Source organism: Siniperca chuatsi, linkage group LG15 (genome assembly GCF_020085105.1).
Source record: "Siniperca chuatsi isolate FFG_IHB_CAS linkage group LG15, ASM2008510v1, whole genome shotgun sequence".
NCBI lineage: Eukaryota > Metazoa > Chordata > Actinopteri > Centrarchiformes > Sinipercidae > Siniperca > Siniperca chuatsi.
Genome location: NC_058056.1, coordinates 13,258,563 through 13,330,651, shown reverse-complemented (window position 1 = coordinate 13,330,651; position 72,089 = coordinate 13,258,563). Strand labels below are relative to the sequence as shown.

The following is a 72,089-nucleotide window of genomic DNA, read 5'->3' as shown; positions in this document are numbered from 1 at the left end:
ACAGACAGAAAAAGAGAGAAACTCTGAAACAGGCCTTCGCCTATCTGACTAACTCAAAGGTCAGACCTGCTTGACCTTTGCTAGGGAGCTACAATATTATGTATGTGCACTACTGTCGCTAGTGTAAGTCTTAGAAAATTATATTAAAATAATTCACTAATTCACACATTCAATAATCAACAGATATCAAAAGTTGCCTGAGATCATCATGCTACATCTATGATAGAGCAGTGAGATTCATATTCAGCACAAGCTGTTGTCCCTTTAGACCATAAAAGGTGCTCTCAGGCAGTGATGACAGTAGAGACCTTTATGATTACCTCAGTAGCATGTAGCGCCACAGAAAAGAGATATCATCATTATCTCGACACAAAGGCGGCCCTCACATTGTTAAAACAATTTGCTGCTTGCTAATGTAGGCTGTCAGAGCGGCGCACAGGTCTAGTTCCAAGAGTTAAGTTGTAGGGTTTTTTTCCTCCTCCCTGCCTGCCTGCCTAGGGAATCGCGGCGGGTAGGAGGCTCATTTCCTCATCAAACACAGGACGAGTGATTTGGAATATTTATGAGGCTCCCAATTTAAGTTAAACATTTAACAAAAAAAGCATCCGATTAAAATGAGACAGCAGAAAGGGTTAAAGTCCCTGTGGGCAGTCAAGGCTAAAAATTAAACATGGTATACTGGAGATAAATTAAAGTAGCAGGTCTTAGACAGATTTCAGCTCAGTGGTATTACTGTATAGAAGCAGTGGTGATATGGTATATGTTCAAACAAGCTTTTCATTGACTGTGACTAGAATTCTAATTAGGTATGAAGAGATAATGCTTTGATAAAGGGACTGCAAGATCATTTTTGAATAATTTGCATACTAACGTGAGAATTTCATATAAATGAGACATCACATGAAATATGTTGAAAATAAAACAAAAATCAAGTGCTATTTATTTATTTTGTGATTTATAAATCCCACTGTGTGGAAACAAGTCTCTTAACAGAAATTACAGGTTTAGGTAATCATGATATGTGATATGGTTCAGTGGTGAGCTAGTTAATAATTCTCAATCACTCTAATCAGAACAGTGTCGAATGAAAAAACAAACAAACCCTGATAAGCACACAGCATCCAAATGTCGAATACAGATAAATTATGACTGTTTCCTCCAATAGTCCTATCCTAATAAGGTTATCAGAGCTAGTAACCCTGCTTAGGTCAGAGGGCAGGTGTAACACAATGCCATATTGACTTTATTGATAATCTATAGCTCCCTTTCATTCTTTTCCTTCTCCCTTCTAGTCTCTGTAGCAGCAGATCAGTGAGCAGCTGAGAAGGAGGGGTCAGCCAGCCCTTGGCTGCCCAGTGACTCTCTCCACTTCCTGTTTAATCACCAGTCCCTCTGGGATATTCTGCCATCCATCTATCACACCTAGAAAAAGTTCAGGTGCACTGTATTGCTGAGAGATAAAGGACTGGGGTCAGGTGTAAGTGTGTATATGTGTATCTACAGCATGTGTCCGGACAGTGGTTTCTCTGAAATGCATATGAAATTGTGAAAAACCATTATTATTTGTACGTTCCGTGCACTCATCTTCATTTCTGTGTATGTGGTGTACCAGATTTATTGGACATAGCCATGGGCTGTTATGACCAGTGTTGGGTAACATTACTTTTACGTACATTTGCGTTGCCAAAAATGAAAACTCCTTTGCGATTCCTTGCAGATGTTAGTTATATGGTTCAGAGGGTGCGTAGCCTACTGTACATCTACCTTTGAATGTATTGACTCTACTGTCATTGCATAGTCTATGGCCCATAATCTGAAAATCAGAAGGCTAAATACAGGAATAAGGACACAATATCCCCTTTACAGCTCGATCATGTTTGATTACAAGTAAACAAACAGTATATCAAGAGGGTAGCAGGGCTCAGTACCCTAACAAGTTCATACAACTGCAATGAAAAAAGTTTAATTATTATTAATTATTTAATTATTATACATGAAAGTAAATAGAAACCGAGGGTACCTGACAGGTGGCAACTGTGCAGCCTTTTGGCTGCTAACGATCTGACAGTGAACTGGGCAGAGGTACAGTATATTAGGCACAGCAGGATTGGATACCTTTCACTAGTACACAGCTACCCTCAAAGAAGTCGGAAAGAAACAAAAATAGTACAAATGTTTGTTTTTTGTGGCAACAAATGGAACAGGGAAATACGGTAAACGTTATGGTTTAACATTAATGGATTGCTTATTTGAAAACATAACTAAAAATTTGATTACTTGAATTGCAGACCTAACACATTAAGTTACTCGTTACAACAAAAAAGTGATCTTAGTACTCTAATGTGTTACTTTGTAGCGCGTTACCCTCAACACTAGTTATGACTGGTGGTGGCCCTGGTGGAAACATCCCTTTAGCTTGTGACCACCATCCCAAGATGCTCCCTTGCTCACCTCAATAAGACACCACAGGGATATCAGATCAGCTCAGAACTTAAAGGAATAGTTCAACATTTTGAGAAATATGCTTATTTTGAGCTACTGCTAGCAGATTATTTTATTTTAGCATACAGACTGGAAACAGCTAGCCTGGCTCTGTCCAAAGGTAAAAAAAATCAGGCTACCAACACCTCTAAAGTTCACTATTAAACACTTTGTTTAATACATGGCCTGGCAACTTCACAATGACGACATAACTCCTGGCTAAGCTTAGCGGCTGCAGACTGTAGCTTCATATTGGCTGTACAAACATGAGATTGGTATCGAATCATATGTTTCTTATCACCTTTTTAAGACACAAAGGCTCATACACTGAACCTGATAGCAAGATAATCTTCTTCATATTTGGTTTTGACTGACTTGTTTACATGATGCATCGCCTGTTTTTGTTTATTTGTTGTTCCCACATTAATTACATCCATGTAACTTTACTACCAATTGTATATACTTAACCCCCTACAATGCTTCATATACCACCCCACACCACAGTTTGATAACCACGGTGTTACTGTACACAATGTCCATGTTAAATCAACATTAATACCTGTTTGATTATTATGAACATTTTATGTTGAAAGAGTTTTTTTGAATGCTTCCCTGCAGAGGAGGAATGCTGTTTGTTTTTGTTTTCACTGACAGCCCTGAGGAAAGAGACTCATGCCTCAACCACTCAGACACCGCCTCCAGCCATCATATGTTGCTCTCCAAGGTTCCCCAATGCAATCTTCATCCACTAGTGTGTGTGTGTGTGTGTGTGTGTGTGTGTGTGTGTGCGCATGTATATGTGTGTATTCATGAAAGATTTAGCAATCTTAGAGATGAGCTCTATCTATCTATTTATTCATATGTGGCTATGACAGTTTATACAAGAAACATTTAAAGGCAGCAAAAGGCAACTTACAAAGGTACACAGAGGCTGCATATTGTTGCATAAATTACTGATGCAGCTGTCACAAACACGGTAAAATTATACAAAGTTGTGAAGTGCAATGGTGAAACATAGACCCAACAATGACTTAATATCTCGCCAGTCTGCAGCCTCACTGAATTAATAACCCTACCAATCCCACACAAAACCCCCAAAATGTATTTAATTCAATTAGTATTTACTACAGGGCCTCTGTATTGTATTGTGAGGTGATTCTGTTATATATATATATATATAATTTATATATATAATTTTTGTTGTAAGTTTGTGTTAATAATTCAGTATTTGAAAAAGTGCCTGAATTCAAAGATGGTATATCTCTGGAGCAGCTGAGAGTGTCAACTAATTTACATTTTCACAACAAAACACAGAAGCCTTCTTTAGCTCTGTAGCTGCTGGTAAATGACAATAACTGAGAGTCAGTTAACACCTGTTAGTGCCAAGCATTAAGAGAATTTATCATGGTGTCTGATTTATTATAATGTCCCCTTGGTTGAGGCAAATGGTTTTCCACTATTATCTTGTAGCCTGTAATGAAGGTCTTCCAAAGGCAGCCCCCCTATTGTGGCAGTGTGATCTCATTTTCTCAGTGGTGAAGCAAACCGCTGGCGTCCCTCTGATCCACCTGGCAGGAGGGTATTTTGGACTGACACAGGCTGGCCAGCCCACTGACCTTTGGGTAAAATCTCTAGCTGCGCTGGGCAGGCAGCCGGTGTGGGCCAACGATGGGGCACGAATGACTGAAGCAATAGGGCTGTGATTAGCTGACATGGCGGCTGGGTTTTGCAAGCTGTCCTATTCTCGGGCGTGGGTGGGCAAAGGGGCAGAGCAGCTAAAATGGGAATGAATGTATTGATCCTGCTGCCGTTAAGAGAATGACACGCACAAGCTAATTTTTACAGGAGGGGGAACACATTGCTGGCGAAGGCAATCTGTCTGTGACGTAGATAAGCTCCTAAAGTTTAGATGGACCCAGTGGAAGGAAGATGCAGGCTTGATTTAAAGGAATAGCTCACCATTTGGGAAAAATTTTCTTTCTTGCCAAGAGTTAAAGGGACGAAGATCAAGCAGCTTTATATTTAGCGTACAGACATGAGAGTCTTCTCATCTAACTTACAGCTAGAAAGCAAATCAGCATATTTCCTAAAATGTCCCACTATTCCTTTATAAAATATTTGCAATATGCTCACAATGCTAAATAATGCTAAAGTTTGAATTGTTTTTCAGGGTTCACCATTCAGTATGAGCACAGTAACAATGAATCTATGTAATTATGTAATAATATTCCAGTATATGAGCGGTATATGAGTGATGACTGGATAGACGGTGTCACAACAAGATTCCTGTCACAGTGCTACAAAGCTGTCCTCTGCCATCTCTCCTCTCTCCTCACTGCCCTTTAGTGCCCATGGGAAGTGAGCTGGTCCTATTGGAATGTGGCAGCCTGCCAACAGCCAGAGTTCAGAGGAGGCTTATTCTCACTCACGCCACTCACTGAACTCCTCCACTCTTTTTGCATAAAGTAATTGCTGTCAGTGAGTGTGCACTGCAGAGAGTTGCTTGGGCTCCACAAGCACAGAGGGTGAGATTAGGGAATAAAAGAGCTATGTCAGTGCTACTCAGGCACTCCCAGATCCTGCGTCTGTCATTGCGCTGCTGTGGATGAAGGCTGACAGTGATGAATATTGGCCAAAAGTTGGTATTCCACATGATGATTTTCCCTAATGAGAATTGATGAATGCGGGAGGGAGGGACTCAGGATTGTGTGATGAGAGGAGGGACCACTCATTAGAAGCCAGTCATGCTAAATTGAGCGGCTTTAAGGTGGACAGGACTACTGGGCTGTGCTATACGACACCAGCAGTTCTTCAAAAACATCAGCTGCTATCAATGATCAATATTTCCTCACACAAATGCCAAGTGCCAAATGAGATATATATCATATATGTATTTCATTTATATCTCAGATATATATATATAGTAAATGGAAGGCCAATAAATTACAGATCTTCCATGATATCTTGAGAAATTAAATGCTTATATATCAGAAATTGGTTAAGGATGCAAGAGCTGCTTTTTTCTCAGACTTTATATCTAAAAACTGTCACAACTCTGATGTTCCAACAAACACAGTAGGTTCTAGTATTCTGTCTATTGTCAACAGTTTTCTGGCCACAGGGATTTTTCCATCTAGTTTTAAACATGCAGTAGCACAGCCTCTTTCTTAAAAAGCCCAGCCTTCATGCATCCAATCTTACTAATTTTACACCCATTTCTAAACTGCATTTTTTTATCAAACGTTTTAGATTTAGAAATATTTTTACCCAATTATTATCTTATCTGAATCATAATAGTTTTGAAAAGTTCCAGTCAGGTTTTAGAGCATTACACAGCACAGAAACAGCCCTTGTCAAAGTAGTAAACGGCTTCCTCCACGCAGCAGATGCAGGAGAATGCTCAGTCTTATTGCACAATGTTTCTTTTCATAGCTATGCTGATGACACACAATTATATTTACCCTTTAGACATAATGATCCCACCTGCTTCAATACCCTCAGAAACTGTCTCAAGGGCATTAAATGTTGGATGTCAAATGACTTTCTTCAGTTCAATGAAAGCAAAACTGAAATACTCTTATTTGACCAGCACAATGCAAGAAATCTTGTCTTACAAGATCTAGGTGACTTGTCATCTGATATAAAGCCTGTGGCCAGAAACTCAGGAGTGATTTTTGACACTGACCTGAATGTCCAGGAGCAGGTAAAGACAGCTGTGCAGTCCTGCTTCCTTCAACTCAGAAATGTATCAAAAATCAAGTCATTTTTATCTCATGCTGATTTAGACAGGGTAATTCATGCTTTTATTTAATCTCATCTAGACTATTGCAACTCTCTTTATAACTGCCTCAGTCAAAAATCTATCTCCCGTCTCCAGCTTGTTCAGAATGCTGCAGCTTGAATTTTAACTGGCTCTAAACGTAGAGACCATATTACCCCAGTATTAGAACAGCTACACTGGCTACCAGTAAAGTTTAGAATTGATTTTAAGATCCTACTGATTACTTTTAGACCACAGAAAGGTCTAGCCCCTGGTTATATTGCTGACCTTTTAACTCAGCCGGAACGCAGCCTAAGATCCTCGGGCAAGGCCCTTTTGGCTGTTCCACAGTCCAGACTCAAAGCTCTATTAGGGTGCCTGTACTTTGGAACGGCCTGCCTGAGGAAATTAGGCTAGCAAAATCAGTTTCATCTTTTAAATCCTTTCTAAAAACACACTTATATAAACTGGTTTTTATGTGAACTTGTATGTATAGTTTTTGATCAGTTCTTAATAGTATTTCTGTTTGTTGGTGGATATTTAGCTGTATCTGTTTGGTGCTATACAAAAAGTGCTATACAAATAAAGTTATTATTATATCCATAGGAGGAAAATAAAATAAGCAAACTCCTTCCTATGCACAAATAGCATTTAGCAATATTGTCCACATAGCAGAGCATTTATTAGTCGTGTGTCAGCTTCCACATGTTATCAGAGATCTATAGCAATCTCTGAATCCATATGCATGAAGTTGTGGTAAACACCTGTGTATCGGACAGCCCTCTGCTGTCCCAGCTGCAGCCACATCAGCCGGGGAAGGGGAGCAGGGCCGCTAGTCTAGCAGATGGCAGTGTGGGCTTTGAAAAGCCATGGCCTAGAACGAGCCCCAGGCAGCCCCAGAGGCCAGCGCTCAGCCAAAGCTCCACATGTGGCAAGCCAGGAAGGACATTAAGTGGATAATAGTTAATAGTGAACCAGGTCATTTACTATCATGTGCGTACTTTATGGAGCAAAACCACTAGTGTGTGCAGAAGGGGCCGTGGCTAAGGGAAGGTTTAACTTTTAGATGCAAATAAAAGTGCTAAATTATCACACAGAGCCATTTGCAGACTGTCACATTCTTAGATAAACATTGTGCAATACTTCAGGTGCTTTAATAGCTTGTTGTCGGGTTGATGAGAAAGCATTTTAGTGGAAATGTTGTTCTTTCAGTCATATGACTGACCCCAGAATATGGCCATGCCAATTTCAACATTTTCCACCCTAGATGTTATTGCCCCTCTCCTTTACAGGGCCCAGGGCCATGTGATGTGTCACTCCACTATAGTTAAGTATAGATGAAGAGATAGCCTCTTTAATATCCAGGAGCTTATTTCACAGTGGCTGGCAGGTCACAGCATGATGACAGCTAAACAAGCCAGTCTACAGGATGGAACATAAGCCACACAAAGCATGAGGACTGAGGCCACCAGAGGATACCATACACTCAAGATGTATTGTTATTAAGATATAGTTAGTGGTGACAGCATACATGCATTTGTAATTTGCTCTGGCTCTGAATGAAGATGCATCAAATTGCTAAAAAATGCAGTTTTTGAAGTGCAAATGGCCTCTACCAGCCAGAACCTTTTGAGTTTCCCTGTGTATAACTTCACTGTTAAGGACAGTCTGAATGTTTTCTCTTCCTTCTCCACATTGATGGACTTTGTCATTGGCCGATGCAAAGCAGGACACATAATAGGATTGCCTTGTCTACATTGTATTTTCTCTGAAAAGTGAATTAGGATATCTCTTTTCGTCACATAGTGAAACAATGTATCCAATAGGCGCATTCAAAACCTTTTAACCACTTTTTGCTGTATTCATAATTGGATTTTAACTGCAGGTTCCTTGAAAACATCTAGCCGTCACCATATCCATTATTGGATTTTTCAAATACTTCTATTCGTGAAGCCCTCTCTTTATTCCTTTCCCGTTGAAATTACATGGTTTTTAATCAGCCAATGCACAAAATGTCTGACTGCACTGGAGTCATTAAACCTGCCTCTACACAGACACATGCACACATCCCACTGACTGCATAGCCTATTAGAGAGATGGAAGATTATGGCCTAAATGAAGCCATTAGTTACGGAAAACCAATGATCATCTTATTTGTATGTATAACTCTGATCCATTTCCCTTGCTCAAGTCAAATATTTCTTCCCTCAAATGATTTTGTAGGAACTGAGTGAAAACAACAGCAGCATCAACAACAAAAACAACATCAGGACCCATAATGAAAGGAGCAGAGGCAAAGGCACTCAGGCGATTGCATGCACCCCTCTCCACTATATGGAGTCCTTCATAGGGATTACCCCTGGTTCCAGAGAGGTTGATTATTAGACGCTCGCAAAGGTTTCATCTGTATCGCCCCAGTTAAACGAGAAATTGCAGGCTGAGGAGAGAGGCTAATAACAGTTATTAACCCCGTGCGGGCGGCGGTGTAAAAGAGCGCCACAATAACGAGGTGCACCACCAAGGTTTGAGGCGCAGCGCAGCTAGCACACCCCCGAGGAGAAGCTAACTTATTAAAATAATGAATTAGCCGACCAGATTACTGCAGCCTGCGGCAAAGGCAATTATCCCCCTCCAAATCCCTGGACAGGGCTCCCTAGCGCCACCATAAAACAAGTGCTCAGAAAGCAGGAGCCCTCCGCTCCTCACAAATGAATAGGCTGTTAATTAGGATCTCTCCCGCTGCGGGTAGCCTTCCCACTGCCATAACAGAAACCACTTCCACGACAGGGAGAGGGGGAGGGGAAACAGTAATGGGAGGGTAAAGAATGAGTGTGACTGCAAAAGATAGTGAGAGTGAGTGAGAAAAAGTGAGACTGCCAATAGTTTCAGTACTGTGAAAAAATGCATACAGTGACAGAGCTGGTTTGATTGATAGAGAGACAGCAGGAATCGTTGGTGGCCCTAACTGAAAGCTGTGTGTGAGGCCTCTTTGGAAACAAACAGGGAGCATTCAATCCCAGCCCAGTGGTGTGTTCTCTGCTAAACATTTGACGGCTTTATTTTACATGGTCAGGTCCAGTGAGCTGGTGTGGCCTGAGAATCAGTGCCTTCCTTCAGTAACTAAATCTCTGCATTAGATATGTTTTACACAACAGCAACTCTAGGGCCAAACTGTGCACTCATAAGCTGCTTTTAAATCCCAAACATTTTTAAATAAGTGTAAAAACAAATGAAGATCAGCAGCCAGGATTCCCTTAAAGTAAGAGTTAAACAGTTCCTCCTGAAGTAGGGGTTATCGGTCCTGGGCTGGCATGAAGAAACAGTCAGACAAGGATGGAAGTGAAGTAGGCCAATGGCCACCCTGAAAAAGAGCCTGCTGTACTTTATGACATATATACAGCCCCTAATGGTTATAAATACTAACGTATCACATGGTTGACATCATGAACCAAATCTGGCCACCTTCTGCTATCACCTTCCAACTCCACATCAGTAGAAATCATAAAGTTTTGAAGGCTGGACTCACCTTGTCCTGCATAGCTATACTTACACAGAGCGGCGAGATAACTGTCAAAGTGGAAACTGTGCCAAAGGGATAACTGCTATACATATTGTAGTTGGCTACCCATTTAGATGTTCTATTATGCATTTCAGTTCCAAAGCATGTGTGAAAGAGTCATTTTTATACTTGATCAGAAGTCCCCCCCCCCCCGCTCTGGGTAAAGATTAACGTACATATCTGGTCTACATTCGAATGCTTCAACCAACTTTGAAGCTTGAACCGAAGTTTTCTTCCAAGCAGCTGCTAGTACTGTACATTCAGTCTTTATTTGCAGTGATTATACTGTCGACTCCCTGCGGATTTTTATGTGTTACATCCTGTTCTGCGAGAAAAAAATTTGGTTTGTTATGGAAATCTTATCTTCCATAATGTCAGTTACTCTTGGGTATATTATGTCACTAATTTTAATTAGAAAAGATTGCTATATTTACATACAGCGAAGTGAATTGCATTTCCTTGACACCATACTGTACAATGCTGCAGTTACTGTATATATGTGTATACAGTCGTTTAAACAAACAAACATTACGTATTAATAGTTTGTAAAGCATACTCTTTATAGTGTGGTTTGGTCCCAAGAGGACGATTATATAGTCACACAGATATGCAGGGCACGAAACAAGACATTATGCCAGTGTACTGTATGAATATGCCTGCAAGGCTTGACATGAATGCAATTTCATGTAATTTGAATGCCTTTCATGAGGCAAGGACTCTTTTGAACTGTCTTAAAAAGCTCATCCACCATGGTAGCTGCCAGTGGCCCTGGGTACAGAGGAGTCATGTCGACAGGCCCAATTAATGATGGGGCGTCTGAGAGTGAATGAATGAGGAGCTTTGAGAGGATTCCTCCACCTTAAATCCCCCTGTGCTGCTGCTCCCAGACTGCCTGTGAAGAACAATCAAACGGCAGCAACCCCCTCCTATTTATCACTTTAAGACATTAGCCAGACATGGGCCTGAATATTAACCAGCTCCTTTTCTGGGAGAGTTCCACACCAAAGGCTGCGTGTGGCAACATACATTTTTAATCACAGGGGAAAACGAGGCCTCTCAATCGCTCTCATCTATTACTGTGTACTTAACTCTCCGCATTTTTTCTCTAGGGCTTTCACAACAGGAAACAAGCTATTATTGTTGTTGCTCTTTCCTTCTGGCTTTTGGTTTAATTTTTATATCGTTTAACAACATTTTATCAAAACTGCAACAATCAGGATTTTATACTCAGTTTCATCCTGTGTTTTCTGGATGGATCCCAGTGAATCCTTATCTGGTACAAAAATTGTATATAAAGTAGAATCTAACTCTCTCAGTGACTATCTTGACTATGCTGACCGAGTTCATTTCCCTGGTTTGACTGTATGTCTTCCTGTGTAGGACAACTGGGCTGAGGCAGTGGAGCGTGAGCCAGGCCTCCACAGCTTAATTGGAGTCATGTTCTCCAGAGCCTGGAGCTGCTCTTCTCCCTGCACCGGCCTCTCTGGTGCTGGGCTTGTGGTGGGAGCAGGAAGGGTAGGGCACAGGTACCAGGCATGCAGGGAGATGATCTGTTCACCCCATCCTCTCCCTCTGGGTTCCCCCACTGTGACACATGGCACCCTGGTGACAAGGTCACTCCACTGTTGTGGCACCACAGGGGGAGCTGGCCTTATTATCAGGAGAGAAGACATTCTTAAGAAGAATCTAAAGGAGAATCTGATCTCCAATCACATTTATTCACACAAGACAAGGTTTTTTATATCCAGAAGTTTTTCAAGGGTAAAAATTTACTTGAAATGAGTTATAAGATATCATGAGCACAACCCAAATATATTTTACATCTTGATAAAAAATATCATAATGGATAATTTTTTTAAATGTATAATTAAGATTATACTTTATTAGAGATAACATACAGGGAAACACAATAACAGCAATACCCAGTCAATAGCATATAATCCAATACAGTAGCCCTTCAGCTAATATAACTTGTGTAAAGCTCATAATGTCCAATCACTTCTGAGACTGTGTCAGAGGTATGGATTCAACATTATGGTCATTTTACAATGCAAGCCAGTGCAGCAAGACCTCAAAATGTTGTTGTATTGGCTTGCATTTGGTGTGTCCACTACCTATTCAAAAAGGTGCTCCTATTTTTATTTTTTCAATGAAATACTGTACAACACAAAAGAGTCAAAACATCTCTGTCACACAAAACTGAACATTTTAAGCTTCACTAAAATAATATTTATTGCAGGGATCCTGCATTATAACACATCATATTGTACAAGTGTTGCTGTTATGTATGCTTATTTGAGCTTTTATACGTTATATCCACTTTTGTACTTAATTTATCTTAGCTGTATTATAGTGTATTATATTTTGATTTGCACATCTCTTATTTCTTACTAGAAATAATTGTCTCATTGCAGACTTATTTTATTATTATTTCTATTTCTATTCTATTAGTACTTCTATTCCTGTGTGCACTGACGTGATAGTGAGCAGCTGTAATGAAAGAGTTTCCCCTTGGGGATCAATAAAGTATTTCTGATTCTGATTCTGATTATTGTTCACTCTCTGTAGTATTAGAAAGTAACTCGGATGGAAAGGAAAGAGTGGGCGATAACGTGACAAATATCAGGACCTGAACACATAATTATACAAGCTCGCTACAAGTGCCACAGCTCACTGTTTACCAAGTATGCTCAAGCATGACTATGTTATAAGACTTTTATTTTGAAATGCTTTGGTGTTTTCTCTTCTCTTGCATTATACATTGTGTAAGGTGGACTTAAATAAAACAATTATATTTGTATTTTGCAACACAGAAATGTATGCTGAAATATAGACATTGAAATGTCTAACAAATCCTAATAAATCAGGTCCCACCTAATTACAATACATTTTTTTAGATTTAACAATTACTTCCAAACAGAGCCTAAATATATATACTATGGCGCATGTGAAACAACTAATATAGTCACATCATTTTGATTATATATGTGTTGGAAGATAACATCCCTAATGCAGTCATTATTCTATAAAATGAGATGTCTATAAGACAAGCAATGCACCAGATTTTTGGTTAAAAAGCTTTCTTAGCAATTTTTTTTTGGTTTGCATTTGTTTAGGTAACGATTTATTAATCACTGTTTAGTGAGGACATTTCAGAAATCAGTTAAATGAGGAACACCATGCATGGGCTGGAAATGCCCTGCTAGCATGTATCAATCTCACGGTGTAAGGAAGTGAAAACTAAGGAAAGTCATTTGTGTCCAATGAAAGTTTTCCTTTGGAAATTTTGCCTTCCATTAAGAATCAAATTAAGCACTGGACCAGTGCTTTCTAGAAAGTCCACCCCCCCTTGAAATTCACACACTTCTAATTTGTGATTTATTATGTTCTTGATGTGTTAGGAGCATTGGTGTGCTGTTGAGTGAGTTTGCCAGTGCGTAAGTATCACAGAGGGGGGTGAAGCAGAGTATGCAGCCATCATTCACTGCTGTGGGTCAGCCCTTGCACGTGGCAGCAGGTGACCAGTGTCAGACAGGAAAGGTCACAGACCTGCAGTCTGCACTCTCTCCCAGTTTACAGAGCTTTAAAAAATCCTGCAGACAACCAGGCAAAATCTGACGCTATAAGACAGATTATCTGCTCTCACGCCGTCATGGTACCGTTCTGAGGTTTGGGTCATGATGAGATATTCACTGGCTGGAGCAGCTAAACGCGCAAGCTCACTTAGCTGGATGCCTCTTTGCCTGATGCATTTTCTCTGTCCCGCTCTCCTCTCTCACTATTTCACTTTCTTTATTGTCCCTTTGTCTCCAGAACTTAGACAGCACGTAACCTTTCTTCCTGGCTCGTCTGTCTGCATGAACCCTGATGACAGTGAAGTCTGGAGGCAGTGTTTTTGAACATCTTTCAGCCTGGCAACTCTCTGTGGGAGTCCTCTGACATGAAGGTACTACCTTATTTGTCTAATGCGTGATGCACGTTTGACATTCACCTGTGTGTGTGTGCATGTGTGTGTATGTATGTGTGTTTGTCTGGACCTTATTCTTGTGTTCACAGGCCCATTAGTTAAATAGATAAAATGCATTGTTCCTTTTTCATCTCTGTATCGCCTTAGGGGTGTTTTTCCTTGATTGCATTACAATCACAGTAAGCTTTCCCTCATTAGTGGTAAGCATGTTTTAATTTCTTATTTGAGACAGGGAATTTCACACAAACATATATTCTGTTTTTCAAATTTTAGTTTAGTTTAGTAAAATGTTGGCTGTTTTTTTATTTTTTAGGGACGATAAAATCTGCCGGATGAAGATTAGCTATTAAGTTTTACGTGGGAAACCTTTGTACTAGCCCCTCCATTGTGGGAAAAGGGCATTGATAGGAAGGCAGATAGAGCTGATCAATAAGTAGTGCAGTTTTCTCCCCAGGCCTTCTTTCATATCTCTCGCTTGTTTGTGTTTTGAAGGGGTCTGGGGTAGGGTCTGGTAAAGTGGTGGCGTGGGCGGGCTTCTGCCCCTTTATCAATCAGGATTTTAATTACACACGTCTAGGGCGACAGCTAGATTAGAAACCAATCGACGCTATCGGCCACAAAATCTAATTACTGTTTATTGACAGATAAGGGCAGGCCCCCTTCACTTTTCCAAATAAGATAAACCTCCCCCCTCGTACACAATGAAGAGCAGCTCATACTGTCCATGAAAGACTCTATGATAAGTGAACCCCCACTAGAGAATTCCTCTATGCTTATGGAGAGACGTTACCTCTATGGACTTCTCTGTTATAGATGACACGGGATCAGTGTGAGGGAGCCACATTACACTTATCCTTTAAACTGCATAAGCTTTGTAATAGTAGAAGCCTTTTGCTAATGCAGTACATTCAGGGAAGTTTTAGAGCTCATCTCTGTAACCTTTAACCTCATGTTTCATGAACTCTAGTTACTCCCTTTTTGTGAGTTACTCATAAATCAATGGGGTCTTAATGATGAGTAATGAGTGGCCCTTTACCCTGCTGAGCATACACAGGTGAACCATCCCGTGTCCTGTAGACACACATCTCCCCAGAGGACAGTCCATCCTCACCCTCAGCGATGTCCTACTCTCTCTGAGCCAGAAACTGCCCCCAACACCCTCCACACCCTCACCCTCACCCATACTAGCCGTGTTACAGCCTCCGTCACAGCGCAATGAATGCACTTTGCCTTTAAAGCCGAGAATCTGCCTCAGGTAAATATGGAGTAAATGATTGGATTATTGTTCTTTCATTTGGCTGTGTAGTAATGGCTGGATTATAAACATTGCAGAGTATAGATTTCCTGTCAGATCCTATGAATCAGACATCCTTATCTCATTTCCAGACTGCCGCTCCAGCGAGCGCTGCCATCTCCCAGCCAGGGAGTCTGGGAGAGCATGGGGAAGCCATAGACGTGCGTGCACACACACACATACAGACATGAACATAAACAGACAGAAACATAAACAGACAGACAACCAGACAAGCACACACACAGTCACACACACACACATGGGTTAGAGGGAGAGAGAGAGAGACAGAGACACTGTTGTCACCCAGCACAGCACAGGCACTCCAAAGTCCATTCGAAGATTTCAAAAACCACTTAGGCCCCCTGTCCATATTTGTTAAGCAAGTAAATCTAAGGGCTACGGCACACTGAATTCAAAGAGAGAGAAGAGACAGCGATGTAGAGAGCATGAGAGAGAGAGGGGGAAAGGGAGAAAGATGTCTCCTAAATGAAATTTAGGTGAGGGTGGGATGGAGGGTGGCTGACAGCAGGTGGAGGGAGAGAGGCTTTGGACGCTCTGATTTGGTTTGAATCACGCAAAGAAAAATGTTTGGGTTTGAATTATGCAGCAATTTTGACCAGGACTGGAGATTGATGCCTGATTCGTCTGATGCTTGGACACATCAGTAGTTGTGTCTGATATGTTTTTCTCTCTCTGCCTGTCTCGCTGCCTCTTCACTGAATTTATTTTCACTGGATTACCAACACTGTAATTGGGTTAGGGAGCTGTGTGGACCAGTAACCGCTGCCCAGGCATGCTTTTATTGGAATCCATCAAAACTCACCGCAGAACTACGGAAAGTCAAAACACGACACAAGCAAAACTGATATTACAAAAATACCAGTAGGGTACATGTGTACCTACAGTATGTACATGTTGACAAAAATGTGAATCAGTGTGCGAGCATTCATTCTTTTTAATTCAAAAGTGCTTGAGCTTGACTCGTGTCATGGATCCATTCCAGTGTATTCCAGTTTAGCCATAGCAGACGGGAGAGAATGCGAGATACATTTGCTCTTTGTGACGTCTTGTGACGTTGTAATGTATTTGATGGTGACTTTCAGAAAACCATAAGAAAACCCCCATGAACCCACATTTGATTGGCATAATCAGTTGATTTCAATACTCAAATATATAAATATGTTTTTGTGGACAACATTGCATTGGCAGAGACAAGTAAGTGCACTCAAGGTGAATTTGGGCAACTCTTCTTTAAGTAAACCAGCACTGATTCAGAGTAGTTTGAAGTGGGGCAGCAGCACTTCTATTAATGTCAGAAAATAGTGAAAAATGTCTGTCAAACTGCTTGTTCTGCCCGGCGACCAACAGTTCAAAACCCAAAGATATCCAGTTTAGAATCATATAAAGCAAAGAAAGGCAGCACATCTCACATTTGGGAAGCTGGAAATTTTTGCTTAAAAAATTACTTAAATGGTTAATCAATTATTAAAGCAGTTGCCAATTGATTTTCAGTTGATCAACTAAACAACTGATTGACTCATCATTTCAGCTATTTGAACTATATTAATCAAAAATATTAAGTGTAGAAACTGAAACAAAGATTCTAAAACTCCATAAAATCACTCTTCTATTTATTAGCAATGATAGTTCCTGGCAATATCTCAATGACATTACATATTACAGCCATACATCTCCTGATCCTACTTGTAAGAGAGGATTGTTTATGTTAGCCAATAAAAAATCACATGTGAATTCATAAATTGAGTAAGTCACAGTCTGGATAATCTTTCTGTGGGTTGTTGAGAGCAGGTAGTTAATACACCTAACAGAGGGAACTGAACAGGACCGCTGTTGTCATTCCTTAGTGCTGAAGCGCTGTGCCATTACATTTATAGATTTTCTCTTTGATGGGATAATTTGGTCTTTATATCTCTCACGAATGAAGTGATCCTCAATGCTCCTTGCGCAGCTCAATGTGCAGGTCCCATTTTCAAATACAGTTAATTGCATTCGAAAAGAATCAATGATACTTTCACGGTGACAATATCATTCTTTTAATGTCACTTAATTTCCTCAGTGAAATGATTACATCAATAGCCTGGAACCCATTTCTATCTTTCAGCATGAATTAATCTATTAAGGACAATAATTACACGTTTGTAATGGATAGGTTTTTGTGCTCAATAGTAAATGCAGTCGAGTCTCCATTGTGTGCCTGGTTGTTGGCACTGTCCTGACTGTCATTCATTCAGTTTATGAATTACACTATCACCCTGGGAAAATATATAAATAAAGGTACCTCTGCTGCAGCTCCTTGATGGCCTTGCTGTGAGATAGCCCTCCCTCTAGTGGAGATGATAGAGTTGGTTACTGCTGTCAGCTGGCTTTATGCTCTGGTCCACAGCTGAGGCAGTCAGTCAATGATGGAGAATGTAAGCTGTGTGGATCTTACCCACAGAAAACTACATGCCAAACTACATTGTATATATAGGCCTATATATATGTATATACATGTATGTATATCTATATCTATCTATCTATCTATCTATCTATATATATATATATATATATATATATATATATATATATATATATATATAGAGAGAGAGAGAGAGAGAGAGAGAGAGAGAGAGAGAGAGAGAGAGAGCGAGAGAGAAATAGATAAGATAGATAGATAGATAGTCCCTAAAAATCAAATCAAATGGAGTTTGTGAACGCCTGGGTTATGTGATACAGCCACTGTGATCTCTGCAACACACACGACACTGCTATTGTCCTATTATTTATTCATCAACAGTCGAAACCATCCGACAGCCGTGGCGTTCAGCCTTTTCACGTCTACTGTCACCTGCCGTTTTCTCAGGTGAAATACCCACCAAACCTCGGGGGTGATGAGCAGAGAGGCAAAATCAACCAAATCAGAGCCTCTGACAGAACTCAACAGACTTCAAACAGCTGTACAGGCACATAGAGGCTCTAAGGATGGACACGCTGCCTACAATGAGTGAGTGAGTTTCCTTACAGCCTGGGGTGTAGGAATTCACGGAGCAGTAAAATCAAATAATAACAATACGTACGCTCAAAATTCAGTGGTATTTTTTAACATACCAAAAAAAAAAGTGTGAGTTAAAGTCACAAGACAGACTGGCCGAACGGTTACATTTCTAACTCGTTTTTTTCCACGTAAGAATCTTTTCCTTGAATTACATTTGACCCCGCTCACCCACCCGGGTCCTGCCGCCGGTGGAGGTGTTTAGCCACAGGGCGCGCGCCGGAGGAGGAGTTGAAAGTGTGGCTGCTGTGTGTGACAGTTAAACGGCGCGCTCAGACACACAGAGCCACACCACCAGCACCACTACAACCTGGAGACACCACGTCTACTGTGCGCTATGCTCAGCCGGGGATGTGACATGACTTGTCCGAGTAAGGTACACATTCATCAAACTAAGTTTATCTTCCTGTTACACATTCGAGACACATTGTTTTGTTTTTCCCAGTTTTGTGTAGTTTTTTTTTTTTAATTTGAAGAGTTTAAATATGTTTATGCTAATTTAAATTTAGCTTCGACGCACCTGTAGCTACTGTAAATTACATCCGCGTGCACGCGGATTAGCTCTAATTGAGGCATATACAGTGCACGCGGACCTGCTACAAAGTACCTTGTCCTCTGGGAATGGTGACTGAATTATCGATCTGACCATTACTGTATGCATGAAAAGGTTAAATATGGCGACTTTATAAGGCCTAGCTGTCAGTTTATTTACAGAAAAATTCTGAGGTAAAATTGTTAAATGCAGATTTATTTGCTAATTCTTTGCGAAAGTGGTTTAAGGATGCTAGATTGTTTAAGAGCTCTTATGCTCTCGCTCTCTCTCTCAGGCCAAACTTGTTTACATCACCAGACTTAAATGACATTTTGTGTAAAATTGACATGTCAATTAGAAAGTTGACTAAAGCAACATTATCAGACCTTCACGTTACTCTGTAAAGGTCAGCATGTGTAAGTGTAACTTCAGCACTGTGTAAACTGGAAAACATTAGTTGGTGTTATGTTTAAGTTCTGCTGTATGAAAAGCAAAGTTAAAGTATTATCATTTTATGACACAAATAGATGTATTATTATATATTTTTTCCAAACCAGACAGTATTATTTTCACTCAAGTTACTTTATTTGGCTAAAGTAATGTCAGTCTTGCTCACTGTTTTCTTCTTTTGACATGTTAATACTGTAGAATGTTTTCTTATTGCACCACCCATACAGACAGAACATGTAAACAAACTCACACACATGCACATGTGAGCTGTGCAGAGTGAATAAATGCAGATAAGTCTGTTGCCAAAAAACAAACAAATCTCAAATCATTAAAACAGAAAAAAATGCGCTTGTTATATAATCAACACAGTCCTGCCATACGGCACTAACTTTGTCATGCCATGTGTGATCGAGTGTTTGCCTAGTGCAGCTCTATTCTTTATTTGTATCAGATCCCTTTCTGTCAAATCAACTGTCACATGCCGTGATTTTTTTTCATAACAAAGTTGATAAGAAGCAACGATAGCAGCAGCAAGGCTTTCATAGCTCACACTGCGTGACAAAAGTCTGTGTGGTGTCAGTCGAAAGCCTTGCGAGGCCAAAGGAAAATATGCAGAAATGTGATTTATCAGGTGACGGCAGTTATCAACATGAAAGACAGTACACAGGTTATATACCAGGATAATATTGCATTCTGTCATGAGAAAGTACCCCCTCGAGTAGTAACAAAGTCTCTTGACTTAAACCATGCTGGATCAGCTATTTGTACTACTAGAGTATGTGGTCATTGGACTCATAATGAAGGGGTTTCTTGACAGTTTTAGTTACTCTAAATAAGCTATTCTTGAAAAAGATTTTTACATCCCAACTGAGATAGACAACTTAAATAAATGGCAGAAAATTTGAATTTTAAATTATATTAGAATTCTAATCAATAATGAAGTATAATATACAGTATACTTTTTGTCTTGTTTGTGCCTTGTGAGGTGTACAGATATGTTTTATTTTCTTTTTTGTCCCATATTTTGTGCAGTGTCTTATTGAAGTCTGAGAACTGTGTTTGATGGTGATTTGATTCCTCTTTAAAGAATTAAACTGACAGGTGTTTGATTTGGCATCAATCTTAATTGGATTTTCATTTATTTAGTCATTTGTTTTCGTCACAAAAAGAGACCAGATGCTGTGTGATCTGTGCCACTGTGGAGGCACTATTGCTGCACATCAATGGGCCTGTGATGATCAATAGGGATTGCGTGATGTTTTTGCATTGATTATAGAAACGTGAGCCGATGAATGGAACTGGATTCCTCTCCAAGGGTTATACTGTTCCTGTTCAGCAGAGAAAACTGGAGAGCAGCAGAGCGACCTAACACACCTTTTTGCATGAATGTGCTGGTAGAGCTCGACTCCTCCTCACTCTTCTTTTTATTGAAGTAGCTGAAGACCGTTGTCAGGCACCTTGTGAGTTTTAAAGAAGTGGGAGAGCTGCTGTTTCTTTCTGCTTGACTCAGCCAAGCGTCTGCTCATTTCTCCAATAAGATGCCATGGTAAGCTCTGTTCTTATAATGTGGGGATACAGTAACATGGAGACCCTCACTGACTGTGAAATGGTATCTGCATTCTCGGCATTCTTACTGAGCTTGATCAACAGTGAAACACAGGCGGTTCTAAAGCTGGGGTTAGAGAAGACAGAGCTGGGTTTTCCGCTGCTTTAGAAGCTGATGGGCTTCCAGAATATGAGTTATGGCTTGAGATCATCTCTCACATGTGGTGAAAGGTTTCACAAGGGTACCTCACATGTAACACCCGCAAATGGAGCTCGCGACACAGCTCAATAAATACATTTACTGTCCTTAGTGGTTTGAAAGCTATTGCTTTTTGAAAGTGAAGTGCTGCAGATGTACTCGACTGCTTGCTGGAGCTTCTATAGGGTGGCTTAAACTGGTGTCAGATTTTACTTTATTATGTGTTATATAACTGTACAGGCTAAATTTTGATATCTTAAAAATGCATAGAGTGGATTACAGTAAGTTTTTTTGTTGTCATAGTCAAGTTTTGAAATGTCAGCTGCTTGGCAAAGTTCTCTCTTGTTATTGTGTGAAGTGATATTGCTTTGACTTTCCTTTGGCTTTGTTTGATTTCATAGCAATGCATATTAATACAAGCATACAAACAGGATGTAGAAACTGAGATGAAATGATTTTCTTTGCAAATTCATAAAATGTAGATTACACAATTTTATACGAATTTAAAGATAACGACAATAAATGTTGCATTTTCTTCAAGTCAGTACAGAAATAAATAAATCAAGCTTTTCTTAAATATTCCACAAATGCAAGGTGCATGCACTGATACAATCTCCTACTTCTCTTTATTATCTTCATTTATGCTTGCATTTGAATTTTGAGCATCCAGGATTTTCACAACTCTATTTAATTGAGATGGACACTTTGCGTGTTTACTGTTCTCCTAGTTGCATCTATGTTCCTAATGTGATAAGTTGTTTTGTCTATGTGTGTGTGAGCCATGTGTGGTGTGTGTGTGTGTGTGTGTGTGTGTGTGTTGTACTTGTGCATAGCGGAGTGTGCGAATGAGCGTTTGGATCCCTCCTCCTTGGTGCTCCGCCGGCCCCTCTGTCGCTTTAAGTCCTGCCCCTCGGAGCCAGCCAACAGCAGCTGTTCCATATTCATCAAGCCCTTGAGTCTTAAAGAGCCCTATCCCGTCCATGGAAAGAGTCATTCCTCTCGCTCGCGCTCTCATGCTCTCTCCATCTTAGCGCTCATCCCGCTGCTGCCTGCTCCTCTCTCTCTCTCTCTCTCTCACCCCCCTTTACCTCTCTGCTTATCTCTCCCTCCCCCTTCACTCTTTCCCTCTTTCTCTGTCATACACACACATTCACTTACATACACTCAGACACTCGTCCTCTCTCTCCCACACATATATACATAAACACACACATACACAAGACACATGCTCACGCACACACGCGCCCACTCAGTCCATCAGAGTCCAACATACCTGTGCAGGCTGGGGGGAGCGGTGCTGGAGGGGCTTTTCGGCAGCGTTGTCTCTGAGGGTGCTGTGCTATCATTTGGGGAAGAAGCGGGTCTCAATTGTTTTCTCTTTCCTCTTCCTCTCATTCCTGGAATGCTAAAACTGGACTGATGGACATTTCAGAACTTTGTCTTCCAGACCCTCTCAGCTATCATAACCAGTAGGTGCACCTTGTTTCTTTATTTCCTTCTTTCACTTTTCCTTTTAACCCCTCTGTTGTGATGCAGTTTTATTTCTTCACTGTCTTTCTTTTCTCCTTTTTTTATCCTCATCTGCTCTTTTAACAATATCAGCTCTAGTTTTGTTTCTTGAACCCTACTAGTCTCGGCGCTGAACTTTTTCTTGTTTTAACAGTGATGTACTTTCCCTCTCACGCCTGCTCGCACTCTTAAACATGCACTTGTTCATTGTTTTAAGGGCTCTTAAATCATGTAGTATTTGACAGTATAGAGCAACAGGGCAGGTGCGACTGTGTATGTGTATGCATGTGTGTGTAGATTTATTGTCTGAGCACATCATGTTTGCCAGTCTTTATAAATTTCATTCAGAGAATGGCTGATTGATTTAGCTTGCCCTCTGCAAAGTGTGTATTTTTTTCCTAAAGAATTAGGGGTACCTGTCCAGTTGGGTTAGGAGGTTGTTTGCTGATGGCTTTGTTCCTAGATCGGGCCGCCCAGGGAGAATGAGAATAATATTTTAGGGAGATGAGATTAACGTGAATCCATGGAATTGGAGAGGATAAATTACACAGTGTAATATTTGTAGCCAGAGAAAGACGAATGAAAGGACCCTGTAACCTCAGTGAGCTGGCAGGTCTGTCCCAGCCAGCGGCACGCGAGGAAAGCTGCTGTCTCAACAGCTCCTGGCTGCTGGGACAGTCTGGGACTACCTACCACACTTTAACTTTGTAAATCCATTGATAACTTACATTTGATACAAAATAAGCTACCTTAAGTTGTGAAAATATTTATTTGTTGTTATATTCTTTATTTGAAACAATATTAATGTATTTATTTCAGCACATCCCTGTTAATGTATGAAAAACACAGGCTAAAACAATGGGCTTGTGAAAAGATTTGTTTCAATTTATAGATAATTTTTGTAGCAATCTTTATTATCTTATAATATTTTCAATAGATATTATTGTGCAAAAGTGTTGATTTGTAGAAGACCAATCAGATGTTTAAAGACATTTCAATTACCTGTTACAGTTGCCTGATACCTCAGTGTATTCAGACATTTTTTATTTAATTGTGTTTTTTGAAAAATATTTAGTCCAGTTTAAATTGTCCGTTCTTATCATTTGTCCAAATTGAGCTTTCTTGTAAAAGAGCTTTTCATATACTGAGCATTATTTTATAACACCATAATTAAGGAATTTTTAAAAATTCATTCTATTTTAAAGCAATACATGCACTGAAAATACTTAACAGAAAATAATTCATTGTTAAGTTAGAAAGCTGTTAGGATGTTTTGCTTTACTTGACCCATTTGTACACAGACATTCTTTACTTTGGGCTTTAATCACTGCAAATTCAAAAAGTCATTCTAGAAAACATAATATCTTAGACATATATGCATAATCTCCTTTGTTATTCCTCTAAAATGGATTATACAATTTCATTCTCAGATACACCTTAATACAAAATTCCACAAACAACAGTAACAGAATGGGTATTTCTGTAATGTGTTTTATCATAGTTTTCATTGTAGTGTACCCTGACAGTATTCCCTAAATTGGAAGGCAAAACTACTTCAATTAATATTTAGTTTTTAAGCAGATCTTTACACCACCCCACCATATATGTACATTTTAAATTTTTAATAAATGATTAATCAGAGGAGACATTGAGATTTATTTTTTTATTTTCCCAACAAATGCACTTTGCAACACATTTTGAGTCATATTCATTGCAACAAGGAGAAACATTATTAAACATGAAAGCATTTGACATTTTCAATTATGTTGCAAATCATTTGTTATATTTTCAGTTGACTTTATTTGACTTTGTCTCCTTTCAGGTAATCTGGCAAACTTCAAAATTTATTTATTTATTTTATTTTTACACTCAAATGTTAATGTCAATTTATCAAATGTAAAATAATAAGTTCCAAAATTTGCAAATGCAAATTATTTTTAGTTAGTTAATTTGTTATTTTTTTCCAACAACAGTTACATATTGACAAATTGCAATATTGTTAGAGATTTGGAGATGGTGTGCACTGATTTGCTATGTGTATATAATAAAAGAAAATACTGATTAATATTTAATAACACTTGACACAAGAAAGCATTTGCATTTTTGTGTCCCATGTTCATAATATTTGATTAATATTGATACATTTAACATTTAAAATAATGGTGAAAAGAGCATTTACTCTTTCAAAGCTGAGTTGTGAACAGGTGTTTGATGTATAAATAACTTCAGTGACTTATTGTAGATGTGTTAAGAAATAGTTTTTGCTAAAATGTGGATGTAATAATAGTCTTTTTTCTAACTCCTAAGCTAAAAATCTGTCATAATAACATATGTAGAAATGATGAAAATAAATTAGCATTTTCTTGATTACATGTCTACCTCCCAACAGTTAGTTATTTGTGGGATCTCTACAGCATTGGCCTGAGTGTGCTGTTAATTTTGGTTCAGCAGTGGCTCTCTTCTGCTAATTGTACAGCGGTATTTGCAGCCCCTCACTGTGGGCTGGATGTGGCCGTGATGCTTGGTTGAGAGGATTAGTGGGACGTATTTGGTCCATGTAATTAGCACAGCAGTGTTGTGGAATCACTGTAGTATACACTCTATAGATTGACCCGAGGGCATCGCCACTGCCTGGGAATTAGATGGAAACAGAGTTTTGTCTTTAGAATAGAGAGACACGCTCTTCTTGTCTCTTTGCACAATGGCGATTTAGAAATGTGAGTACATGGAAGTTAAGTATTTTGATAACACAGGTTTTACTGAAAGTTTCATTCTACTGTATATGATATGTATTTGCTCAAAATTGGTTTCTTGGTTGGTTCTTGGTGTAGCCCACTACACGCGACTAAAGTCTAAATATCTCTTGACTCATGCAGTGTGATGAGCCATTTACTGTATGAGGCTGACAGGCTTATTGTTGATCTTGTATTGCAGTGGCAGTTCATGCCACTCAGAAGTCAGCCAATGCTGAGGATTGTCAGTTTGAGTTCCTCTGTGCTTGTTATAAAACATACACCGTCTGAGCGGCAGTGAATTGAGATGTGACTTCTTTCTGCTTCTGAATGTTCTATCAACACCCTCGCTTTCCTTAAGCCCTGGCAGAGCCACTGCTATAAACTAACTAGGCTATCCAATTTCCCTTCATGAAATAAGGGCTTTTTAATGTATTTTTTAGAGAAGCAGAAAGAAGTTCGCACACAATGATGAATTAGATTTCAATTTATTTGACTTCATTCCCAGCTTGCTGCATTAGAGCCTGCAAACACCCATCTCTAGCAGTCCGTCTGCTTGATTTTTATTAGGTTTCAGAAAACAAGGCGAGGGAATTGCATTAGTGTATCTTAAGTTAAAAGCTCTTTGCTCTTTGACCAAGTGTTTCATTGTTATTGGGTTAATCAGATTTTTGCTGTCTTCATGGAGATGCTATCGCAGGCTAGAGGCAGTGGTGGGTAACCAAAGCAGCCGTGCACAGACACTATCCAGATGGGATCAGCTTACGGTAATTTGGTTTCAGAATACATTACCAGAAGAGGCTCCTGGCCGAGAATGGCCACCCCACTATGAGCCAGGAGCTGGTGGCCTCCATAGCTGCAGTGTCCAGCCCAGCTGACCAGCCAACCCGCCAGTCCCACTCCCACCCTCCTCATTTCCCAGAGGTTTTAGGAGTTATTGGGATATGTGCCTTTTAAAGAAAACCTAATGTTTTAAAATTCCATTTGTCACCCAATTCTAAATACTTCTTCCTTGTACCAACAGGGCTTTGTTGTCCAATTCATTAGAGAGATTCCTGAGTCCACTGGCCACGCTGGAGCCCTCTCATTTCTGGTATCTAGTATCATTACTTTCACTGTAAAAATGTCACTCAGCTCAGGCTGAGTGGGGGATGGTGGAGCATGTTGTCCTTAACCAGGCCAAATGGGGATGCAGAGTCTATTGACACTCTCTGGTAGTTCACTGTTCTGTAGCTGCAGAGGTATTTGGGTTCATACTTGTTAGCGCTTAGGCTGGCTTTAAGGAGCTGCCACATTAAACTCACTCATTCATTTATAGTGGTGCTTTATTCCCCAGGCAATTCATTGGGAAAATAAGAGTAAGAAAAGCATGCAATATCCAGACTTGTGTTCTGAAACCTGACCTCTTCTTTTTTATATTTCTTCATCTGGATTCCAGTGCACTCCATTTAGTATTGTAATATAAAAAGCAGTGTAAAAATGGTCATATTGCATGTAAACTTTTTTTCTTTTCATAACAGCCAATATGGCATAAATCTCATTGCAGAAAGTATTACATTTTATTTTTTATATTATCCGTCAATCTTGGAAGATGTTACTGTTATTATAACATGCTTTCTCTTGAGACCCCTTCTGATGTTTGGCCTTTATACCTCTCAGTGATTAGCTACCATACCTCTTTGGCTATTTCACAACATCACACATACAGAAACCACCAACCACCACACGCGTCCCTCCTGATTTTGCATCCATTGTAACCTTGGACACCTCCACCGCAGTGTGAGAATCTGTTTAAAAATAACCAGGTCCATTAGTCTAGAAGGATAATGCTAGCCTACGTGGGCTCTCATGCCCTTGTGGCAGCAGAGTGCTATCACTGACATAGTGCGTCAGCACTTCTTCCTGTTGCTCCAACATTGAAGGGCTCCTCCTCATTTACACACACATGCAGACATGCATGTACGCACTAACACACACACACACACACACACACACACACATACCATAACACATAAGTTGAGAAAAATAACAGAGTCATGAAAAGAGCTATTATTAAAGTAACACACTTGAAAAAATACTGAAAACAGTAGAGTGGTAAATTAGTCACAAGAAACATGAAGTTTTCTGTGTTTGCCAAGTTTGCCATGTTTCATACGGTTCTCTCTGTTAGTATTGTGTGACAGGTATCCCTATGAATGCTCACTACAATGCTGCGGCTTTTCAATCACTCTGTCCTAAATATAGTGGAGGGATGGTTGTAGGTCCTCTAATTCACACTTGGTAAAGAATGTGATGTAAGGTCTGTAACTATATGGGTGTTTATCAGTGAAGGCTATTGGTATTGAACGGCCAGTTGTTTGAAGGTTATGTTTTGGAGCAGTAATTGAAATGCAAAATAACATTAGGATCGATGGTTAGCTTTGTTTATTTATGAAATCAATATTGAAGCCGTCCGTCACAGTAGCAGCTCTGATTGCCACTGACAGCTTCACCAAGTCTTCTCTACATGGCCAGGGTGAGCCTTGTGCCCATTACAGCTTTTAGACCAAGCACTATTTATTCTGATCACTCTTTGGAAAGCTGTGATTAAATGTTTCAGGCTCATATGTTAAAACACACAGTCTGTAGTTTAAAGGAAAACTGTGGGGCATGAACTGTTGAAAACTATTAAATTAAAAAGACTGATGGTATGTGCAATGTTATGGGTGTGTCTTTGAGAGAGAGAGTTCTACTATCGCTCATCCCTGATTTGCCCAAGGGAAATAGATGTGACCAATAACCAGCCAATATTGGCAGTGTGCTAAAAGCCAGCCACTATAGGCCTAGTTTCTCTGTGCTGAACAGGAATTTCTATTGACATATTTGTTTCTCTTGCTCATATTACAGAAATAGCAAAGACCCTTTAGAATTTTAAAATAACTCACATTAAAATATGTTAGAAAACATTGCTGTAAAATCCTGTTTCCAGAAATCAAAACTGGATTATCTTCAAAACGAAACATAATTAATAAATATTTGGCGGCGTGAAATAACACTTAATCAGTATTGCAAAGGCCTTTGAGGCCCGCTAACTCACACTGAATTAGCAATGCTCTTATATAACTCTCATAACATTAACTCACATGTATTCTTACTTTATACCATAATTTTTTTCTTTTTTTTTTGAAAGATGGCCCTTTATTTTATTTATTTGTTTAAACTGATGTTGTTTCCATCTTAGTCTGAAACAGGACAGAAGTTCCAGACCTCTAAATCGCTGTCCCCACTCCAATCTTTTCAGTGGTTCAAATGTGAAAGTGAAAGTAAAATGAAAACGAAATAGCAATTCAGTCTGATTATTAGGCTAGGTTCTGACTCTCCATTACACAAAACATTATGCATTACAGATTAACTTTGTCTCATGTCTCATAAAACCTCTTTTTTATAACTTCACTCTTGTAATACAATCATTTCACCTGATGACTGACAGATTTGTGTAAAAAAGTGTGTGTGTGTTTGCTTCTCAGTGTGCATTCCTGCTTGCTCGCCTGCCTTCAAATTATACAACTGTGTGCTTATGTGTGTATTTGCCTGTTGGTCACAAAACATGTTCACATTAAAATGCCTCATGGTGAGACCACCTCAGTGCAATCGAATGGTCACAGTGAGGGGCTGGTTGTTGAACCTGCCACTTGGAGCGACTCTCCCTCCCAGGACACACCAGACATGGTGAACGCTGAAATGTATGTTTAGATTGCCCCCTGAAGGAGACACATTAATTCAGGAAATATCCCCAAAGTTTAATTATTCCTGAATGGTGTGGTGGTGGACACTACCGTATAAATCAGCCTTTTTATTACTAGCACTATTTATGGGGAATGTGTGGCAGCTGGTAGAGATGAGCTAGTAAAAAACTAGAGCCTATTGCTATGACTATGTCTGCTGCTGTGGCAGATAGTCTTAGCAATAGTGTTTTAAGCAGCATCAATTCAGTTTGGAACTGTTTGACAAACCACAACTTAAATGTGAGAAAGTTACATTTTTTACATGAGGACCATGTTGTATAATGCATGTTATTTTAATCTTACCTATGAGCCGTGATTACACACTGACTGTCAACCTGTACAAACATTTACACATCTGACTGATTTAAATGATCCTGGACACCTGATAAACCTGCTAATTTTTGCCTGTTAATTTTGCCTCACATATTTGTGTATGTGTGTGCATGTGCTTGCATGTGTATTTGTCTGTTTGTATTTGACTCTTCTTCTCATGAAGAGGAAAATTTATGATGGAGGCAGGATGGGCTCTTTGTTTTAAGCAGGTAGAGTTCTCCCCTAAACAAGGATGGCCTATCAGAAGAAGATTAATGAAGTAATTTCATGCATGGCTCTATGCCTCCTTCCTCCTGTACGCACAGTCACTGTGTCTAAACCTGTGATTTACACTGGACTGTGTTAAATAGCCTTAACCCTTTATAATAATATTTCTTTCTGTTTGTGATACACACATACACACTACAAAAAGCATGCAACACAATCAGGAATATCCTTCACCTTTCTGATAAAATTAACCAGTCTCTTGAATATCTTGTGAACACTGAACAGTAATGCATGACTTGCACTCATTTAATTTTTTTTTGCTCAAGTTTCCATCATTCATATTTTATAATCCCCCCTCTTTATTTTACATAAGGAACCCTACTGAGAGTACGTGTGAGGTGTGCTGTGATTGATATCTGCTGGCTTTCCACATAATGTATGGCAGTTAAACAAAACCTAGCCTTAAAAGGCTTTTGTAGCATAAAACAGAATTTTTCTGACTTATTCCTACAATATTAGTCTGGACAGGTCAGTTATTTTGAGCATATTAGCAAGTTCTTTTTAACAAGAGTGCTGAAATTTTGGTCTTACTGAATCTTTGAATAATTTCCTCACGTAAATTCAAGGAAAATCACACTTTATGACACTTTATGTTGAGAATCATAGGGTAACTCATGATATGCTGTCATGATACGTTGATGATAAGTTGATGATGGCCTCATGGAAACAGGCATTTACGATACATCTTAGCATCTGCGTAACTGAATTGAAAACCCTACTGTTCCACTAAAATGTCAACAATTTTTCAAAAAGCAGAAATCAAACATATAGTATATTTAATGTTATATATTAGAGTTTTATAGCCAAACAAGATGAAACAATGTGTAAAAATTGTGTCTTTTTAGTGACATCAGAATCAGAAATACTTTATTGATCCCCGAGGGGAAACTCTTTTGTTACAGCAGCTCACTACTGTTCACACTAATGACATGTTCACAAACATTCATAAAGTGAAAAAAGAGAAAAGAGCTTAGAGTTAAAACATAAGGATCCACTTATGCCGCAGTATTGCAAGAGAATGTATTGTGATATTGGCGCCAACACCAGGTTGTGTCTGATGTCATTAACCACACCAGTTTTCTTGTGGTGAGCTTTTTAGGAGACGTTTAATATACAAAATGTTGATAATCAGAAACTGTTTATAAAGGTGATTTTTTTGCCAGTAGTGGATTATAATTACTTTTATAGTTATCTTGAGCCATTGTAAATGTATGTTGTTAAATTATACCATGGCCATGCCATATAATAAATGTAATGGAAACTAATCTTTTCTAATGAAAAAGAATTAGAAATTTGATCCCAAATGGTACTGCACGGCAGGCTAGACTTATCACTGAACTGCTTTTTTACGTACAGTATGATGAGCTGTCCAATTCTGCAGGGAGCTTCCCCACTGGGTCTGCATAGAAGATTGTTAACTCTCTGCTCACCATAGCGGGAAGTTCTCTCACATCCCCCACTGACAGTAGCTCTACCATTAGCCATTTGCTTCTCTCAACATCCTGAACTCAGCCCCTTATAAGAACTAGATCTGCCCAGTGCGGCCCAGACAGTTTACGTCAGACAAACAGCAGCGCCTGTATCACAAGAGGCCGTCTCTTTCCTGCCAGCAGCATCTCTAGAACAGGAAGGAGCAAGAGGGGGGATCAATAGATGTGATCTGCTTCTTGGCCAGTGCTATCTTGTGGTGCCGCTGGAGCATGGGGCTCATGTTGTCGTAGTGGAGTGAGCTCATGGCTTTATAAAGACTACAGTGACATCGCTGTGGAGCAGCTAAATATAATCTCCTGCTGGAGACTGAAAAACTTAATTGCTTAGGCCACAGAGCAGCTTGGTCCCCCCCAGTGGTAACCCTGCACGAGCCCCTAGCCTACGGACTATTGATCCGGGGCCATCGCTCTCCATTGGTACAATAAACACAGCTCTTTCTCTGTCTCTTCTCCCTCTTCCCCTCATGTATCGCTTACTTTGTCTTTTCCTGTTTTTCTGTCTCCTCGACTTCCCTTTTGTTTGCCTCCATAGATCTGCACATCATAAATCTCTGTCAGCTTCTCCTGAGTGTCTGGCATGTCCGTTAATAAAGAGGCCCCTCCCTTCAGGTCCACCCCCTCCGCTCCCTCCTTTCTCTGCCAGAGCAGGACTAATGAATGAGAAACTCCAAAATTAGGGGCCTCTCCCTCATAGATTAGAATGGTTCCCTATGGAGCGCAGGTCTTGCCTCCAACCAAACCACAGCCGTCAACCAACCCCCTCCCTACCATATTTCCATCTTTCATATTCTGTCTGCAATGCAAACACACACTCAGACCTATGAGCACATAAGCACAGGCACACATGCACATCGCACCCCAAGAGTCTTTAGGCCCCATATTCCCCTGATGGTCATTAACCTGGAACCAGTTAGACAGAGAGACGTCCTCCATATTTCAACTGAGTGTGTTTTGGAATCTCTATTCCCTTCCTTTCTCCCCAAGGCCACCCCAAGCCCTCCCTGAGCCCCAGTCTTTTTCATTTACATTTTCCCTTGCGAGAACGCACACGGAGCGCCCTTGGTGGCATACACACTATTGCATGTATTTCTGTGACTTTAGTTGGGCTGTGCAGAATTTCAGCGTGGTGTCCGCTTTCCCAAAAATGAATCCCTGGCTGTGTGTTGAAGCGGTAAGAGGTGGCAGTGGTCCCTGGAGGAGAGGTCAGCGTGGCAGCTGCCAGTAGGTTCTGGCTGTGGCGGGGAGGCTGAGCCGGACTGAGAGGAGGTCTGTCAGGAGCTAATTGAGTTTGTCCTACCCGCACTGACTCTGGGGCCAGTGGCTTATCAGACCACATCGCCTGGGGCCTTCCAGACAGATCTGCCCCTACCGGGGCATCTGATATCACCATCACCCTGCCTGCAGATGTCAACCCCCACCTCCACCACCCACCCCTTCCCCTCCACTTACCCAGTCTGATCAGGTAGCAAGGATGTGACACTCCGGGATGAGGTTAGCAAATGTTAAAAAATTGTGGTTTTGGCATCTGGTGGCCTTGAGAGTGAAAAACATCAAGAATTTACTCACTGTTGTGCCTCTAGCACGGGTTTGTGCTGCGTGCTTGTGATTTACACATGAAACAGGTAGAGAGCTGTAGTCACCCAGAGAACAGTGGGGGATGTCAGTATCCTCCTGAAGTGATCAGAAAGCTCTCAGCAAGAATACTTACAAATTGACTCAATTAGATCCTGAATGCACTGCGTTCTTACGACAGTGTCATCCAATGTTCAGAGTTTCGCTTGCAGGCGAGGGAAGTGTTGAGACGTGAGAAAATGAGTGCTCCTCGGTTCTCCTCTCGGAAGTCGAGGAACAGTGAGTGTGAGACGAGCTGCCAGATCATTAGGCCAGCTAATCCTGGTCACAGCAGCACCAGTGGAATGATATTAGGGATCTGAAATGCTGTTAGGGGGGCCAGGTGGAATCAGATTAAAACCAAACTGCGCAGTGTGCGTTTGCGGGCCCATAACCCACTACTCAGCATGAATTTTGATCGGTACAAAGGGAACAAAAGGAGGAAGAACAGAGAGAGAAAAAGAGAGTGGGAGAGATACTGTATCTTAGACGAGCGCTGCTCCTTTGGGCAGCCAGGCAGCAGAATTTGAAGTGCTCTTACCTTGAGGAAGAAAGTAAGACAGAACTATAGATTTTACAGCATCAAGCCTTAGTTAGTTAAACAGACCCTTTCCTGTCTGCTCTGCCTGTATAGCACACAAACTAATTAGCACCTGCCCCACATATTCAATTATTTATTACGACTATTGCTGCTGTCAAACTATTTAATGTTCATAATTCATTTTCCCATACAATGGTATTTATAGATTTAAAAATTGGACCTGTCCCATTAGAGATTAATAATATTTATAGAAATATTTTAGACTGTTTGATTAATATGCCAGGTTCAAGTGGTTAGTATTCCCTCAGTATCATTAATCAATATATGCAGCCTTGTTAAAAACATAAGCATAGCAGTGGTATAATGTGTCATAGCAGAATGAGTTAAGGGGATTCTAGCCAGCACATTTATTATAAATGACCACATTGAGCTGGAGGGGAAACAGTTAAGACACTTATGCAATTATGCTAAGTGTCACCCTGAAGATGGCCTTTGAACTGGGGTTAAGCTTACTCTGAATTTGTGAAATAAAAGCTAAATGGAGCCATCTTGTGCTCCTGCGTTTTAATATATAGCCTTTAATAAGCCAAGTGCAGGTGCCCTATCGCGCAGGTGCACATATCCATCTGAAACAGAGAACATAAAGCAGATGAATACAGAGCCGTGCATTAATTTATGGGGATGCAATCTGCATTCATTATCAAGAGCGGCAAGTTCTATTCTAGAAAGGCATTAAAGGATTTCTCAATTTCTGTCTGCAAGGACATTTAAGAGTACAAGTGGATCATTTTAAAACAGCAAATCTGAATAACTGCCCCCAATAAAATCAGTAGTATTAGGTGTATTTTTTGCTTTGTTTAAATTAAGAGTAACTGAAAGAAAAACTGTAAATTGGACAGCATCCTCTAGCACAATGGTAGTTGTGTATCAGTTTTATATAGTGAATCCTTTATATTGCAAGAAGAATTCCAGCAGTGCTCAGGCAAAGGGCTAATTCCACAAGGTCAATGGTTTTAACAGGGGGCATTTTTTATTATTTATTTTAGCAGTTAACCTTTTTGTGAATTTCCAGAAGTGGTAGGCACCTGGAGCTCCGATGAATATACATGACTGCAGGGAGGGAAACCTGGGAATGAGATTTAATTTGACACGCTGACCCCCATCTCCACGGACCCAGGAAGCCGGGGTGAGAAAATAAGGTTGACCCACTGACCCCTGGGCCTGAACCCCTCCGTCACCCACCCTCACAATTAAATCAGCCTTAGAGAGCAAGAGGCAGTCCGGCCGACCGATAGGGGACATAGTGGAGGCCCCTCGTTTCCTGTTTTCTCTGAAGTACTCTGAGACAGACAGCTATCACCCAATCAGGCAGATAGAGGAACATCCCCCTCTCCCTATGCTGATGGTAAACTGACATGTCTAAATATGTAAACATTACCATTAGTTGGCAATATGCTAATGGAACTAATGTGCTAAGGCACAACTTGGGCTGTCTAGCTACCACTCACTAGGAACCCCTGCGTCTGAATTTGCATAAGCCATGCAAGGCTCAATTTTGTTAATGCAGGCAAGTGTAGGTGACCTTTCACCCCTTCCATGGTACCTAATGCAAAGGGGTGTGTGTGTGTATGTATGTGTGTGACTTTGCCTTGACCCTAAGAGGTCACCATGTCTACACTGCATCCCCAGTACATTGAGTTATCCATCTCCTCTACCAGTTCAGTTCACTCCATTTGCAGACCAAAAAATGAGTTGAACAGGCTAAGTTTTTTCCCCCCGTTGTTCTCCCAGTGCAATTTCAAGTTAAAGGTTACAGAGCGGGACTGAAATAGATTTATATGGGCAAGGAAGGCTTCAGAGTGCATTTTGTGGCCAGAGCCAAAAGGCTGCACTTTAGTCTGCACACGTTACAGCATCATATTGCATGTACTCCAAAATACAGTTATTAGGCAGACAGTGAAGAAGTCAATATCTTGCCATCATGTTTCCTTTTGGTTGACTGCTGACTCAAGGAGACAAGCCAAGGTCCACTCTGCTCTCTAAACTATGGAGATGCCCCTGACTTGATGTGTTGTCTGTTTGTGTGTGTACTTGCGTGTTAACTTATTTGAGTGCTCTCTGTCTCTCTCTTTCTCTTTCCTTTCTTTCTGTCTGTGTGTTTGTATTGTGTGGGCATGTGTGCAACTGTGTGTGGACGTGCTTGTTGTAGTTATGTGTATTTGTACGCTTTTGCGCTTTTGTAACAGCCGTGGTGTGTTTCTAATGAAGCACTTAGGATCCTCCCTCTGGTTCACTGGTTTATAGGGAAGGTCAGGACACATAGCGTATATAGAGAACAGAAAATTGGAAATACTTAAAAAACAGACACATGACAATAGTCGATATGCAAAACATTTAAATGTGATTTGGTTCATAAATTACAACTTTTTGACCACATGAAACCTACCTAATGTCTCATCTCCCATCTTTTCTGCCTCTTTGGCATATAAAATTGCATGTTTATATTCAGTAACACATATTTTTCACTGGAAATCATTAGAAAAAGTTTTGATTATACAGTGTTTATCTGTACTCTAGAAAAGCAGTTGCACTGTCTCAAATATAAGCTGTATGTCAAGGCTTGTCTTTCAGCGATTAATTCACTCTAGATTCATTAGAGTCTCTAGAAACTTTGAAAAATGTCAACAAAATGTCTAGTTATATGAAAAGAGCATTTGTGCTGTAATTGACATACATTGCCACTGAATCACTATATTTTGTACTTAATGTCAATCGAATATTTTGCTGTTTAGGCATTTGTGTCACTTCACTGGTTGATGAGATTCATACCTACTCTCTGAAGACCCCTGCTAATCATCTTCCTCTTCTCCTCCTCCCTTTCCCATCAACCCTCCCCCTCCGTCTCTCACCCCATACCTCCCCCAGGCTGCTGAATAGAATGGCCGCTGATGACCGGCACCTACCCTCCAGTTGTGGGTCCTACATCAAGACAGAGCCCTCCAGTCCCTCCTCGGTCATCGACACGGTCAGCCACCACAGCCCCAGTGGTAACTCAGACGCCAGTGGTGGCTATGTCAGCACCATGAACAGCCACTCCAACGGCCTGGACTCTCCACCTATGTTCACCCCCAGCGGACTCGGGGCCGCCACCTGCCGCAAGCGCTATGACGACTGCTCCAGCACCATCATGGAGGACTCGTCTATAAAGTGCGAATACATGTTGAACTCCCTCCCCAAGAGGCTGTGCCTGGTCTGTGGAGATATAGCCTCGGGGTATCACTATGGGGTGGCCTCTTGTGAGGCCTGCAAAGCCTTTTTTAAAAGGACAATACAAGGTATTTTTCTCCTCTCACCTCCCCCAACAAACACTCAATACAAGTTATTTAATCCCATGTTGCCGCATCACCAGACATAAAAACACCCTCCATACACGACACCTTTGGCCGCACAACAACACAGAAACATACTCAGTCCAAGCGATTTACTATGTAAAAAAAATCACTGGAGTGTGGAAGATGTTTTCTCTACCTCCTGAGACCAGCAAGCCCCATAGAAAATCTTTGTTTCTGATATCATTACAATGTACAATACCTAACTACTATAGGATAACATTAAAAAAATATGCAAACTTATTTACTGATTATCAAATAACATGCATTTTAAAAATGTTGATTGTACAGGCTTTTAAAAAAGAGAAACCTGAAGAATATTTTGACATGGGACAGAGCAGTAGTGTAGGTATGATTGCATCATCTGTTATGGTTGGTGGTGTATGGTGGACATGACGTCATCACTGAGGTCAGATTTGGTGGAGTGTAGGGGCTGTTTGCCCCCAGATGCCTTGGGGGCTCAGAGAACGTGCTTTATTATTCCTGTCCTGTTTTGTGTTTGTGTGTATGTGTGTGTGTGTGTGTGTGTGTGTGTGTGCCTGGGGACTAGGGTGCGATTGGCTATCTGCAAGGCATGATGTATCACAGCTTCTCATTAAAGAGGCAATGAAAGGCCCCCCCACTGTGAAACTGTACGCTCTACTCCAGATTAATCAGGAAGACGGAGATATTGTTGAGCCTGGAAAAAAATAATCTGCACAACAGGCACAGCTGCCCAGGTCTAAGCTCTGCCGGCTCAGTAGTGCAATACATGCAGTGGAAAAACTAGATCAAATGAGCCAAATGGTTGGAGTATGGTAAAATGAGATGAGTAATAGTGGAAGAAAAATAGGAATTTGATATTTAAACTAATAGTCTGATATCTTTTATCCATTGCTTTCAGTAAATTTTCCTCAACAAATGATTGCAGGCATTATATTGAGAGCAGGCTGTCTGGATGATAGGTGTTGATTTTGGACCTTACAGCCCTATCAGCTTTAGACAGTCTATGTACCTTTTGGAAGCAAATAAAAGCATTAAGCCAAATCCTCCTGTTTACCCATGCTGCCATCAGCAATCCTGTCTATTGACAAAAGATGAACATTTTCTCTCAAGTAACATAACTGGGCTTTTGTCCCCTCACTAAAAGTACACTGACGACAACACAATGGAACAGAAAAGAGGCATCGGGGAAGAAAGAGATGTCTTAAGTGGAGCAATGGCCCAAACAATTAAGAGAAAGATACATGGGGGAAAAAATTAAAGCTCCTCTTTTTTGCCCCCTCACTTTGCATTGTCGATTTGAAATCTCTCTCTTTCTCTTCTTGGAGGGCTGCCTGTAATGGAGCTAATCTGCCGTCGTTTGTCCGAGCCACAGGAGTTTTGTCAATAACAATCAGCGTTTGGAAAGTGTAATTAAGGCCGAGGCTTTTCATTAGGAAGAAGGGAGGGGGCCGTCTCCAGGGACAGGCATGCCAATTAGAAACTCAGGCACGCGTCGCCGGGTAATTTCAGGGAAAGGAGGGGAAAAAAACCCAGGACTTCTTTAGATTGGAGAGGGACCCTGCTGCTCTTTCAGAGGAGAGGAGGAGAGGCTTAATGGCATAATAATCAGACAGGGGTCCCAGGCAGAGAAGGCAGGAGGATGCAGGGACTTTTTGGGGGAGGTGAATGTCTTACGAAATGATAAAAGAAACACATGCAGGATGCAGGAGGAAAATGGAGGCAGTAAATAGCGGGATGTAGAGCCCTTGAAAGAATGAGAGGGTGCCGTTGATGAGAACTGATAAATTAAAGGAATAACGAGGCAGTCAAGGGTGGAGTGTGAGACGGCCCTCTCTAATGAGAGGAAAACAAAGGAGCTGTCTTTTCCAACCCTTTATCACATTGTTCTATAGCACTTAGGGCAAACAACTTGCTAAGTTAATGTTAGCCATGTACATGACAGTTTCTTTATCACCTTGTGCTCACCTTGTGTAACTGTGTATTTTCATGTGATACAGCAGCTTATTCTTGATAGGAAATTTGTAGCTGTTTTTTTAAGATATTAATATATACTCTTTCAAATTAGTTGCATTTAAAATATTTTGACTTAGTTTAAAAATAGGCATTTATTCACTGAGTAACGTGCTAACTTTGTTTCACTTACTGCTCTGGCCTCCACTTCTTCAGCTGATGCCCTTACCTTTTCAACAAAAGCGGATGGGAAATCCATCTTCTGTCACCTATTCATCCATTGAAAAGCCCCTTGAACTCTTACGTGGAGATAGTTACATTAGTCAAGGCCAGGCCCAAATTAATGTCAACCTGGATCTCCATCCATCCCAGAAATACCCCTGTTCTCATTGCTCCCTAATCATCCCCCCATCCCACCTCACATGCCCCACCAATCAAAAACATAAATCTCTTATTGAACTGTGTTTTCTTCCCATTTTGAACCCGAGTGTAAAATTGCTTGAAAACCAACTGAACTCAGTGGCCCTCTTTTATATGAAGTAATAGACCTTGACAGTAAGCCTGTAAAAGTCAGTTTAGATTTTGATGAGAAATACCTGCCATTTTACTGTAATTTACTTACAAGACCTGACTTTCCCCTCTGTGCCCTGGCATGGGTCCTGAAAAGCCATAAAATAGATTGAGACAGATACTTATCAAGAGAAGAAGAAGGGAAATCTTTTTCTTCTCCCTTCACTCTGTAATGTTATTGGTAATCATACCATAACCTCTCTAAAGACAGATAAACCCGAGCATGGCCCTCAGGTTAAAGGGGTTCCCGCCAGTATGCTTCATTTCTGAAAGCGAAACTGGCCATACTATTACTCTACAAGCCAGGATTTCCAGGCATCATTTCTGAATGACAAGGTTACTGTAAAACCTTTAATAGGTGCACCCCTTTTAAATCAATGTTTGAATCTACTGTAACTAGAAATTCCCATTTAAAATTCGTACTTATGTGACACTTTGTTTAACTACTGTTCAGGAGACTGTAATATTAAATTTGATGGAAGACTAAAATTTAGTTAAATCCATTCATCTATTTTGTTTTACTCACTTATCTTGTTCAATAGGCCAAGATAGTTCAAAGCTTATTGTCATTTAGATCAGCTAAGTGGTGTTAGGCATGTTTTGAAGTGGGACTTACTGTATGTATGCCGATACTGAAACCTCTCCTAAATATAAACCAAATGTAGAGATGAAAAATTAGTTAATCCACCCCTCTCTCTGCATTGAGCTAAGAGAAGCCCCCTCTGACAGAACATCAGAGACACAGAGAGCTTGACAGGACAGGTGGACACAGCAGTGTGTGAGTGTGTGTTTGTTTTTGTTTCTAGAGTGTGTGATATCAAAGGGCTAACTCTGTTAGTTAGCCACCAGGTGTGGTTTGTGCACGTGTCCCCGGTACCCCTGAGAAAGGGAAGGGAGGGGAGGAGGAGAAATGAATACCCCCACAAACAAAGCGTCCTCAGGGACACACAGGGTCAACTGTGCCAGGATGGGCCGCGTACGCAAACCTGCAGCATATCATTTTGGAATGATATGATGAAGTGAATTAAGTGAGAACTAAAGATTTTTCAGATTTGCAATCAGAATCCATATTTTTAAAAAAAGTATTTAGTACTTCCCAGCAAATTGCTGATTGGTTAGTGTATAATGGGAATGTAAAACCAAAAAGACCTTCATGAATTGATTCCAGCGCAGGGTGGCACTGATTGCCTCCTCCCAGCATATGGGAAATGGATCGCATTATTATGGTCTGGTTCTGCTATGACAACAGAGAAAGACAATCAGAGCTCATCAGCCACTTCCCTCACACCTTTATTTACCCCAATCCCAAAGAGATGAGGAGAATTAGCATAATGATTTCTAACCCAGATATAAGGAGGAATTTCTAATTATTTATAACATCTTGGGACCCTTCGCTTGATCTGTCCAATAATGTTAACATAATTGCATAAGTTGTCAAAGGATGTTGGAGAGCTAGTGGAGGAACGCCAGTGGAATATAACACAGCTTTCTGTTTCTTTGTACAGAAATATTGAGTGAGGGTCAGAGCTGTGGAGCAGCTACAGGATATTGGGGTGCAATATAAACAAGTGTTTGTGTGTGGATTTTTGTCATTTTGTCATAATTTAACACACTGCAAAATGTAAAAATGCTTTATCTGTTAAAGGAGTTACTGTACAGTATGTGTGTATTTAGTAGTTTCAACAGAAAGCATATTTGCTGACATATTGTTTACTTACATGTATTTTAGTGGATGAGGAAAACAATATTAAGGTAATTATAATGATTAAATTAGATTTTTACATTACTCAACAATTTATTTCACTTTACTGACAATGACATAAACCCTAGGTTAAAAGAAAAGTTTAGAAAAATACCAATGTCAAAAGCTTTAAAGCTGAAAGCCCATTCAAAATGAGGATGATTCAAATTCCTAGGCTGAAGCAACCATTATATTGAAACCCTTTATTGAAAACCCCTGAATACAGTAAAATGTAGGGAATCGGACAGAAGTGGAGGAATTGCATCACATATCCTGCCCTTTCTATTGCTAATGCTAGAGTAGAGCAGAACCGGCTCTTTTATTGTGTAGCAATGAAACTCTTTTTCATTGCTCTGTCCTGGAATCAGACGCTGCAGTTGAATAATGCATAAGGCCTCTTGCCTGTACACTATGTAAATAGTCAACAATGGCAACAGTGGTAACAACAGGTTTGGGTCTGCGGGAGTATTATGTAAAGTGGTCAGGGGCAGCATGTCTGGCTCTCCAGCCTACTATTGAGGCAGTGGCAGGCCGCTGTGAGCACAGGGGGACATGGCCTGCGCCCCGGGCCCGGAGGGGACACTCGCAGAATTAATGAGGCCAATTTAGTGTTGGACCAGGGTGGCGTCTACTGATGGGTCCTGAAGGACTATTGTAGCTTTACCTCCACCCCCCTACCCCCACCCTTTACCTCTTACCCCCAGCTTCTTCTCCTGCCGTGGCCCTCAGTGCTGGAAGGTTCTGTAGTAGCTGGAGAACACATGAGCCACCTACACACTACAGAAATGGATTCTATAGGAATCCATATGGTTAACAAGTGCCTATGCCTGGTTGGCAAAAGATGATTTATTATAGATTATCTGAGGCAGGGAGTACACACTGGTGTCTGTTACATCAGTAGCAGCACCCAGTTTACCCAGCACCCAGTTTACCATTAGGCTCTCTACTTCATATTCTACTCAATATTTGAATATTTCTAAAGTTTGTTTTAATTTATAATTTATTTGGCTTTAATCAACTAAGGTTTTGTTGGTGATAACCTGGACTTATTCTTCTTCTCCTCAGGTAACATAGAATACAGCTGTCCTGCCACAAATGAGTGTGAGATCACAAAACGGAGACGCAAATCATGTCAGGCTTGTCGCTTCATGAAATGCCTCAAAGTGGGGATGCTCAAAGAAGGTAAGAAGAGTAAGAACATTTTTATTATTCCTACACCCACAGATACACATACTGTACGTATTTTGGTTTACAACTTTCATATAACATTCATGCAAATAAAGAAAACACCACTGATCTGATAAGGGAGCTGCCAGTGGAATATTACAGTATCACACACTAGTTCTCATGATAGTTGTTTCGTTAAGTCCCAGGCTGCTTAAGCAATGAGTCCCACAGTATTTTTCTGCTACCAGCCCAGAGTGAGAGATGCATACAACTGGTTGGCCTAGACAACAGTTCCCTGCTCCCCTGCCCTCCCCCTACCTACACAGCAGTAAATAATGTGCAGTTGAGCTGGGGACAGAAATATGCTGAATAGGTTGATCCTGCCGTCTGAGTAATAGAAATGTAACAGTATTCCGCCTGAAAGGCTCAGGCCAGGTCCCTGAGCACACACTCGGCACAGTCTCAGCTCTCCCCAGCATATTGATCCGCTAAATGTTTTCCGAACATCTCAGCTCTCTTCCTGTGGATGTTTTTTTAAAGTCACGCCAGCAGGGAATTCAGTGACAATTAAACATGCTTCCGATGGATTTGTCTAGCTGGGTTTCTCTCCTCCCTCCCTTGCGCCACTGACTGAGACCCTCGGGGTCTCAGGGGGCTTGGCTGCTCTTCCGGGGGAGACACCTGTCTGTTCTCCCTTACCCTATTGCATTTGTGGATGCGTTCTCACCTGCCTGTCTCTTTCTCACTTGTTGGTTGCTCCAGAAAGGCCAGACAAATGAATAATGAAAGATATGTGGCTTGGGGGTGAAGTGGCGGTGTTATATTTTTTCAAGCCTGCTCTGGGAGTAGCTCAGGGACTCTGTAAGGAAACATGTTTTCCTCAAGTGCTGATGAGTATGGGTCAGGTAGCACTTATGTTGTGCAAAGTATGATTGTCCCTCATGGTTATACAGTGGTATAAATACTCTGCCAGAGAGAATAAATGAAATTCTGTAAAAACGTCCACTTTTAAGTTGTCTGTCAAACTCTGTACAGTATAAACAGTATATCCCACCATTATTCCTCCCATTATTCATTGGAGAGTGGGATTTATGGATGGAGATATATCCAGTCGCCACCTGAAGCCAGAGTCATAGCCCGTATGGATCTCCACACAGTAACAGAATCCCCTGGACTGCATGCAGCCAGATAAAGCCTCAGTGCCAGAAAGACAGAGTAATCGCATTACTATCTGATGAAAAATTTATGCCAATATATCATCTTGGAGAATAAGAGACTACAAAAAAATATGTAGCCGTGGCTATAAATGAATGACCAGTGTCAGGTCAGAGTAAAAAGAGTGTAAAACTCAAATATGCAGACTTTGGCTAAGCCCGAGGTTCTAATGCATACTTCTGTGTATTCAGCACATTCCCAGAATAAGAATGAGCCTCCTCTTTTACATAGTGGCTGTCATCACCACAGCGCAACTATTGTCACAGACTGATTGAAGTTTTATGAAGGTGATGTCATAGATCTCTCTCATATAGCAGATTTCTATCACAGTAAAGATTATTCAACACATTTGTCATGATTAAGAGAGCGATGTGTAGTGCATTTTTGCGTAAGCTCAGCACTGAGGCCCAGCACTTTAAAGTGTCACCAAGACGAAATGGAGAGAGACACATGGTCTGTGTCCACTGTAAGCTCTATGAAGCTGTCGGCTCAACGCCATGCTCAGGCCCAGGCTGTGGAGGTGGCCACCACTCATGTGACTGAGGTTGCCACTTACTTTCATTACTGCAGAAAGGTCACATTGTGTCTCAATGGAAAATCACCTAATTATAACTTTACAGCTCCTACAAAGTAAAGTGCTGCCCCCCAATGAAACAGAAGATTAAATCTGTCACTGTCTCCGAAATAATAACAAATATTAGACATCTGAAAAAATTAAGGTTAGATATTTCTGTTTTTATTTTTGTTTATACTCTCAGTAGTAAAATTCATACGATAGCTTTATTTATTAAGCAAGCACAAAAGCTCAGAACATTCATATCTCAAAATGTGGTAAGAGGTGTAAGGAAAATGGTCTTCGACGATCAGCAGTCTGATTACAGGAGACCTGCCTAAACCCTGTGTTGAGTCACTTTCCCTTGACTGTATAAAGGAGGAAGTGATCAATAGAAGAATCAAATGTCAGGGGCAACAGGTTTTTCCTCTGATCAATGGAAACGGATCAGAGCTTAGAGCAGGAGAGAAGACAAGATACTATTGAGAGATTACATTGACATCGTTCAGTGGCAGTTGCTCTCTGCACAGACTTCTTTCTCCCTTACTCACTAACAGACAGATTCTCCCACATACACACCTGTGTAGAAAAATGCTTTATCTCTGTGATGTTACATATATATTTTTATCAACACATCTGCCTTGTCCTCACTGTGTAACAGTGATTTGTGTAAAGGTAGAAAGTATCCTGTCTTATTGTAAGAGAACAGTGCGACAGTCATGAACATATGCTGAACAAAGGAGCAAAGTGTGTCTGTGCTGATATACAATACATCTCTCATTGTTCAGCAGACTGTCAACCACATCCCACAATAGCCCCGTCATAGTCACATACACAACATACAGAACATACACACAAACCACACTACACTCACATGTATAGTTCCTGAAATACTAGACATGTAAATGTCCACGTGTGTTGCAGGCCATCAATACCAGTAAGACAAAGTAAACAATAGTAAAGTAATAAAGAAGTTTTTAAAATGTTTTTTTTACAATGCTGTAGAGCAATTTAAAGTGTAGTTTAAGTAGCATCTAGTCTTTTCAATTTACAGTCCGAGCAGGGATGTCAGCTCACAAGGGATATTGTAGCTAACCTGTAAATGGAGTATGTGATGAGGGTGTCACTCCTGGGGTCAGCAAATGGGGAGGGGGGCAATGCGTGAGAATTTTTCCACTACCCTCGCTCATCACCACTCGTGATTAAAAATGCTGCAACACACTTACAAGTATGCAAAGCTGGCAACAGGGGCCCTTTGAAATAGTGCTGACGGCAGTTTAGCGGGGCGGCTTCCTTGAAAGGCAAGGTTCACCATGCCTTGCCATGTGGCCTTCTGATTTTCCCAGCTAAAATAGGGTCCGCCTAAGCCCCCCTTGGCATTGCCAACCATCCCAGACATCCTGACACTTTCCCCAGGGAGAGATACCCAGAACAGGTGAGAGACCGAAAATAAGGGCCCCTACCACGGCCGGCCACACAAAGTGAGTGAAGACAGGCCCTTTTGTAGGAGTGTGCTCGGAAGGGGATTATTATTGTTTTTGGAGAGAAAGAAGAGCCCTAGGTCAGCTGGCCCCAGCCCCCACCCCGAGGCCTGCGCTAATCCGTGCACAAATGCCAGCCGCCTTGGCCAAAAGCCTTCTCCCCCTGCACCCTGCTTTGAAGAGCTGATACCCGAGCTCACCCACTGCTACCCTCGCTGCACTGTGTAGTGGGCCATGAAACAGTGAGATGACTTTGGATGAGGTGGTACTCAACTCTCTTCACACGTTTATAACACAAGTACTGTTTACTTTGGAGGGAGCACAACAGACCGGTCAGAGTCAGACCACTTAAAGCTTCGGGTGCCACCGAAGGGACAAATGAACCTCACAAAGGCCCCTATAAAGTCCTGGCCATAGTGCCCGACAGCATGAGTGAATGAATCCGTCTAGCTGCTCTTAATCACTCTCTCTTCCTCTCTGCCTGTATCTGGCCCTGTTGGACAGTAAAATGAGACAGGTTAGCGCCAAGCTTTAATTCCTGTCAGCATCTGTTAATTATGGCCAGGACTGTTCTAATTAAAAGAGGCACCCATCTACCTTCATCACTGGCTTTACACTGGCTGAAACAGCCACACGACTCAACCGGCAGAGAAGATCACGGAGAGCAGAATTGCAGCCACCTGGCAGAGGCCAAGCTCATCGGGAGAGCCAGAAGAAACCGCAGAAAGGGGTGACATTACATTTGACAATGAGCGGAATTTTACATCCCTACAGTAGTAACGGTATCATCTCCGCTGAATTGGAAAGTTTTTAAGCACTTAAACCCAAGCAGCAAGTGGAGGGTGTTTGAAGACTGTTCTCAAGACACCTTCACAGAAAGAAATCTTTCTTTATATGTCACACATAAAAATGAAATTGTCATGGTGCATGTGTGTGTGTAAAGTACAGGTAGTTGCCTTCAGATGATTCCCTAGTGCTTGCTGGGAAGGATGAGGCTCTGTTGGGAATTGGGGGTAATTAGGTTAGTGGGTTGTCAGTGTCAGGAAATTGAAAGACAATCCTAATCAGATTTGTGTTTCTAGGGAATCAAATCATTTATATAAGTAGAAGAAAGCTCTATTCTACAGTTACATGATGATACAGTTTAGTGGATCCCCCCCCATGCATTGAGTGTGAGGGAGAGGGGCTTTTTTTCCATGTAAGATAAGTGGTGGTGAAAAGCAAGAAGATATTTTGCATAAATCCACTGTCGAATTCCTCTTTGTTAAATGAGGGCCACCGCTTCTATCTTACATCATCTGATTTTGCTTCCCCCTCGTTCACCGAGCGAACTCCAATCACCGCGCATGGGACACATCCAAACTCATCCCCTCCAAGAGCACTTGCTGATGGACAAATTGTATTAGGCTCATTTGCAGTGGCCACACAATGCCCAGGTTTGACACTGTCCTCCCTGTTATAAAGTGATGAAATCATCAAGGAAGTGCTCTGGCTGCAAGTGTTGTTCGCTCAAAGGACGTGGGCAGCTGACAAATTAACTCCTCCTCTACCGCAAGCATTTCATTGAGCCTTTTCTCATCCACCCTGTAGTATTAAATTTGTTTGGGGGTTACATTATGCATACAAGGTAAATTGAAGGGATTCTCCCTCTTGACAGGATTAAGATATCAGGGATATTTAGGCTGTGACATGCTGGGCCAAATATGGAGATGCAGGATATAAATGTTTGCATACAATTGCATTAAATAACCAAATACCTGCCTGGTGGTTTTAAATAAATAGAACAGCGTAGATGAAATATTTTAACTATGTTGAAAATTAATAGAATAGAAAAGACATCCAAATGGAAACATTCTTATCAAATAATGAGATAATAAATAACTTATGTTATGATGAGGCAGGCTTGACATTTACAGTATCAGTGTGAAACCTGGCCCCTTAGCTGTGGCTGTGGGTGATAAGGCCTCAGTGCTACTCCAGTGAAAGAGGGGTGAAATAAGGGTCTTTTATGGGAAAGCAATACCTAGTTATCTATCTGCAGAATGACAGCGGATGTTTTGTACAGTGTGTGTGGGACTATGTCTTTGCTTGTAGGCTGGTTAAGTTTCTTTTTTCTGGATACCGAAGAGCATACACCTGAGCTCACACACAAATACACACACGAGCAAAGGGGCATGTAGCTGGCAGCTAATTAGTATGCAGTCTGCCTCACCCCAAAAGCTAAATAATTAGAGGGCCAGTCTGTGAGATCATTGACCCTGCGTTAAATATTCATATGTTTAGACCTGCTCTGAGCTCAGCTGTGTCACAGTAGACCAGCCAGGCATGGACCACATATGGGAAGGCAGCCGTGCCTCTGACACATCTGCACACACACAGACACACACTGGAGTACATGCTCACACACACAGACACTTATGCCACTGTGCAGTCCTTTAACAATGCTTACACACAAGATAGAAACCAGCACTCACACTACTGCTTTTACACATGATCTAATACAGAATATATTAGGGTGTAATATCTGATCATCATCCCACATTTTTGTTCTAGTGTAATAGATGGAGGATTTCTTTTGTGTATTTTTGCATCTTTACTACTGTATCACTCAAATTTTTATTAGCTTGTTTTGACCTAGTTAATTTTCATGTATTTGATATCCCTTAAAATCTAGTCTGGAAAAAATTCACTCTCTTCATCTCATGTCCCTCCTGTCATTTCTAACCCAGGGGTTCGTCTGGACCGTGTGCGAGGGGGCAGACAGAAGTACAAGCGGAGGTTGGACTCAGAAAACAACCCGTACCTGGGCTTGACGCTCCCCCCTCCCACCAAAAAGCCTCGTGAGTACTGCTCCGTCACTAACCCATTGTCTCCCTCCGCCGCCGCTCCTCCTCTGCCAAGCCAGCACGCAGGTAAAACTGAGGCAGAATTCTAGGCCAGACTCATGTTCCCCCTGTCTCTCCCATGTTTGGACATTTGAGAGTTCATCTCATTCAGGGAGATTAATTCACTCGCATTCATTCTGTAGGGATAAGAGCTTTCAGTGCCTTCATTTCACTTATACAAATTCAAGCTCCATCCATTAGTTTGCATAATGAGAAAGAGAAAGAAACTGTGAAAGCGAGACCACCATTCTGTTACAATTTCCCCAATGTCCAATGTTTATCAGGGCAGTGCATCTTTATGCCTCGCTGAGCTTTGCAGTGATATGACCTTTGACCTCTGCTTTTCTTTGACATCCCCCCTCCTTCATCCTCTATCCTCAGTCACAAAGATAGTGTCTCACCTGTTGGTGGCAGAGCCAGAGAAGATCTATGCCATGCCTGACCCCACCATGCCAGAGAGCGACATCAAGGCTCTCACCACGCTGTGCGACCTGGCTGACCGTGAGCTGGTGGTCATCATCGGCTGGGCCAAGCACATCCCAGGTATAAAACAAATTATTTTTGCTTTTTTAACTTGTCTACTCTGTCTTATTTGAAAGCCAGTTTTATTTTTCTCTGTCTTTCCTTGACTCCTGTCTCACACACACACTCTGTACGATTAAACACGCACACACACACACACACACACACACACACACACACGTAGATAATTAATGACAGCAGCTCATACACCCTCAGGATGGAGATGGTTCAAAATGGCAATGTGCAAGAAACAAATCAATAGAGTGCATCTAAAACCCCTGCATTGAATGGAGAGGGGGACACAGACCCAGTGCCAATGTATGTTGTAATCACCAGGGAGACTTAGAACAAAGTTGGGGACCTGCCCAGTCAAACAAGACATCATATCACACACAGACACACACATATGCACACAAGCACACATACGTTGAATTATTGATGGGCATAATCATGTTTCTTCCTTGCCCCATAGGCATTCTGATAGACGAGGTGTTATAAGAGGCTGTTGAATTAAGGATACAGCACCTCACGTCAGCAGAGATTTTGCTTCCTTCAAGAGTTTTCCTCTGATTTTGACAGAGAACACATTGTTTAGCCGTTCTTTTTTTGCAACCGAGGCAGATTCTCCCTGATCTTGAGCTTGACCCCCATAACTCTATAACATTATAGTGCTGTAGGCATGGAGGGGTAACAAACTAAATGAATGTGTCCCTCAGTGGCACCTCCATAACCCCTTCTTCTCATCAGCATAACTTGGACAGGCACAGAGCTGTCAGCATGCAGGAAATGTGCGACATCACTACAGCACTGATGCACACACACAGTGCCTTTCTAGTTCTCTTTCTCTCTCTATCTCTCTCTCTTTCTTTCACACACACAAACACACACATAGATACAAATGTGTGCATGCATATCGGTCATATCGGTTAATTCAGAAGATAAATTTCAATCCTAATTCATAGATTAAGAAGGTTCATTTATTTTGAGTAAAGTGACGTGGACTCCAGCTGACCTCGGGCAGGTGCATTTTGTACTGAAAAGGTATTAGAGTACTTCTCAGAAGGAGGGGTATTAATCAGGTACAGATCTGATAGTAAGGAGATTAGAGATGGATATGCTTCCAGCCCATGGCCTCAGCCCCGGCCCTCTACGCATCTAAACTGTTTGGATCACTCCCCACGGGCCCTGCATGGTCAGCAGACTGGGAGTTTAACAAGGAGCTTAGTCAGGACTGGATCACAACTGACCCGATAACACACTCTCATCGTTGTGACCCAAAAATTACACCAGCATCGCAGACATGCACAAAAATGACAACATTCCTGTGCTGGCTGCTGAGTATAAAATGTGCTGGCATGGGGGCATCACTCACTAAGACTCACATACATACAGATGCAGTAGAAAGAGTGTCATCTTTTATCTTTTACTGTGGAAAAAATACAGAATATTTTACAGGTTATCTGAGGCCACTGAGTAACCTGAAGCAGGTGTAGTTATTATAGCAACCACACTTGTTTATGACTTGAATTTGTGATTTTTTTCTCCATAAATCATACTCTTAAGACACCATTTAATATACACTAATTGTTAAAGGTTTTAACTCGTATCCTGAAGTGCATCATCATTTTAATATGTGTACACTCTACATCGGATTTTGTGTGTCATAGTGTTGAAGCCCTGTTAATCAGATTATACTAACACGTATTGTACAGTGGATAGATTCATAATGTTAATGAGATTTGCCCCACAGATTGCTGCAGTGGACTTGTCATTCCAAATGCGTCGATAATGATCATTTAACCCAAAATCTGAGGCAGTATGCCTGAGTGTCTGTTCCAACTGCGAGCGAGTACCTGGAACTGAACGGATGCGCTGAACAATGTGCTGCACCTGCGAGATGGTAGACTTTAAGTAGATTATTCTGATCTGCTTCTGTATAAATACACACAATCACACTTGTGCTTTTGTTATATAGTTGGCCATTTTTTTTTACTTATATTGTAAAATCACACATATTCTTTATAGATTAAAAAGACAATTCAACAGAATAAAGACCTCCACTTAAGCTGAGTGCTTGGTCTGTGTCTGTTCCTTTGGTTGTGTCTGTATTAGGACAGTGGGTGTCCTCTGGCCATGAAATGGCTGCATAATTGAGTTGTACATGGCTGAACCTGATCAGAGACGGTTCACTGGTTGAGCGAGACTCCATGTACTAACACTCCATGCAACAACGGTACCCCAGGGCCGCCTACCATGCTCGGTTCCTACAATATTTCTCTCTCCATCCGCTCCGGGACAAGAAAGGAACAGGGGGGAAAAAACTGCTGATTGCATTCTGATAGATTTTTGCAGCCTTAGGCAATGGAATTAAAAAGATTAACAGTTCATTATGAAGTAGACCACATTGATTAGGCAATTGACAGATGGGCCAATAACTAAAGTCCAAATGTAACAATTTAAATGTCACGAAAATTGGCACTTACCTTCTCCCAATTGATTTTTAATTTCCCCCATTCTCAGCTAACATTTGAAAACGCGTTTCAGAAGTGACATAATGTGGAGTAGAGTGGCCCTATTGAGTTTTAATTGGAGGGCAATTGGAGGATATCAAAGCTCTATCATTAGTGTAGATGGTATCTTTGCCTTACAGGGTCCAATGTCAACTTTGTCATCGCAGCTCTATTTAGCATACCATGAAAAGTCAGTTTGCATACATAAAGTGCTTTTCAGGTTTTACAGCGTTTTTTTTCTACGATTATATATGAAATAAGAGCACAATTAATCAATCAGATCAGGTGCACTTGTTATTTTAGTTTAATGAGATAGATATTGAAGGCTGGTGCCACACATCAAGAGCCTTTTCACAGGTTTGCCATTGCCAGACAGCCTTGCCCTCATTTTGAATCTGCCTTTGATTAATTGATAATCACTGCAGAGCTTTTGGACACTAGTGTCACTGCTCCAAATAGCACCATGAAGCAGAGTCTAACACGGCTGTTGCCTGAGGGGGGTAGGGTCATTAGGAGCAGTGTTAGGGGGATGCTGACAGATGGCTTGTTGCTCCTAAGGTGCTAACAACCTTTGACACACATAGCAGTCCACTGTCCACCCCTCTGGCCCCCTTCCATCCCGTAAAGCGGCATTTCACTCTGTCCAAGAGGTTTAGGGAGGAACTAAGTATACTGACAGCTTCAGTACACTAGAACCTGTTTACCACCTTGACATCGCTGCCTTCTTCAGGAGCGGTGGGATACCAGTGTGACCCCCATGGCCTCTTGCCATCCCACATCCCTTTCCCAACCGTGGTGGGAATGTTATGTGCTCATATGTAAAAACTGATGTGCATGCTGCTTATACAAGAGCTACTTGTTGTTTGGTGTTTGTCAGCTCCCATCCAAGCTTCCCGGGCCCTGAGTGTTTTCAGCTGGGAATTCTCAGAAGGCTAAAGGGCCAAGCAAAGATTGACTCTCTGCTGCTGCTGCTGCTTTGCTCCTACACAATAAAACATATTTTTGCTCTGGCATATCACCCCTAGAATGTAAAATATTCAAACAGCATTTGAAGCTCATGTTTGTGTCTTAAATTCATTTAGATGTTTTTACATTACTTTACAAAAAAGAAATGTCCTCCTCATGTGTTATTCAGTATTAGAGTCAGACCAGATTAATCTAATGAAATAGTCTTGTTTGCATTGTTCTGTTCATTACTGGTGTTTTGGGAATATTCATCATCTGTGCTTTATTGGATTCCAGCTCATCAGCTCCGCATTTGACAGACAACCGCCTGGCATGTTAGTTGTTAGCATGGAGGCAGCGATGTAAAAAAGAGATCGTGCCTCTTGTATGTTGTCGTGTTTGTGTCAGCTCAACCCTCCACCATAATCACCCACCGACCCATCAGCCCACCCTCCACCAGCCCCCTCCGGGCTCCTGTTTTCTCTTTGCCATTAAATTGTGAAATCTACTTACTGTGTTGCCAGCCTGATCCCACTCAAGCTGCGTAATCTCCTTGTAATAGAGTGTGAATACTGCCCGGCAATAAATCAGCACCTCATCAGTGCACTTTATTAAATATAGACACCAACAGACAGCTCTTAGTATATTCAATTTACCCTCTGACGTAGGCTTCAACACAGGAGATAAAGATAGATTGAGCAATCAGGTGGATGCTGAGGCCTGAACCCAGGCAGGAGAGCGGGAGGAAGGCGGAAAAGCTGCAGGGAGATTGAGATGGGGGCGTATTGGAGGCAGACAGGCAGTCAGGAGCATGCAGGGCCAGGAAAGGGACATCTGCCAGGCAGGGTGGGGGAGGGCTTTGTTTAGTTACTGTGACACATGAGCAGGTACATCCAGCATCACAATTATGTGAGTGCACTGTTCATATTGTCACCAAGTTGAATGCGTATAAAATCCTGGGTCTGAATCTGTGTTAAATTTTGTGCCATATTTTATATAAAATGTTCTGTAGGAAATTTTATATGCTGATGTGCCTTTAAGTGATCGTCAGCAGAGCGCCATCCCTCATTAAGCAATGATGCTTGATGGCAGCAGAGATAAATTATGTATAATTATGGCATTGATTAATGCCTGACTTGTCCTGGTCTTTGGGGCTATACAGATATATGTAACATCAGTATTGGGCAGTGGGACCCTGGGGAGGGCTAAAGACTTCTCTATTAGGGTCAGAAGGTCGTAGGGTGCAGATTAAAACAAGGGGATTACTGTATTTAACGTTCTTCAACCTCATAACGTTCACAGGCTACTGGTCAAATCACCCAGCTACTTACCATGGGATAATGAGCTGGTTATCACGTTGAAAAAAGGCAGATAGCTGACTCCTGAAAGTGAACGCTGGAGCTGAAAAAACAAGATATAATATTTTTCACCGAGTCATTTTAGTTTGTATTGACATGATTTTGCCCAATATAAAAACAGCCTTTGTGTCATCAAATCAGTGTTCGGGGAAAGCTTGCAGCAAACTTAGCTGTTTGTGTTGTACATGTCGCCAGACTTCAGGTCAAATTATTTATGTCAAGCACTGCAATTTATTACCAAGCTGCTATTGATTGGGTCCTCCTGACGCTGTCATGTAAATTCAAGAAGAATCATGGCAGCTGTACACACACAGATCCACACAAACAAGCCTGCGCGCACACGCACACCATTATGAAGCTGCTCAAAATTGCCTTTCATTCCTGTATTGGTTATACATCTGACACCATAGTGTGTCACTCTGTCAGATCAGAGGAATCTATACAAATCAGAGGTGCATACATTTTCCTCTTGTCCTCTTTGTTTTAAACTGCCATTTAAAATACAGAGCTCTGATATAGAATAAGCTTATGGCAGCATGATCATTCAGTTCAGTTTGAGGTTAGAAAAAAAAGACGTGCTGAACCCCCGGAGTCCTGTTAGGGGCAGTTTTACTCCAACTGGAGCCCAGAGAGCACTTGACTTGGCTGAGGTGAGATTGCCGCTGGGCAGAAGTCTTCAGGGCTTGCTTGTCCTTCTGATAGCTAGCCATGATAGATCAGCCCCTGTTCGGCCAGAATTACTCTCTTTCCTCTTTCTATCACCCTCTTCCTTTCCCCTTCCTTGCTCGGGTCCCCTTTTCGCTCACTGCTGCTGCTCTCTTTCTCTCTTCCTTATCTCCCTCCTCTCTGGCCCATATCTTCTCTCTTTTATCCTCCATTTCTCTCTCTCTCTCGACATTTTTTCCTTCTCTCTCCCTCCCTCTGTCTGCTCTGTTGTCTGATTGAGGGTGAGTTACGAGGGGGCTGCAGCTGGAGGGGGCCACCGTACCTCGTAATTACATCTCTTTTTATTACCCACGCTAATGGCCCTCGGGGAGAGGGAAACAATAATAAATTAATAGAATATGAACTCCAGCACAACAGAAATCTCCAGCATTTCATTTTGGACCGTCCTGTGTTCTGGCAGATGAAACGGTGCTCTGATTAATCTCTGCGAGGGGTTTGAAGCAGCCGTCTGTGGGTTTGGGCTGCCCCCTCCTGCCCACAGCCGAGGGCTTTGGGGAGATAAAGGGAGAGATGATGGTTTTGGCTTCTGTTGTCGGTCTTTAGTGGTCTTGTTTTCACCCTTTGAGCTATGAATGATGGTGTGCTGATGCAGTTAGTGGTCAGTAGGCTGCCCTGCAGTGTTGTTTCTCTGTCACCTTATTTATAATGTAAAATCAGTTCAATCTAAACAAAGGAACAAAACCTTTGTTTAGATTGAACTGATTTTACATTTAACATATTTTACATCTTGTAATTTTGAAAGTGAAAATCCCTTTGACATACGATCGCTATATGAGCAGGGTGCTTAAGTAAAAGTGAACAAAGAAAAACTCTGCATTGTTATTATCTCTGCATTCCTGCCACAAAGACTTTCAGACAGAAATCTGCCGGTGCACTCAGCAGTGGAGTGGAAAAGGCCCTTCAAGCGCGTAGACAGGCCTCTCTGATTTGGTCAATATTGTGTCATGTTTGGTCAAACCCCGCCAAGGCAGTGGGCTGGAAATGAAGATGTAAATATTGATATTTCATTAGAGGAAATCACCCACTCTGACGGGACTTAACCGGGCCACCTTCAGAGTGCGGCGGCCAGAGCGCCGTGTGACCTGCGGAGTCGGGAAGTCACTTCATTACTCGATTAAATTGAGTGGAAAAAGGCGAGGCAACGACACGAGATCCCATTTGGAGCGATAATTTAGGCCCTGAAGAGAGGGGATGGAGCAGGGGAAAAACACCACCTCTCCATCTCACAACACTGGATTAAATTCAAGGACTTTTAGCGTCAAAGGTAATTGTAGGCTGCTGGGCTGCATGTGTGCATATGGCTGAGAGGTGTCTGCTGTATCAGAACAACTCTAAAGCCTCTCCAACAAGCCCTGAACAAGGCCTTCACATGGGCTGTCACATTGGGAGCAGAGCTTTAGTTCCGCTTCAGTCCACCTTGGCATTAAATGGCTAGACAAAGCCTCGCCTGTGATTGTGATGCCAACCTGATGCGCCAATCAAGACCGCGTCCACGCTTGCATGACAATTTCCCTCCGGCCAGTCTGCATTCTGTCCAACTTAATGGCCATGTATGCAGACAAGGAAATAACACAACAAAAGATTTTAAGATGCAGTCTGTATATGTGTAATGGCACACGCCTTTACAAAATATGGCTTATTGCCTCCACTGATAATAGTCAAGTGTTTTGAGTGCTTTCAGCAGTTTGCTTTGTTGGGTCTAATTTGGGCTCTTCAGACCTCTGACCAGTCCAGCCGGGCTCCAGCACCTTTCTGTTAGCACTCTCTTCTACTGACTATTGATTCCCCTTCAAAATGTGAAGGCCCTCACATTCTGATCACAATCTGTTAATTAATGTATCCTGCAGCTCTTCCCCTGCAGTGGTCATCACCACGATAAGGGAAATTGAACACTCAGGTGCTACTCTCCCTGGCTCTTCTTTTCTCTCTGCTTGTCTCTCTCTCCGTCCTGTTTCCTTTTCACTTCCTTGCACGCTTCCTCATCATGTCTCTTGTTCTTCTCAACCTGCACATATGTGTGTGTGTTCATGGTGTCCTGGCAGGAGGAGATAAACATTAGGCTGGTGGCTGCACCCCAGTGAGATCATTTATATTTAAGAGAAAACGTGGGGCATAGGTGCGGTGAGTGCGCTGGTCAATACTGTAATCTATCGGCTGTTAATCATTCAATGGCAGATAGTGTGGCAACAGCAAACTTGTAAAAGCAATCATATTAATCAGGGGCGGAGCTGAAGAGCCTAATATGCTGTCAGAATGGGCTGCCTGCAGGCACGCTGTGCAGGAGGAGGGGAGGTGGGAGATGGAGGGGAAAGAGTGGGGGGGTTGATGCAGTTTATTGACAGCTGAAGGGTAGTACGAAGGGAAAAGGGATGAGATGGCTATCTGGCTATCTGCTCCTTACGCTGTCCTTCTTTCTCTTTTTGCCTTTACCTTTTTTAATTTGTTTGAATTTCTCCCAGCTCATCTTTTGGGGATCAGTTTGTTTTATTTAATGTTCTATTCTGAGCATATGTAGAGGTGTTGAAGGGGAAATGACAGTGGTTTGGTGTGCCAGAGCTCATCAGCTCATCCAGCTGCTGTTGGAGAACGAGGCCCTGGGTTAAAGCAGGTCTTCAGGCTGGGCTTGAACCATGTGACCCCTGTGTCTGTTTGTGTGTGTGTGTGTACTATTATGTGTATGGATTTATGTCCATAAGTATAGGTGTCATGATCTGCATGTGCACATGTGTGTCAACACATTTGTGTATCTGTGCATGTTGCTATGTGTGAGTTGTACATGTCCCCTCATCACCTCCTCCTACACAGTGCATGTCATGTCCTCAACCCCTCCAATGAGAATGTGTCTCGGTGCTAATCCCCCTCACTCCAATAGAAGTGTGACAAGATACAAGGGGTAACCACATGGCTTTGTGTATCTCAGACCTTTGCACCGATTTACTGTCCTCACTTACAGTAAAGCCCACTCAAGTGCTCTGACACCAGCTTCAAAGAGGACCTTCCACCGTCCATTTAAAATTAAACACCACTCGCTAACATGTGCCTCAGCATGTACTCCAGGCTACCGAAGCTTGACAGGTCATGTTTAGTTTACTGATCAACTCAAAGTGCTGTCTTTCTTTTACTTTTCAACACTCTCTAATAAACGAAGACTCCTGGCTGAATCATGGAAGAGGCACAAATATGCATGTTTTTTTATTTTTAGATGTGAACCGAAATGCATAAACACAAACACGCACAGACTCCATTTTTTTTTTACCACTGTCATGCAGTCCTCCTGTCCTCATACAGTTCCCCCCCTCTGTCCTTCTAGGCTTTTCTTCTCTCTCTCTGGGGGACCAGATGAGTTTACTGCAGAGCGCCTGGATGGAGATCCTCATCCTCAGCATTGTGTTCCGCTCGCTGCCATACGAGGACGAGCTGGTGTACGCCGAGGACTACGTCATGGACGAGGAGCACTCGCGGCTGACGGGCCTGCTTGACCTCTACGTCTCCATCCTGCAGCTGGTCCGCAAATGCAAGAAGCTCAAAGTGGAGAAGGAGGAGTTTGTCACCCTCAAGGCCATCGCTCTCGCCAACTCAGGTGCGGTGTCTTCAGCACACTGACGCATCATAAATAACATTCAGGTGTCATGATTTTTAATTGAGGCAAATTTTATGTGCATTTAATGAAAATTACAGTATGTTTTAAATAATCATTAGAAGAATTAGAGAATAACCTCTATAAAAAAGTGAAATTATTTATTTCATGATTTGTATTTTAAACATAGTATTATATAATAATAACATAATAATTGCGTTAATAATATCAAATTAGCAGAAATATGGCAGTTACTCTAATTTAGCAAGAGTCTTCTGATTTAACATATATGTAAAAAAAATCTTTTAACACTATTTATAATGATATTTATAATTTAGAGTTACTTTCAAATGAACAAACCTGTCCCAAAGCAGTCGTTGGTTTGGAATACGTATGCAATTTTTTTGTTGAGTCTCTTTGCTTGATATTACCCCTATTGTTTCATTCCACGATATAATTTATTTTTGTTTTAACAACATCTTATTATTGTATTAGGTGAAATATAACAAAAAACACACAATAAATGCAGACCAAAAATAATATGCACTTTTGAATAATGATAAGTGAAGCCTTTAGCATTTTTATCTACTGAAATAACTAATATGCACACAAAATATAATAAAATACACTGAAGTTGTACCTTTATTTTTTTTAAATCAAGACTTCACGTGAAAATGTTAAAGTCATTCTTCAGGTGTATTACTCACTCAGAATATTTCACTTTTTCCTGACTGTACCTCTGAATAATGCACACTAGACATTATAATATCCAGAAACAGTAAGGTATTGTCTAACACAGTTTCAGAAATGACATTTCTTAGTTTTTCAGGAGTTTTTCAGTGTAACCTTTAGTTTGGATTACGAGATGGAGAGATGGAGAGAAGATAAGGGCAGTGTACGGGAAAGACAGATGGAGGAGTGAGCTTTTTTAATTGAACACCTTCCATGTTGTGGTATTTCTCCAGCGCTCCATCTCCCCTCTCTTTCTCTATCTCCATAACAGTAGCTGCAGGGCACAGCAGCCACGGGAGATAAATTTAGCATTTCATTAGGAGCACAGGGGCTGTCAATAAAATGTGTTAAGTCGAATGGAATGAGTATCAGGGAGTGATAGGCCTCGTTTGTTCCGATGCCGAGACGGCGCGCTGCTATTGACATGCTCCTTTTGAGGAGGCAGGACCTGTCCCGCTCTGATCAATGCACGCCTGGGTCACTGGGCCGCTTTACCTTGTTTTGTCCAGGGCTGAAAAATGAAAATGCTGATGGTGGGCCTTTGCTTTCAGACAACAGAGCTTTGGTAGGGAGGTGGGGCGTGGGAGAGAGGAGAGGAGAGATGGGGGTCGAGGAGAGAAGAGGAGGAGGAGGGTGTCCAGAATGTTAGAACAAGGTCTCAGGGAGATCACTCTCCCGGGAGCCCCTCTGTCTGACAGCTGTGAAAATTCATAGCGATTGATTTTGTAATTAGCAGTTTATCAATCGGATCGACGTGGGCTCACTGATGGATTGCGAGGAAATTGTTTCTTCAAAGTTGTTTTTTTAAGTCTCCGCCTCCTCCACGGACTACTAGCTGTGTGCTCGCTGTCTCCTGCTCTCTTTTCCTGCCCATCTGTTGAGATATCTCTATCTCTCTTTTTATTTTCTCCTCTTTTTTCCCCCTCGCTGCAAAAACATTCAATTATAGTTTTATAGTATAAAATGTGCGTGTGTTTGCGAGTGTAAAAATTAGAACTAAATATTGGTTTGATTTGTAAAAATGCAGCTTGTTAGGTTGTGAATCCAGCCGCTGTGAAAAGAACAAGAGATAATTATGTCACACCACATCCTCGTCTGAGATTTTTTTTCTTTTTTGCCTTTTGTTCTTCCATCCTCCCCCTCTCACCTCCCTCCCTCCCACATTCACTTTACAAAACGACCTACTTCATTTTACCACTGTGGATTTGAAAACCGTCAGGGTGAGAAATGTCTCAAGGTCTTGGGAATACAGTTGTTCCAGTCAATGAATTTGGGGCGAAGTCTGAAATCTGTTTTGCCTTTTATTGTCCCGTGTGGTAAAATATGCACCGCCAAGGTGAGACGAGTCAGGCAGCCAATGACATGCCGCCTCCGGAGTGCCAGACACCAGTTAACCAGTGAGAGAAACCGCGACCCTGGACTGTCCCTGAGAGAGGCTGGGCGATAGAAACAGAGGCAGGGCGAGAATGAGAGGGGAGTGCTGTAACATGATGTACAGTAGGATCAGTAAAAAACGGTGGCAGTGTAGCGAAACGTTAAAGGAACGAAGAACACCGGAGAGAAGCCAGACTGAAACTGTAGACTGCTCTAAAACTGGCCACGAGGTGGGAGAGATTTGGGCTGACTGAAGCTGAGAGAGTCACAGTTTTTGCTGTCCACAGTATAATATAGTAAGCAAGACCTTTTTTGGACAAATAATACAAAAAATGTACAAGAAAATTTTGCCAGTTTTTACCTGCTGTAAAATAAACCCATTAGTATTTGTTTTCCCTCCACTCAGATGGTCAGAAACCCCTTTGAGGGAGTAGGAAGGAAATGAATTGAAAGGAAGTGTTGTAATCATCTCAGGCTTGTTTATAGCGTCCAATTCTCTAATGGAGCCCCTTTTTTTCTTTTTTCTTTTTTTGTTCGAAAGCAATCTGTCCTTTGGAACAGTGAGGTGTTTAATGTGTACTCACTCAGCAGAGATTGGGTGCTATTCATGCCATTGTTACTGGAGAATAACATTGATTTTCAGTCTCGCTGGTCAAGGGCCATATGAATATCCCGCCCAGTCCACCAAAGAATAAATATATAAATAAATAAAATAAAGCAGATGTTTCTTTTTTATGATCTATTCTTTATCTTGTCAGGGTGTGAGTTATACTGATAATGTGTTCCCTACCTTACTGCTACTGACAGAGCAGTAAAGATCAATCATGAGATTTAATTTTGTTTTAGAAAAATCCATTTCCCATCCCTCCTGTTATATTACCAGTGTCTCAAAGTGCACACTACATTTCTTACAAGTTACTTTTCTTTTCTTCTCAAATTTGAAAATCCATCAATCTTCATGCTCCTTTCTTTGCTCTTGTCCTGTCAGACTCCATGCACATAGAGGACATGGAGGCGGTCCAGAAGCTTCAGGACGCTCTCCATGAGGCCCTGCAGGACTACGAGAGCAGTCAGCACCAGGAGGACCCACGGCGGGCGGGCAAGCTGCTCATGACCCTGCCTCTGCTGCGGCAGACGGCCACCAAGGCTGTGCAGCACTTTTACAGCATCAAGGTGCAGGGCAAGGTGCCCATGCACAAACTCTTCCTGGAGATGCTGGAGGCCAAGGTCTGATCGGAGGGTGACTGATTGGCCATGGCAACGGCGGAGGGCTGCATTAGCGGTACAGAAAGTGACTTGAACCAAGGCTGAGGGTACTCAGGAGAGGAAGACCCCCCACTGACTGTGCTAGGCAGGACAGAGACTGATCTCTCTCACTCCTCCTCCTGGAACCCTGGGACACAAAATAAAAAAGAGCAAATGCAAAACTTGGTTATCAGTATAAATATAAAAATGATGCAGATTAATTTAAAATATATAAGAAATACTATGTACAGTAATAATTTTTTTGTTTTTTGTTAATTGTCAGTGGTCATACTGTATATGAAGAAGGACCCTTCTGCCCCTCTGCATCTTCAGAATACGTAGTTGCCAGTTCTTGATAACAAGATAAAAAGGTTTCTTTTTACATAAAACTAAAAGTTCCTTAAATTTGTTCTGAAGACAGCAGAGGTGTCAACAACCATAAACAGACTCACTTGTCTCACAGTTGTGTTTTTGCCTGGACTTGACCAGGGCATGTATATATTTATTATTGGAAGACTGAGTGTACAGTTCAAAGTCTGGTAACCTTGGTGGCCATTTTCTCTTGTTCTCCTCCTGGAAAAAAAGAACTAAAATTGTTACCTAAATGTGACCTCTTATCAGTTTAAATGTACTTGGATATACCTCTCCAGAGCAGTAAGCCGTGTGATCTTTGTGGATCTGTCTCAGACTGGAAGACTTGCTGGTCCCATGTTTAACCAAACTTGCATAGGCAGGTACAATTAGTCAGTTGTCTTATTCTGTAGTGACTCAGCAATAAAGGGAGCTGTGGGTAAGCCAGGCTTAAACCTATCTTTCATGTGCTTTTCAATGCTGATGTTGCTAGAAGACCATGCCTGTGTATCTCATTCCCACCAGTTGGACACACCACTGCACCACTGTTGCACACTAGTGTTCCTCCTCTCCTGTAGTGGTTTGTGTCAGTACTGTTCATGCAATCCATTGAACCCCAAATTTGGTCATTGTTTAAGCCCATGGAAATTGCCTCTTGGCATGCAAATAGATGACCTGATTCAGGCTAGGTGAAAGATGATCAGTGGGTTTGGCGTGGCAGTATCAAAGGATTTATGCCGAGTGGCAGAAGTCCAGGAGATTCCTTGTTCAAACAATCAGAGGCCCATATGTCAACCGCTCTATTTTGGGCCCCTTTAAGCTTATGGCAGAGTCATCCCACACACAGGCAGCAAGGTGCCCTGCATCTGCTCTCGCCATTTTAGACACCTCCTGTCTTTTAATAGCTGTGCCTGCATTTATAGAGCTTCAACCAAACAGAGGTAAATGGCAGGTGCAGAGCGGGAGTGGTGGCACTTCACACTGAGTTTATTTTTAAAACAGCAGGAGGTTGTTGTCTGCGTGGCCTCCCTCCAGGAGTACAGTAGACATGTGGAAAAATTCTTCTTGACCTCATGTTGACACAGTGGCCAGTGCAGAGTAACACCCTTCCCACCAGCCAGGAGGCAGGCATCTGTGAGGAGAGCTCGGGATGCCCAAGCATGCACATGTGAAAAGCTATGCAAGAAACAAAGTGTCAGCGTGCTCCAAAGGGTAACAGTAACCCAACAGTGTGTCAGTACAAGGTGTGATCTCTGGTGGGAGACAGAGATCTCGTGCTCCCTTCTCCCTGTGTTTAGCTACATGTCCATTACGCTGGGTGTGAGTAATACTGTAGTCCAGTCCAGCAGAGCCGTGCCGCTCTTCTCAATGTGAGACAGAATGTGTCGGAGGAGAATGCTTATACTACTGAAGGATTTTATGTGATGTGATAAATTGTGGCGCTGTCACAACAATATGATACTGTGATCAAAAGAATCCCTGACATTGCAGTAGGGTAGAGATGCCGCCATGCTTGCGATATCAATGGCTAGCACTGATCTAGAGGCCGCCATGCCTTTTTTTACAGCAGCCTGATTGGCCACGTAATGAAGGATGCCTAGCCACTCCAGCACCCAATCATCCCAAACTTGAACTAGCTGCTGCCCAGTTAACAAGCTCCACTGTAGAGGGTGACAATATAACTTGAGTTATTTTACTGTTGTGCAATACAACAGGGACCAATTCTGACTGAAACCATGCTAACAGCATGCTTTTACTTAGATTTGGGAGAATTTGTATGCTATTAAGTGACATATTCTAAATCCCTCTAATCCGAAACATGTATCCTGTATATCAGAAGAACTATATTTGATTTGCTCCACTGATAAGACTTTTGTGCTTGTTTCAATAAAAGTGCAGTACAACTGAAAACTTTTGCAGAAAATCTTTACAACTAGAATTTTGTAGTGGCCCAAGATGATCAGCCATAAGAATCATAATAACGGAATTCCTCTCATCTCCCTTTTTTCTTTTTACCTTGCAACATGGCACTGTGTTAAGTAAAAGAGAACATGTCTTACATTACAAGCTGTGTCTAAGTGTGTAAATATATTAGCGTCAATACAGTAGGTTGCCGAAATACCATTGAAAATAAAGTATGCAGCGCCCTGCTGACTACTACCTCATTATCATATTGTCAATATTTCTCTGATTCAACACTTTCTGCTCTTTATCATCCTCACATGTCTGTGACATACCTGAGCCACCCATGTTTTTATCAAAAACTGTTTCTCCCTCAGTGCTCCTGCCAAAATATTTGTAATTGTAGTTATTGATCACTTCCCATTCATTCTTCATAGATCTGTTTGTAAAGGTAAAGCATGCTTCACGTTGACCACGTGACCTGGCCATCACTGGGTGTGACCCCCATTTTGGTTACGAAGCGGGTATGTGTTTTTATGAACATCAATGTGTCAGAATTGGTCCCTTGATGATAAATTGCAGACAGGGGCAGGTAACTGATTTCCTGCTTCTGTGCTATGAGTATTTATGGTGTGAAATATATCATTTGGCAATGGTGTACATTGATATCTCTGATCGTTAAATCACCAATATCTGTGTAACTTTTACGTTTTGATTTTCAAAAAGGTAAAGGATCAATGAATTAAATACTCCTTGAACTCTGTGATTCTTTTGTGGTCTAACTAAAAATCTGTTGCAAAGCAAACCAACAGTTTCATACATCACATTCAACCAGTACAAGCCATAATGTTTAAGCAAGAGTCCATGCTAGCGGCTCTGTGAAGGTGCTAACATCAGCATGCTAACATAATGACAATGCTTAAATGCCGATGTTCAGTAGGTATAATTTTTACCATGTTCACCATCATAGTTTCGCGTGTTAGCATGCTAACATTTGCTAATTAGTACAAAACACAATGTACAGCTGAGACTGATGGGAAGTTTTGCAGGTATTTGGACATAAATCAAAGTATTGAACAAATTAAAAGTTTGACCTAATGATCAATTGGGGCTAGAGGAAAGCTAAGGAATCACAAAACTTATTGCAGTTCCTTCTGTGGGGAACAAGAATATTTGTACCATTGCAATCCATGTCACTCAAAACCACAAATGTCAACCTCATGGTGGCACTAGAGGAAAAGTCAGGAGATCACCAAAGTCATAAGTATACATCATCTGGGGACTATGAATTAGAACTACAGTGCTGTGAAAAAATGTTCCTTCCTGATTTTTTTTTTTTTTTTTTGCATGTTTGTCATACTTAATTGTTTCAGATCATCAAACAAATTTAAATATTAGTCAAAGATAACACAAGTAAACACAAAATGCAGTTTTTAAATGAAGGTTATTATTATTAAGGAAAAACAAATTCCAAACCTACATGGCCCTGTGTGAAAAAGTGATTGCCCCCTAATAAATAGTTGGGCCACCCTTAGCAGCAACAACTGCAATCAAGCGTTTGTGATAACTTGCAATGAGTCTTTTACAGCACTGTGGAGGAATTTTGGCCCATTCATCTTTGCAGAATTGTTGTAATTCAGCCACATTGGAGGAGTTTTCGAGCATGAACTACCTTTTTAAGGTCATGCCACAGCATCTCAATAGGATTCAGGTCAGGACTTTGACTAGGCCACTCCAAAGTCTTCATTTTGTTCTTCTTCAGCCATTCAGAAGTGGACTTGCTGGTGTGTTTTGGATCATTGTCCTGCTGCAGAACCCAAGTTCGCTTCAGCTTGAGGTCACGAACAGATGGCCGGACATTCTCCTTCAGGAGTTTTTGGTAGACAGCAGAATTCATGGTTCCATTTATCACAGCAAGTCTTCCAGGTCCTGAAGCAGCAAAACAGCCCCAGACCATCACACTACCATCACCATATTTTACTGTTGATATGATGTTCTTTTTCTGAAATGCGGTGTTACTTTTACGCCAGATGTAATGGGACACACACCTTCCGAAAAGTTCAACTTTAGTATTTTCCCAAAAGTCTTGGGGATCATCAAGACTTTTGGGAAAATACTCTGTGGACAAAAAAAAAATTAACTTTTCGGAAGGTGTGTGTCCCATTACATCTGGCGTAAAAGTAACACCGCATTTCAGAAAAAGAACATCATACCAACAGTTTGGAGTAGCCTAGACATGGCCTTAAAAAGGCAGTTCATGGTAGGTTTAGGGGCAATCATTTTTTCACACAGGGCCATGTAGGTTTGGATTTTGTTTTCCCTTAATAATAACATGATGATCTGAAACATTTAAGTGTGACAAACATAAAAAAAAAAATAAGAAATCAGGAAAGGGGCAAACACTTTTTCACACCACTGTACAAACTTTTGTATCAATCCATCACGTAAATGTTGAGCTATTTCACAGGATAAGTGAAAACTTTGACCTTTTGGTGGTCAAAGTAGGGGATCATTAGGATGCATCCTTTGGGAATCATGAATATCTGTACAAAATTTCATGGCGATCCATCCAATAGTTGTTGAGATATTTCAATCTGGACCAAAGTGGTGGACCAATCGACAGACAGACGTTGCCAACCATAGAAACATGCCGCTAGCATGGCTAAAAACAAAGCCTCATAATTATAAAAGCTATTAAAAAGGCTGAGAAATAAAAAAAAAACGTGCTACACACATTTGCTCTTCACTGTATTTACCATCACTATAGTGTGTCTACTTAGTCATTCACCCAGTGGCGCAACCCTTACCCTAACCCTGCCCTCTGCTCAGTGTATTTACCTATTCCACTATGGCCAGTTACACACACACTGACTGACGGGGAGTTCAGCGATGGGACAGAACAAAGAGCAGATCAGAGCTCCCAGCAGACCACAGATGGGTGGCAGAAAGCGAGGCAAGCCAGAGATTCACGCAGGCCACCCAACCACCCAGCCATCAACCGCAGCCACTGCAGAAAATGGATCCGTCACAGGAAACAGGCAGGCAGACACGCTAACGCTGATGGAGGTGGGGGAAGTGAGGGGCTGTAGCTGCATTATTTCAGGAAGCTGATATTCCAGGGAGTTAAAGTATTCCCTTCTCTATATAATTATAAGAGCCAATTTCCCTTTTTGAAATAATGTCTTGCTAACCAATTAATTGTAATAATCCTCTTCTTGGAAACAATGCTATCACAAGACAAGAGACAAGATGACTTGAGGATGAAGGGAGTGAAAAAGGAGATCTAGAGGCCCGCACAAATAAAATGTAGAGCATGGTTGCCAGGTGCTGTATTTTAAAAGCAGTGTGCTCCTCATTTCTCATGCAAATCATCCAGTTGGACCAGATATTGCCATCAATAAGTTTCCCACAGATACAGTAGCAAGGCAATCATTTACCTCCATTGACAGGTCAAAACACCTTTCATTAGAGTTACGAGGCATCTCATCAAGATGCGGCCACGCTCGCAGCTGTATGACTGCTGTGTATTGCTTAAGTGTGTTTCATTATTCCCAAAGCAACGTTGATGATGGTGAGGGAAAGGATTACACGTCAGGGTGAGTGATTGGGTTTGAACAGAGCTGCTGCATACACTTTGTATCAACCCAGAGCTCAAATTACACTTAGGTTGAAAACGGAGCACGCAAATGCCCGGGAGAGCTTGTGGCACAGAAATGAAGAGTGGGCCACCATCTCTCTCTCTCTCTGTTTCCCTCTCTCTCTTTCTCTCTCTCTCTCTCTCTCTCTCTCTCTCTCTCTCTCTCTCACACACACACACACACACACACTTTTCATTTCTTTCCTTTGTCAAATTTTCTTTTAAGCCCCCCTCCCTCCTCCCCATTCCTTCGGCTCCCTATGCTCTCCTCTTGTTTTTGAGGCACAACCAACCTTTATGGGAATTCTTCTTGTTCCACTGATTCTGTTATGTGTATTTATTGCTCCATTTGTGAAATTGGAGGAACCGGCCGACAAGCCAATTACTATTCAATAACAGGAGCTGGGCATTTTCACAACCGTGGGCTATCAATGTCCCAGACAGAAACGTTACGTCACATCAATTCAAACAGCAGACAGATTGCTATATTGTTGTTGTGTATTATGTTGGAGAAGAAATTTCACATCTCCACAGAGGAAACTGTGAGTGCCAGCAGTCAACAACACGTCTGATCTTCAACAAAAGAGTTGATCTATTTCCTAACAGATCCTGGTTACTGCTGTCCTGTACCTGTCCCACTACTAGCAGTATCTGAGCTATGCATCCCCACACCTCTGACCCTGCCCAAGACTCTCTTTGGCTGATCAATAGGCTGCCAAAGTGCCTAGCAGGCACACAGACCGGGCCATCTGAGATTTCGCCCTCTCATTGTCCATCTTCAGTGTTTTGTGCGTTTATCAGGTTACACGCCTGCTCTCCTCAACACTTAATGCATGGCTGAGCTGCTGTCCTAAAAAAACCTAATGGCCATCAGCGGACCTTTGTCCCAGTTTGTCAAATGACTCTGGTTACATTTTTCATCAGGCCATTATGCAATCATACAGTGAAAGGCGAGACTTTTGGCAGTTACAGTTTAAATACCCATTTTCTGATCTAATATCAGTCTGCTGCAGGTGTCAGACAAAAATCTGGAGCAAAAAAGGAAATGAGATATTATATCAGGTCCTGTGTTCCATAAGTGACATCAGTGTGTTTCTGGGCCAAACTGTGGTTATGGTCTTTCAGAAGGAGCTGCATGAACAAGCTTCGCTATTTTAGCTGATAAGCACTACAGAAATTAAAGCGAACCCACAAAATCCCCTGAGAAGAAGTCTCAAATGTATGCAGAGAGAAGCGCACCACCCAGGCACCGCCACACAGGATCCCTGTTAGGATGAGATCACACTGACTCTCCAGTGCTGCAGAGAAAATACTGCTTTTAGCTAAAATCAGTGCACTTGCATTCTCTCACACTTGAACATTGTAGGAACACAAGCACTGTGAGAGAGCGGGCATGTAATAAACTGTACACACACACACACACACACACACACACGCATACACACACAAGATAACTGCAAGTGAAGGGTTTTGTTCCTTCATTTGAGATATATTTGCCCAACTGTATCTTTATCTGTGCTGCTCACTGATATGAAGCTGTGGGGGGAGCAGAAATATTTCTAACTATCTGCTGAATGTATCTCCCTCCACCCAAGGAAAACACCGTTGTGGGACGTGGGGGGGGGGGCGACTCTTCTCCCTACTGTTTTATTGCCTCTGCCATGTATTCACACGTTCTTATGGGCTTTTCCAATTTAACCACTGGTTTGGAAATAATGAAGGGAGATAAGGAACATTGATAACCATGGATACGTCCATCAAATGGAGAAAAACTCACACAGGGTTCTGTGTGTGCTCACTTCACAGGCGTTTAACACAATTACGGTGTTATTACTGTGGGTCGGGCCTGTGTTTTGAATTATATTAAGACATTTGCTTTATCTGAGTGTGCAGGTGTGAGTGTTCTTATTTTCTGGGCATGTTTTAGAATTTTTAAATCTGAAAACAGATATTAGAATTGCTTATATTCATAAATTTGTAATTTTCCCTTTCTTTTTTTTTCTTTACCAAATAGACATACTGATTTTAGTGGACTAATTATTAGGTTGCTAGATATCCTGACCAAGCTGCCAAAATTAGTGAGCTGTGATTTAAGCAGAAAGACAAATTTTCTCATGTTTCATTTGCTGACTATCTACACTTGTTGGTACCGTCGATCCTGGAATTTCGTGGGGTCCAAAGGAGCAGGGAGGAAATGGTCAGGCTCAACTCCGGAGGGAAGCCACGGATGGGCCTGACCTTTTCGGCATGTCAACCAAAGGTTAGAAATCTCCACTGCCCTTAAAGCAAATGCACTTGTTTGCCTTAATGGAGGAGGCCCCTGCCTTTTTTCAGCTAGAGACCAGGTCTGGTCCCGAGAGAGTTCCCTCTGATGGAATTCTCTCTGCACACACACACAGAGAGAGAGAGAGAGAGAGAGAGAGAGCGTATTGTCTCCATTGCTGCCTGCTTTGCAATTAAGTTCAAGTAAGTGTCAAGCTTTCTTGTATCAAACAAACCAAACATGTTTTCTAACAATAAATTACAAGTATTAAGTATTTCAGGTCATAAAATGCACTGCATCATATTTTTTATTTGTGATCATCCTTTTTTCCATTTTCATGTCATTTGCATTTCAGAAAGAGATGAACAGTGAGTCAAATAGTCAACAGCATGATGAGACTGCACACCATGTGAGAAACAAATCCGTGATCAACCACCTAAGACCCCTGCAAGGAAATCACCCGTCCCTTATCCTCTTACGAGATATACTGTAGAAATCTCATAAATATTGGCAAGCCACTCTGTCTGGGGCCTATAGACATATTGTACATCATATAACACATATGACCGCTCGTAATTCACACATTTATATTCATAAACGTGATTTTGTATTTAAAATATGACTCATAAAGCGTGATATATGGAAATTGACAGATCATATGTGATTCCTGAATTAAATATCATATAGATCACATGTTTTATGTCCTTTTCTGTCCTCTCTCCTTGCCTGAGAAAGGAGCCTTGACCATGCAGGTAATTTACAGTGTTATGGGATGAGTGCAAAACATGTTGTAAATAAATAAGAGTCGACCCATTTCATTTTAGGACAGTGGGGGAGGTTAGCCACCCCCTTTATACCCCACCCACGCTGCCCCTTTGAAACGGTGATGTCCCTTCACTGGGTGCATGTGTATATCACCAGGAGAAGAGGGGACCGCAAATGGGGCAGCAAGCGACACTATGCAGTCCATTTGCTAATTTCAATATGGTGTCCGTCTGTGCGGGTATGGCCTTGGGCACAGTAGCAACCCCCCTCTTAGTTCACCACCGCTCTCCCCATCGTCTCTCCCCTGTGTCCCTTTGACCTTGCACTCAATCACAAACAGACCTCATACACACACACATACTGACTCTATAATAAACTATACACAAATCACATCTGCTTTCCAGCCCTTGATATGCTTCTGTTTTTACACCACACACGCGCACGCAAGAACTCTCAAATAAATCTTACCTTACACAATCATACAAATGTATTCATTTCAGTGTTCAATGTCCTGTCATTTCCCTTTGTAGTGTTGCTCGTGCAAAATGCAGCGACCCAAAGTGCCTCTAACATTGTCAGTCCATACCAGACGCACAGGTTGCCTCTGCCTGACAAGCGTCAATGCCTTCAGTGTACAGCTGCAGGACTCCTCTTTTTGTCTTTGTGCTGTACAAGCTCACATATCGGCAGGCAATTTAGGACACTTTTCAGTGGAATTAACACTGTCAATGAGCACAGTCAGAGGATAGATTATTGTAGAAATGTGTGTGTGTGTGTGTGTGTGTGTGTGTGTGTGTGTGTGTGTGTGTGTGTGTGTGTGTGTGTATGTGTTCTATAGCTTGTCTCTTGGCCGCAGCAGCACTGAGATACACTGCATATGGCTGCGTTTGAATTGCCGTGATTTGCTCAATAACTCTCTACAGTGATATGGCTATGATCATTGCCCAGCTGTACAGTGTGATATCAAATGAGCAAATTAAAAGTGCTTTTGTTCTAATATGTTCTCCTGTGTCACCTGCCCACCTTCAGCTAAACTGTTTCTCTTATGCTTCTCACAAACTTTGAGGAAGTAGGAAAAATGTTGCAATTTGAAAAAACAAAGAAGTGACGTTATTTTGTCCCCATGCTGCACTCTTTGATCACATAACACTGTCATTGTTTTGTCTTCACTGCCCAGCAGATCTGACTGACTGCTGTTTAAAGGTTTACTGGCCCATGAATCGTGATTAAAACATCTCCCGTGAAATGTTTTACGGTTGTTGCAGTTGTTGCCTATCCACAACCTCCTAACACATGTCTGTGTCTCTTCCCTCGCCCTCCCTCACATTTTATCTGTGTGTGTGTGTGTAAGCATGTGAGCGAGTGTGTGCATGTGTGCGCGCGTGTGTGTGTGAGGGATAGGTGTTAGAGCAGAAGCAGAGGGAATATTACACAATCCTCTGTGCATTATTGTAATTAGATTTCCCAGGATAGCTCAATTAAGTCATACTGCTCCGGGGACCCAGTGGTTTGTGGTTTGACACTCGCTCACAAGGGGTCCAGTGTGTTAAGTAAGGCAGAGAAACACAACTATTAAAATGGTCACTATATCCTTTTAAGACAAAGTTAAATATATCTCAACAATTCTCGCTCAATAAGGCAGCATGTTTGTTTTCCAGCAGCCTTTTTTTTCTGCTTACACAGAGGGCAGGCAAAGGTAGAGCGCATGCTGCAGCTCACCTCTGTTGCTGTTGAAGAATGAAGGACAGCGCGGGACAGCCTTGTAATGTAGTGTAATGTATATTCTAATGAGAAGAGCTCCATCTATGGACCACCTGTTGAACTGCATTCATGATTAAAAAAACCTTAAATCCAGCTGAGATGAAATGTGTTAAAGAAAATGCTTGTGGGTGGTAAACAATATCAAAGCTCTATTTTTAGTAGCCACATGATAAATCTGATGGACACTCAGTGTTACTGTAGAGGTCAGCTTTAAAGGGCCGTCCTGGCTTTCTGTGATTATTTATTTGTATGAATGGCAACAAAATGTGAATATTTTTGGAAGAATTGCACGTCATGTGAGGTGACAAAGGGAGATTCAGCACTTTTGATGATATGTGGTTACATTACTGGTCTCAAGGCTGGTGCCGAGTTTAAATGCTCCAGTAACATTTCCTTTTA

At 41.6% G+C, this 72,089-nt stretch overlaps 1 protein-coding gene across 16 annotated transcripts; it reads left to right on the top strand.

Annotated features, from left to right (window-relative positions):
* The first annotated feature begins 13,613 nt into the window (after positions 1 to 13,613).
* Positions 13,614 to 64,030, top strand: esrrb (estrogen-related receptor beta). Of its 16 annotated transcripts, none has more exons than XM_044166050.1 (9): positions 14,686 to 15,022; positions 15,154 to 15,222; positions 17,925 to 18,065; positions 36,012 to 36,421; positions 41,787 to 41,912; positions 47,867 to 48,049; positions 48,404 to 48,565; positions 57,394 to 57,663; positions 60,755 to 64,030. In XM_044166050.1, the coding sequence occupies exons 3-9, from the start codon at positions 17,953 to 17,955 to the stop codon at positions 60,997 to 60,999; spliced, it is 1,509 nt and encodes a 502-aa protein (XP_044021985.1). In that variant the 5' UTR covers positions 14,686 to 15,022; positions 15,154 to 15,222; positions 17,925 to 17,952; the 3' UTR covers positions 61,000 to 64,030. The 16 variants fall into 16 exon arrangements, with proteins under 16 accessions (XP_044021998.1, XP_044021985.1, XP_044021999.1 ...); XM_044166058.1 differs by lacking the exons at positions 14,686 to 15,022; positions 15,154 to 15,222; positions 17,925 to 18,065 and adding exons at positions 18,118 to 18,489; positions 22,272 to 22,308; positions 26,105 to 26,173; XM_044166064.1 differs by lacking the exon at positions 17,925 to 18,065.
* Positions 64,031 to 72,089: the final 8,059 nt, after the last annotated feature.

Bases quoted from the DNA above. Each gene is read 5' to 3' on its own strand.
- esrrb (XM_044166049.1), top strand. From the start codon at position 22,259: ATGGACATTTCAGAACTTTGTCTTCCAGACCCTCTCAGCTATCATAAC. The intron at 22,309-26,104 runs GTAGGTGCACCT...TTGTACCAACAG, and splicing joins CCTCTCAGCTATCATAACCA to GGCTTTGTTGTCCAATTCAT. The intron at 48,050-48,403 runs GTAAAACTGAGG...CTCTATCCTCAG, and splicing joins TCTGCCAAGCCAGCACGCAG to TCACAAAGATAGTGTCTCAC.